This window comes from Marmota monax, unplaced genomic scaffold, assembly GCF_021218885.2.
Source record: "Marmota monax isolate L192 unplaced genomic scaffold, Marmota_monax_Labrador192_F-V1.1 WCK01_AAM20220418_F8-fsc00071, whole genome shotgun sequence".
Lineage (NCBI taxonomy): Eukaryota > Metazoa > Chordata > Mammalia > Rodentia > Sciuridae > Marmota > Marmota monax.
In genome coordinates this window covers 9,205,877-9,266,824 of record NW_026695217.1, presented here as the reverse complement: position 1 = coordinate 9,266,824, position 60,948 = coordinate 9,205,877, and the positions used below count along the sequence as shown (strand labels likewise).

Below are 60,948 nucleotides of genomic sequence, written 5' to 3'. Positions count from 1 at the left end.
TGCTCTTTCTGACAGGGTCCCCAGGGAGGTGCTGGCTGGGTGAGGTCAGAGAGCAGGTCTGGGAGAGAGAGTCTGGAAACCCACTTCTGTTGAGTCTCAGGAAGAACAGACACAGGACCTGCCCACACCAGACCACTGCAGCAGGCAACAGCCACTGGCCCCTCATGCAGCGCCATGCTCCAAGACCCCAGTGGACACCTGGAAGCACGTGGCAGAGCCCCTGTGCTCCTGTGGTGAGTGCATTCATGCTGGGCACAGTTGGGGCTGGCAAGACGGAGCAGCTGCCCAGCGGTGGTCTAGAACTCAGGAACTGGTCCTCCTGGAATTTTCCACCTACTGCCTCAGGATCGTGTTTGATCACAGGTAGTGGGACACCAGGCATGGGACCCCTGCACTTAGGGACCACAGACGTCTGTGGCAGTCAAAACTCAGCTGGATTTCATCCATGAGCTGCTCAGGGGTCCAGGATACCAGGACATAGGCCAGCCATACAGTGGACAAGCTGTGTGTCCTGACCTTTGAAACAAATCCACGTATTTACAAAGAATCAACATCTAAATAGACTTTTATTTTTTTTTTTACTTGTTTGGACAGAAAAGGAAATTCATCGCTTTCATCCGTCTCCCTAAGTGTTGGAAACACGTCAACTCGAAACAGTGGGCCCCGTAGAAAAGCAACACAGATTAAAAATATATTTCTCCACGTGGTAAAAGTGCTTCCAGTCCACCCCAAGGGCAGGCAGAGGTGTCGGAGATGGTCTAGGATTTGGCCTACAGTCCGTGGCATCGAATTCAAATCACAGGTGAGGTGGCCACCGCGACTAGGGTGCAGAGGTGACGTGGGCTTGGAGCATGCTGGGGCATGCCGGCTCACCAGGGTGAAGAAGGCGGAGCATCCCCAGCCTGAGAGGCTCTGCTGGATAGAGGGCCACCTGTCCCCAGGTGAGGCCACCCTGGAGAAGCCCCAGGCCTTGGGCGTGGCCAGGAAGGCAGCCTGTGTCAAATCATGCCCCACCCAGCTTGTCCCTATGGTCCCCAGTCAGGGCTCACCAGAGCAGTGACCATCATGACCAGGAGGAAGGGCGGCCAGCAAGGGTCTGCGTGGCCAGCAAGGATCTGCAGCAGGGCGTTTGCCTCAGTGGCGTTATGCATCTTTACAGAATAAGTAATTCTGTCAGTGACGGTGACAGAACCTGCAACCACAGGCCGCCTGACCCTTGTTGGCCTGTAGCCAGTGTCCTGGGAGCCAGCGGCCCTCCCGCCCGCCACAGGCACAGACACAGAACTGATCATGCAAGGGGGTGCATGGGAACAAAGGGCACCCCCTTTACAGTAGACCTTAAGCAACAGTAAGAAAATAACCTGAAGAGAGATTTAAATAAAAACAGCATCGTGCTCAGCTGCAGCCTCTGGGGGTCCCGTGGCCCAGCCCCACGGGGCCCGGGCAGAAGCACCGCCCTGCTCTGCATCTGGTGTCACCACGCTGCTCACAGAAGGCAGACACTGGGATGCCCGCCTGCCCAGGCCGCGACCAGGCTCCTGCACTGACAGGGCCGATGCCCGCGCTTGCCGTTGCCACTGTCCTCTCTGCCTGTCCGGCTCCTGATCAGCCCACGGGCAACAGGCACCTTGCACACAGCCTTGCAGGCTCCAGGGCATCAGGAGGACGAGACAGCTGAGATGGGAGCACCACCCTGGGGGGACTCGCGCCTCTCTGGATGCAAACCTCACCGAGGGTCCCTGATGGGCAGGCTCCCCTCCTCCCGCCATGCCTGGGGCTGGCCTCAGTGGGCGGGCGACATGTCCTCCAGGCCCAGCAGCTCCCTCACCAGTCTCTCTCCAAACTGCGCCCGGCTGTACCTCTTCACGTGGTAGGCGTCAGACATCTTGTACAGGATGTAGGCGTTGTTGACGGCAATGCTGATGGCAAACCAGAACACCTGCTGCCAGGTCTTGCTGGGCTTATGGGAGATGAAGTACCTGAGGCAGAGGGCAGGCAGGCTGAGCGGGGTCAGGCATTGAGCCCCGAGCCCGACCGGCCCGCTGCCACTCCACGGGACACTGGTGCCTGCGGCCGGCCTGCTGCCCACACCAGCAGGCCCCACCTTGCTGCCCTCAGGGAAGCTGCTGGCCCTGGGCTCACCCTGAGGACGTGGCTCCTTCCAGCCACTTCTGCTCCCACCCTATTGTCCTGTGTGCTCTACCTGCGAGAGTGCAGGGAAGATGTGCTTAGTGTCGACCACAACCTCCTGGGCAGAGTGCCCAGCTCCTTGCAGCCCAGACCTGGCCTGGTTCTGAGGTTTCTGTGCCTGGTTCTGAGGTATCTGAGCCTGGTGCTGGGCAGGCAGCCTTGGCTGGACGAATGACAATGTCACACACAGGCGTGGGGCACAGCCTAGCGCCAGGCATGCAGCCTGGGAGCCACAGTCCTTCTGAGGACTATGGGGGTGGGCAGACTCGCCAAATGGCAGGGCTGGAGAACAAGGCTACGAAGATGGGAGCTGCCCCAGGAGGGCCCAGCAGATTTCCACTGGCCTGGCCAATCGAGCTTATTCCGGTCATGCCCAACGGGCACTCTCACCTGTGACCTCAGGCTGCCTGCACAGGGGCACAGGAGGACGGGCCAGCCCACAGCTGCCCGCCATACTCACCGACTGTACTTGTCGTCGTATCTGCAGATGTAGCTGAGGTGGGCAGCGAAGGCCTCCACGGCCAGGGGGCAGGGCACCTCCCCACTCCTCCTCTTGATGATGACCCCTGCAGGGAAGATGTACTCAGTGCCGGCCACACACCTCCTGGGCAGGGTGACCAGCTCCCTCCAGCCCAGGCCTGGCCACTGTGCTGCCCAGGACTCCCAGGGCCCGGGGAAGGGATGGAGTGGCGGCCGCTGCTGTCAGACACGGCCACACATGCCCCCTACACCCTCCTGTGTGGGTGAAGCTGGGACACACAAGGGCACTGACACTGTCACCACAGGGTCACAGGCCCCACACCCACCAAGGCCTACTTCTTCCTCATCTGCTGCCCAAGACGCTGCCAGACTACCTGCGCCCCAGGTCTGCTGGTGGCCAAGCCATACCCAGGCCTCCAGGCAGGTTTCCCAGCAGTGCGAGGCTTCCCGGCAGCACAGGGGGTCCTGGCAGGGGGGTCACAGCATGGAGGGTCATGGCACGGACCCTTTCTGGTGCCTCTTTAAGGACTAAGTTCAGAGGACTGAAATTGCAGCAGCATGGAGCAGACCAAGTCCCAGCAAAAGTGGCGTGTTCCTGTGGGCCGATGGGCTCTGACTGAGTCAGCAGCTCCTGCCCAGCGGGGAGAAGAGGCACACAGCTGGGCTGAGCTCTCTTCCCAGCACCGGTGCTCAGGGAAGGACACCGAGAGCCCTGGGAGGACGTGAGAGCATGGCCTTGTCTCCCTCCAGCATGTCTGTCTCTGCAGGTCCACACGGCCTTGCAGGAGCCCGTGTCCTCTGCCCAGGGCTGAGGAACTAGCAGACGTGGCTCCCTCACTGGACTTGATAAAGCTTGGTCTCAAATGGGCACAGACACTCATGGGGAGCAGGATACAAGGAAAGCAAGAGGCTGGGAGGGTCCATGGCTCCTAGAGCCGGGAGGAAAGGATTCCTGGAATGCTCGGACCGAGACGCATCTTCTGAGGCCAGAAACTCGTTCTCGATGGGGCAGAACCAGAAGGCTGAGAAGCAGCCTCAGCATACGGGAGGCTTCAGCTCCCCATCTGCGCCACCAAGGGGACAGGAAGGGGGTCTTCTCCAGGGCTCCATGGCCACATGACCCCACGCAGCCACCCCAGTCTGCACAAAGGTGAAGCCTTTGAAGCTCACCCCAGCAGAGGGGGTGTCCATCACCCGGAGTAGGCAGCAGGCAGCAGGTCTGCCTCTGAGAAATAAAAACCCTTTAGAGCACGAGATAAAAAACCAAAGGGGAAAGTGCAGAGAGAGATTCTGCTTTCAGGTCAATGAGAAAGAGGCGAACTCGTCACCAGAAACACGCACAGGAAGAGTCCGCAGGCCGCCGAGAGCTGTGGAGACACGCAGCCTCACCGGTAGCCCTGGCACCATGCAGATTAAAAAGAAGAGGTGCAAGTGAAGCTGGAGGAACGTGGGTCCTAGTGAAGTCCCCGTGGCTCAGCCAGTGAGCAAGTCCAGACTGTGGCCACTGTCATCAGGGCCAGGGAGGCACTGCTGTCCCGGCACTCAGCAGCTGGGAGGGACACTGGAAGCCCGGAGTGAAGACCCCACACAAGCGTCCAGATCTTCCTGAGGAAATGATCCCAGAGTGTGGGAGCCACATCGAGTGACCAGAGATGGGCACTTTTTAAGCTGTTTTTAAGTAGACCAAGAAAACCTCCTGTTCCTTAAACAAAAGTGTCCTCAGGTGTGGCAGAACGCCACTCCCAGCCACCCAGCCCACCTGCCCTTTCCTCTCAGGGCCTTTAGGGCCTGGAGCCTGGCCTGCCCACAGTGGCCGTGGCCTTATACCTTGGGATGCTGTAGGGAGTCGAGGCTTCGGGACTGGATGTCAAAACAGCTGAGAACTATCGCCAGGCTGACACAAACATTTCATCCCAACTCTTAGAGTCGCCCACTGGCTCCTCCTGCCCCACACCCCTGTGCTCCTACCAGGCCCCCCGTCTGACTAGAGGGTCCCTCCCCAGGCTGTCCCCAGGCCCCTAGAGCATGCTCTCCTGTGCACCCTTGGGAACGTTGGAAGCAGCTGCCACGCCCTACCCCGGGCCGAGTGCCTCCCTCCAATGCCGGATGCAGCCTGGAGCAGCTTCCTGCGCCCCTGCACCACACAGAACAAAGCCCCTGCACTGAGTCCCCAGACCACAGTCCCCACCCAGGGTGCAGTGGAGGGCAGGGACATGAATGGCACACAGACCACAGGAGGACCGCCATGCCGGTGCCCAGTGGCCTTCCTGTGAAGGGCCTGCTGTTCCTCAGGCTCTTCCCAGGAGCTTCGCAGTACTGGGGTGACACCATTTAGCCTCTGGCCAGCGGAGGCCCTTGCTAGAGGTAGATAGACTCCCAAGGGGACACCTGGAAGGCCGAGCAGTCACAAATGCCAATGACACAACGATCCTGTAAATGCCTCACAGATGTGGCTAGCCACCACACCCTGTGCACAGCTGAGTGAAACCCGTGTCCCAGCTGGCCAGGCTGAGCTCACGCTCAGGAAGCGCCCTCCATGCCCGCCTCCTGACACCATAGCCGCAGTCAGGCCCAGGGCCCAGCCCTGAGTCCCAGGGCCACATGACAGGCGGCAGAGCCACTGAGGGCTGCCTGGGTGCACTCCATGCATCACTGCTGCCACCACCAGGTACCCCACCAAAAAGACCCACCCTGATCAAGCTTCTCCAGGGACCCCCACCATAATTAAGCTTCTTGTCAGCAAGATTTTACAAAGAGTGTCAACAGGACTTCACAGGGTTTCTGCAGAGAGCTCAATGTGGTCTGAAGCTTCCTCTTAATGCCAGGTTTTCTGACAAAAGGTGCCATGGGCTCTGTCTCCAGAGAGCTCGATGTGCAAAAGTTACTGTTTGTTTTCTTGGAAAAACTTGTGAAACCTGTCTCTGATCTAAGAGTATGGGACAAAGAGTGACGGCTCTGTGACCAGTGCCTGGTGTAAGCCCCCACTGAGTATGAGCCTAACCCACTCCAGACCAGGGGCCCGAGGATGTTAGGCATCAGATTCTCTGGACCACTGCAACTTAAATAAGCCTGCTTCCTAGAAATTCCTCGGGTGTCCAGCCTCATCTGTCCTATACCACCAAGACCTGCGGGGCTGGCCACGCCCTTGCCCCCCGGCACCCACATGGCTGGGCTCACCTTGCTGCACTGGGGAGTAGGCGTTGGTCAAGAAGCGAAAGTGTCCCTTGTTGTACCAGCAGATCAGGGACATGTTCCCCTTCATCTTGATCTGGTGCTGGCCGCGGGCCGGCGGTGTGGCTGGGTTAGTCAGCATGGATGGCGGGAGTCCCGTGCAGTCACTCTTCCGGGAGCTAAGCAGGCCACAGCAGTAGATCTCTGGTGGGAAAAACGCAGGTCACACAGGCAACCACCTGCTGAGACCAGCTGGGGCCTTGCCCTCTGCGGCTTCCCCGAGGCCTCTGGAGGACATCTGCTAGACTGCAGGGAAGGCCCGCAGGCACTGGACAGTGCCTTTGTCCATGGAGGCCCTGGGGCCTGGCACAGTGCCAAGCCTGTGCCCTGTCTGCCTCCAGAAACTTTTGCACTTGTGTTATCTCAGTATGTCAGGACAGGAGGTGCCACTGGGCCTCCAGACCAAGGCCCCCATCACAGCTGGGAGGGCAAAGATGGGCATGACCCATGGGGAGGGGCGCGGCCCAGAACACTGCAGCCAGGCCTGGGGCAGGCACCGCCCCAGCAACCCCAGTGTGCACCTGACCCCAGTGCGCAGAACTGCCCCTGCTGCAAAGAACATGCATGGCAGCCCCTGCGAAGTGCTTCTAAGGGGGCAGTGAGATCCGAGAACGTGTCACCTAGCCTCTTGCATACCTCCCAACTCCTCTACTCTCCTGTAGCTGGGAGCTTCCCGTCCCATCCTGCTGCCTTCCTGAGCTGGGAGCGCCCTTCCTCTGGGACTCCCAGGAGTGGCACACCCAGCTCCCGGAGCAGCAGCCCAATGGCCAGAGCCACGCTCCGCACCCCAGACTGCCCGTAGAGCCTCCCTCTGCCCAGCACCAGTCCCACCCCAGCACACCGGCCAAGCTGAGCCGGCCCCACATCCCTCCGCGCAGGCAGAGGTAAGCCAGGGAGCGGCACCGTCACTCTCCCAAAGTGGCTGCCTCTCAGGGCCAATCTCCTGCCACTCTCCCCCGCCACACCCTTCTCAGCCCTGTCACTCATACTTACGATGGAGCCCAGCAGAGTGGCCAGCCTGTGAGAAGCAGAGGCCTGGCAGCTCCTATACCTCACTGGCAGCAGAAGCCCAGGATGCAAGCTGTCTGCCCACCAGACTCACAGGGTCCAGTTTTAAGGCCAGACATCTGTGCTGCAGCTGAGCAACAGTGATTCTAGGGGCCACTGTGCACAGGTGGGCACCTTCCGTGCTTCCCCTGAGCTGCCTGGGTCCACCCTGGCCTGGTCCAGCTCTCCTCCTCCTGCAGCCTCACCTCTGCCTGAACCAGGGCAGCCTGGCCCAGTCTGTGCAGGGGCCTAGGACACGGACACCCAGAGAATGTCCCCTGTCTGCACAGTGCTCATCTGCCCGCCTGGAAGGGCCACCTAGAGATGGTGGGTGAGCTCAGAAGTCTCCAGACCCCACACCCAGGACTCGTACACCTGGAGGTCATCAGTACCCCACAGGGTCCAGGCTCACAGGGCGGAGAGAGGAACTGATTCCCCCTCACCTGGCAGCCTGTGGTCTGCACCCTCCACCTGACCCACACATCTGCCTGGAAGTGAGGTAGGGCTTGCTGGCACCACCCGCTGGACAAACCTTGCTTCTCGAACTCTTCAAACAGTGTCAGGCTGGTGATGCTGGGCCCCGTGAAGATGATGTAGTTCTTGCCGGCTGCACTGCGGCACAGGCTCCTGGCCACCATGCTGTGTAGCTGAGGCTTGTTCTTCAGGGCGTCCAGGCTGTCTGGACCTCCACCTTCCTTCAGGTGGACGTAAATCTGTAACAGACACCAGAGGCCCATATGTTCAGGGTGCCGTTGGGAGAGACCCCAAAGCTGAAGGAAGTGTGGATCTCTGGGCTGGAGCTGGAGGCAACCCCTACCCCAAGTCTTCCCCACCACGGTGGCCCTGTGTCACCCAAGATCGCCTGCAGCCCCAGCGGCTGGTGACTCAGCCTAATGTTTCAGGTGGGGGTCAGGGTGGCAAAGGTCCAGCAGCTACAGCTCTGACCCTGAGGCTGAGGTGGACACAAGCACCATCCCATCCTGCAGCATGGGTTGGCTGGTGTTTACCAGGAACTAGAGTAAAGGCTACCTCTATGGTCAGGAGGTGGGATGGGCCTGCCAAGGCCCAGGACCAGCAGAGAGCACAAGCAGGTGGAAGGTGCAATCAGCAGTATCCATGCTCCTTCTATGCGCAGCCCAAAGGGTTGGCACGAAGAAGAGCAGCTTGGAGAACCACCTGTCCTGCCCATGGCGCAGCCAGGAGGGGCTCCCCAGAGGGCTGGCAGTGTCCTCACCAGGAGCTCGGGCGTCTCTGGAGCATTCCTAGGGCCTCTGGGCAGCCGTTCAGCAGTCCCTACCACTGCCTTGTGCCTGCCCATCCCCGGGGGCGCACTGACCTCCAACCACGGAGGGAGTAGGTGCATCAGGCAGAAGCCAACCGTGCCCAGAGACAGAGGGCCCAGGCAGAGCCCAGCGCCCTCTCAGGACCGTCCTGTCCAGTGGCTCTGGGGCATCCCTCGCAGAACGCATGAGCCTGAGGTCCTAACAGGGGGCCAAATGAAGGTCTGAACCACATCTGGGACGGGAGGCAGGGCCCTGGCTCAGCAAGAGCGTCTCAGAAAACAGTCACCACCACAACAGGAAGCATGGTGCTGGGTCAGTTCATCCCGGAATGCCACGTGGCCCAGGGGTCTTCACCTGCTGCAGGTGACCTCCACCTACACCACAGCTGGGCAGTTTGTCCGTCTACACCGAAGGTCAAGACGCTCTGCTGGTCCCTTTTCTTGCTGTACCAACTTGGTGGCTGCAGTTGCCAGTCTGTCAGCTCACGGCTCGCAGGCTGGGGTCTGAGCCTGGTGTAGTGTCTTTCTGCTCCAGGTCACACGGGGCTGAAGTCAAGGTGTCACTGGCATGTCCCATCTACAGGGTGCATTTCTGTTTCCCGTGGCTGCAGGACAGAGGTCCTGGTCTTTCTGGCCATGAGGGACCCGGCTGCGTCCCCGCCAATGGCAGCTCCACCCTCAGAGCCAGCAGCAGAGCCCCTTCCTCAGGCGAAGGCCTCTGGCGCATCCCATTTTCTCCAGGAAGAACCTGGCCTGGCTCTGATGCCAAGTGGTTGAGCCTTCCCAGATACGTGCCCTTGAGCTAGTTTAAACTTTCACAAGGGAACACCAAAGCCCCTTGACAGTGCTGCTGCGGCAGGCCCTTTGGTGTGAACAGCCAGGAGGCCTGTGCACGGGCAGAAGCTCCTGTGCGTGGGAGGAGCTGGGACGCACAGGAGGGCGAGGGCCTCCTGAGGCAGAGAAGAGGCTCCACACTGCTGGCTGGAGACGGCAGCAAAGCACGTCCAGGCAGACGTGAAACAAGCCTGCTGGCCCCAGCACCCCACATGGTGAGGCCTGGGCCTCAGAGCAGCCACCAAGAGGGGTCAGCAGCAGGTGAGATGACCGTGGTGTGTGGGTGGCAGGTGGCTTAGTCACGTGCAGAATGTGCAGTAACAGAAACGGCACCGTGTCCCCATAAGGGCAGATGTGACTCGCAAAACAACTCAAGCGTGTGCACGCTTACACAGGCCATGTCCTTGGGCCACTTCTGTATGACAATGTGTTTGTTGTGTTCACAGACATCCGGGACTTGTGCTTGATCCTCAATGGACAACACATTTAACCAGAAAAAGAAGAACCTACGTGGCAGCATTGACCACAGCGTATGTGGAATGTGCAGCACCTGCAGGGCCTGTGGCGTGGCTGTGGTGAATGGCCTCCCATGGCCTGGAGACGATGAGGCTGCAGAGTCAGGTGGCCTCCTGCTCCTATTTACTGAGCACCCCTGATGTGTGCCAAGGGCCTTGACCCTGGGGCAGGCGGGGTGAGGGCGTCCGGCTGTAGGAGGCTGATGGAGCCCCCAGGGCAGCCCTTCTCTGCCCAAGGACACCGTTGCAAGGGAGGGATTGTGACAGAGGCCTCCTGTCTCACCAGGAAACCAGGAAGTAGCCTGCAGCCAGAGGTGGACAGCTAGAGCCCAGGATGCCCGTCTGGAGAGTGGTGCACACTTCTCTTAACCACTGAGAAGCTCTGGAAGCCTCACAGGCCCTGCCCAGCACAGGACCCAGGACCTGGCATCAGTGGTGCTGGGAAGTCTGGCTACTCCATGCCCCTGCAGGACTACGGGGCCTGGCCGTCCCGGTGGCCTCGACTGAGAATTCCAGAAAGCCCCTCAGCTGGGGAGCAGCTCCAGTGGAGTCTCAACCCCAGGATGCACGCTGTGTTGGTCATGTCCAGACTGGAGTCTCCTGAAGAACTTGTCAGCCTCTGAGACCACAGTGTCCTGGAGGCCACACACCTTCTTCCTTGGGTGCTCTCTATGGCAGTGTCTGATGCAGCACCAAAGCCTACAGCCTCGGGACAAGCATCTGTTGGCCTGCTTTTAAAAGGAGTGGGATCTTGCTAGGCACAGTGGTACACACCTGTGATCCCAGAACTGGGGAGGCTGAGGCAGGAGGATCGCAAGTTGGAGGCTGGCTAGGTAATTGCCAATCACAGTCTGCAAGGACATTTTCCTGCCTGTGCAGAGAGTGGGCTGGAAGCCTCTTCAGGGCAGGACATGTCCCTTTTGGATGTCGAGCTTTTCACTTTTCCTAGAAAAGTTTTTCTTGCTCCTATGTCTTCTCACATGCATGCACATGGTACTGGGAAATTAACCCAGGGTGCTCTAGCACAGAGCCTTGTCCCCAGTCCTTTTTATTTTAAAGACAGGGCTTTGCTAAGTTGCTGAGGCTGGCCTCAAACTTGTGATCCTCCTGCCTCAGTCTCCAGAGTTGCTGAGATCACAGCACGGCCACCACATGGTTTAACTTTTGAAAAAAATGGAATTAAAGGTGGGAAGGCTGTTATTAATACACCATGCCCAGGAGTTGTTGCTGGTGCTACCCATTTTATACTGACCCTGTGACAGAAGAACTGCGAGAACAAAGGCCAGGGTGTCAGCACTTCAGGGACCACTTACGAGATGGCATTCACCTGGCCCTACTTCCAAAGTGCCCCAGACTTGAGAGGCAGGACAAAGTCCTCTCTCCCTGGGCTCCAGGGAGCATTAGGGCTGGCTGCAGCTCCTGCCAAACCCCGAGGTCCAGACGCATTGGCTAACACAGCTCTGCTGTGGCTGTGTTGCCCGGGCGGCCAGGAGAGCACCAGGGAAACCCTGCTGGCTACCTGGTCTTAACCCTGCCCTGCTTCCTGAGTTCAGAGTAGGTCAGGATCCTCCATTGTGAGTGCACAGCATGTCTGGGGACACGAAACTGGTGACTCTGTCATTGCCGATGGGGCAAGGAGCGGGGGATGGCATGGGGAACCCAGCGGTGGGCAGACGGCACAACATGCACACCTCTGCCCCCTGGAAGGATAAGGGCAGATGGAGGTGTCAGGTCACCTGGCTGCCCCTTGTGACAGCCACGTGAGTTTAACCTGTCTGTCCGTGGGAGAAGCTGGGGACCGCAGGCGGGACGTTGGGCCAGGCCGGGGAGCTGTCGCTGGGTCGGGTGATTGCCTGGCCAAGGTGCTTGGCTGCCAGGAGCCCTGCCTCCTTGTCTGTTGGCACACATTGCCAGGCCATGGTCCTGCAGCACAAGCTGGGCACGTGGGAGGGGTGCTGTGCACAGGTGCCCCCAGTCCTCAGATTCGCTCCAAGATCCCCATGGGTGCCCGAAGCCACTGGTGGTACTGCCCTGGATCTGGTCACGTGCTGTAGCCATAACTTTTGCAGTTTGAGGCACAACAGCAAAACTGGAGAGCATCGGTTCCCTTCATAATTTTACAGGCAGATTTGTTCTTACTGACCATCTCAACATGGGTTTTTTTTTTTTTTTTTCTTACTATGTCAAGAACTTTCCTCTTTCATTTAGAAGAAGCAGCTTCTCTGGGCAAACCTGAGCAGCCAGCACCACCACCTCACTATTATGAGGTGACTTTGGACACAGCGCTGCAACAGTCCACCTGGTAACTGAGATGACTCCTGGGGATGCACTGGTGGGTAGCACATACAGGGTGGATACGCTGGGAAAGGGGTGAGTCAGGTCTTGGGCAGCACAGACAGTGAGCTCCCTTCACCACACTCGGAACAGTGCACAGTCCAAAATGTGTGCTGTCCATTTCTGAAATTTCCCATCTGGTGTTTTCAGACTGTGGCTGACAGCGGATGACTGACCCCTGAGAACATGAGACAGTGCATGGGGCCACTGGGTGGAGCTCGGCAAGGGTGCTGCTCAGCCACTGCCTCTGGACACGGCATTCTTAAGCACACAGCCGCCTCTGCTCCCGGGGGCCAAGGCTCAGCCCGCAGCCTGTACAAGCCCCAGGACTGCACCACATGCTGTGAATCAGTACCACAGTCTCTCCTGCTGGAGAAGCCGGGGCTCTACCCGTCCCTGGTATTCAGGGTGAGCACAGTGCAAACAGAAGGTGTGTGTGGTGTGTGGGATCCACAAGGCCAGCAGACTCCCTGAAGGAAGGAGTGGCTGTCCCTATAGAATGCACCCAGTGCACCAGGCCCAGCCCACCTGAGGGTCCTTCAGTCGGCAGGAGAAAGACGGGACCCACCCACTGATGGAGGACATCCCCAGAGCTTGTGCCCTCCAGCTCTGCAGGAAAACCTGCAGTCTCTTCAGGTGCCTATGATCCGAGGTGGCCAGGAGTCACCAGGCAACTCTTCCTACCAGTCCTAGCTCAGGACAGAGGGGTGGGCAGCCACCCTGAAGCTGGGCCCAGGTCTGCAGCCACGAGGCCAGCAGCCTGGTGGGAGCACACAGGCGGAACTGGCCTGGTCACCAGGGACTTAACCTTGGAGTCACCCTCTGGTCTCCAGCCTGCTGCCCCCTCTCCGACACCACCTCCTCTGGGATACGAACCATGTCTGCCATCAGTTCTGAGGGGCCAATAGCATGCATGCCCCCAGTGAAGGCCAATTTCACTGGCGGGTTGGTGGCCTGATGTGAGGATGGCCTGAGGCCTTAGCCTAAGCAACTCCATCTTAAAACTCCACTTGGAAACCTGCAGTCTCTCCAGGTGCCTATGAAGCCCTCTAGTATGGCCCTCAAGCACAGCCTGACATAAACAAGTCACTTCTCCCCACCCTGACAAACTCAGAGTGAAGTCTCTGTCATGTTGTCCTCCCCGGATAAGGGGAAGAGGCAAGAAAATCAGGGTGAGGACCCCCAGACCAGATGTTTTAACCCCAGGGCAAATGATGTCACTGAGAAACCCAGTGGCCGCTGATAAGGATAGAAAGGGTGGTCAGAAGCCCCTGAATTTAGTATAAATGATGGAGCAGATGAACAGATGTTCAGCCAGCCGACACTGATGCCCTCACACTGAGCACCTGAGGTGACATCCCAACTCTTCTCATCCTTTGCTGATCCTCTGCATCTTCCTGACTGCTCTCAAACTCTGCAGCCACATCTTGACCCTGGGGAGAGCCACAACTTCTCCCTGTGACCCTCTCCTCAACCAGCTGTCAGCTCCACCCCAGGAGGGGCCTCTATCGGTTCATGACCTGATCACCTCATTCTGAGTGTACATCTGCTGGACTTAAAGCCTAGGGCTTGAGACTTTAGATGGGACACTTGAGCTTAGCATGCAGAGGGAATGTCTGTCATGAGCCTGACATGATTAAGTGTGTTTGCAGTGCTTAGGATCAACCTAGAATTGTTTGCTGTGAACTGATTATGTCTATTGCAGTGCCCAGCACTAAGGATTGTCATTTTCTCGATTAAGAATGGATAAAAAAAATGTGGCATTTATACACAATGGAATATTACTCTGCATTAAAAAATGACAAAATCATAGAATTTGCAGGGAAATGGATGGCATTAGAGCAGATTATGCTAAGTGAAGCTAGCCAATCCCTAAAAAACAAATGCCAAATGTCTTCTTTGATATAAGGAGAGTAACTAAGAACAGAGTAGGGACGAAGAGCATGAGAAGAAGATTAACATTTAACAGGGATGAGAGGTGGGAGGGAAAGGGAGAGAGAAGGGAAATTGCTTGGAAATGGAAGGAGACCCTCAGGGTTATACAGTGGAGGGGGTAGAGAGAGAGGAGGGGAGGGGAGGGGAGAGGTGGGGAGGGGGTAGGGTGGAGGATGGGAAAGGCAGCGGAGCACAACAGACACTAGTATGGCAATATGTAAATCAATGGATGTGTAACTGATGTGATTCTGCAATCTGTGTATGGGGTGAAGGTGGGAGTTCATAACCCACTTGAATCAAAGTGTGAAATATGATATGTCAAGAAATTTGTAATGTTTTGAACAACCAACAATAAAAAAAAAGAACCTATAGAGTGAAATTGTACTGAGTGATCTGAGTGGATAAAGCATTGAAAAGGGCAGAAGCGTGGACATCTTTATTTCTCCCCCTGGACTGCATAAGTCGCACCTTTGCCCACCATGCCACCTGTGCAGATGGCCTCCTGGGGACTGGCAGGCATCTTTGGGGACATCTCAGGGGAATGTGGGCGCCTCTAGAGGCCAAGTGTTGAGGGAACTGGCCCCCCGGGTGGCAGGGGCCCTGTGAGCACCTGGACAATGAAGCCGGTGGACGAGCACTGCCGGACCCAGAGGCTGAACTTCCGCTTCTTCCTCTTTCGCAGCTCACGCTCCGTGCACGTGGCGACAAACACAGGGTCCTCATCAATCAGGGGTTCATGTAGCACCTGCCAGGGAAAAGCAGAAGTTCCCACGGAAGGCAGCGTTAGCTTGGCTCCCATTTGCCTCTGGCTGGCTGTGTGGCCTCAGCCAGGCACCTGACTTCTCTGAGGCAGTGTCCTTATCCACAAGCTGAAATGTCAGTATTTACAGTGTCCCAGGGAAGACACAACAAGAAAGGGGCCCTGAGCACAAACCCTGACAGCAAATGCCATCCGTGGAACTGCTATAAGGGCCTGACGTCCTCAGTCCCGACTGCTGGGGAGAGGGATCCCAGCAGTGATCCTCCGGTCTCTGGCTGGACACATCCAGTGGAGGGTGCCCGTCTCTGTGCCAGGACACCTTGTCCACGGTGGGCAGCTCCATGGCTGAGGAGTTCTCTCTTGCAGAGTCAAAAATGCACAAACACTTATCTAAAACCCTCGGGCCCACTTCCACCCGTGAGAAACAAAGGAGAAACAGGCTCTCTTTGTCTTTTTCCGTGCTGAGGTGGGCAGGGGTCTCACAAGGGCTAAGCTGGGGCTCTGCCACCTCCCTCATTAGGGTCTCAGGTCAGCTCTCCTGTTGCCTGCGGCCTCCTCTGCCCAGACCGACTGTCCCCTCTCAACAAGCGCCTCAGGTGACCCGGTTCCCTGCCAACCCATTACAAAGTTACGTGGCTTTCCCAATAAGAGGTCAACGAAGCTGCTCCAAGGGGGCAAAGGGCCGCTTCTCCTAGCAGAAGCATCTTGGAGGCTGCCGGTAGATTTTAGGAACAAACTACTTCCTCCACCCCACTTGTGTTCCAAAGCTAACTGTGAATCAGAACACGTGTCTGTTAGCTAAAGGGGGTCAGCACCGATGCAGCTCCAGGAGAGGTCACAGTGCTTTGGTCAGGATCAGCAGGCCACAGCCCCGGCTGGCCCTCCCCCTGCTTTGTAAACGAAGTCCTACTGGAACTGGCTCTGCGCGTTCTTTCATGTGTCGTCTGTGGCTGTGTCTGGGCCACAGCAGCAGAACTGACCAGGCCCACAGGGACACATCATTCTGAAGTACCCCATGCCATTAAACGAACACTGTCAACAAAGAAGTCACCCAGGGACCTTGCCCACGTGTGGCTCTGACCCAGCAGGACTGAGGCAGCAGCTGACACTGTTTCCCCGGGTCCCTGGTGCCGTCAGAGCACTGTCTGACCAGGAATGGAGGTGCTCACCACTGGGAACTGCATGGCGCCCCCCTTCTCCCATCACCTGGAATTCCATTTTAATAGTGGAATGCCTGCAGGGTCTGAGTTGGGGACAAGCCCGCTGTGCTTGCTGTGGGAAGCACGGGGACATCGAGCCTGGTCCCGGCCTCTCTCAGGGTCCCATGCCTGGCTGCAGCCTCCTGGGCCCTCACATCTGGCTTCTGGAATCACTGGGGTGCGAGTCATGAGGTGTTCACAGCCTGTGTGGACCCACTCTGACACAATGGGCAATGGCATGGACACAGAACTGCCCTCCTGTTCAGCAGAGCAGCAGGCACACTCCACAGCACCCACAGCACACACCCCTTGGGCACAAATGTGCCTGACACCCTGCAGGCCCAGCAGGGGCCCCAGACCTGACCCTCCTGTCAACAAGGGAACATGGGTCAGTATGAAGCTTGGCAGGGGCACAGGGGCCCAGCTCTGGAAATACTCATACCACAAGTCCCCTCTCCCCCAGGGGAGGTTGTTGCCTTTGTCACAGGTGCAACTTCCAAGGCCCCTGTGCATGAAGGCCTACTCTGAATGTTCTGGATGGCACGTGGTGTGTAAGGACAGGACATCCATTTGCCTATTTGCACAACCCTCAGGCATCTCTGATCACTGGCTCTGGTCTTGAGAAAATGCAGCGTGTCCCATTTTGTATTTGTTTGGATGCCACATAGGCAGGGGCACACACCCACCTGGCTATGACAGGAGGTCCTCTGGGGCTCTGCAAGCCTTCCAAAGGCTGTGGTGGGCTGGGCCTGTGGTGCTTAGGGTGGCAAGAGGGAGCAGGCACAGCATCTCCCGGGAACTGGAGCAAATCCGTCCTCATGCCTGAGCAGAGGGACAGAGTGTCCCATTTTAACACCCGCCCTGTAGCTGCTGTCCAGCTGCTGCCTGCTCAGGGCTCTGAAGGGCTGCAGGGCCTCCCTCCAGCTCCCAGGCCCAATGCTGCCCAGGGACAAGTCCGTGGATTTCAGGTCCCCTCAGGGCCCTGAGGAGTACCAGAGGGGCATGGTGAACATCCTGAATCAGGCCACAGAGGACTGAGCCTGCAGCCAGGGGTGCACAGGCAGCCCAGGACCAGCACACAGTACGTATGCAACAGACGTGAGCACCACCGTGGACAAGGCTCACCTAGACAGGGAGCCAGAGAGTCCCCAGCAACTCTGCCTTTAGACTCTGCACATCAACCAACCAACGAGCTGGACGTGGGACTCCTGAGAACTGCAGGGATATGACAGGCCTGCAGTCCCCAAGACGTCTGACCCAGGATGGTCAGAGGTGGTTGTTTCTGTTCCCTGTGTGCAGCTAACATGTCTCCCACTGGGTCATTCCCAACCACGCAAGTGTTCAGCGACATAAAAACCACATCTAAGCCCTGCAGGCCGAGGACGAGGCAGTGCTATGTCCACCAGAGACAGCACCTGTCGTTACTGGTAGGCAGGTGGAACTCAGCTGCCCACCCATCATGGGAGGGACTCAGCATCAGGATCTGGGGAACACAGGCACCATGGGGCCTGGACAATGGACACATCTGCCCAGAAGAGAAAGTCATCCCAAACACCTGGCCATCATGAGAGGGCCTGCCCAGCAGGTTCCAGAAAGCAGGGGAGCTACTCAGGGGGTCTTCAGACCCCCACAGACCTAAAACCTGGTGACGTCCTCCCACAAAGCCCGTGGCTTCTGGTGGGGTCAGGTGGGACAGTAGAGCTGAGGAGGCTCCAGAAGAGAACATCAGGGCTGGGGCTATCAGAAGTCCGTCAAGGAAGGCACACAACATGGTCAGTGAGCCTCTGGACACAGAAGGGAAGGAGGCGTCTTTCCACACAAAACGGCCCAAGGCAACAGGCTCACATGGGTGAGCCACATTCCACAGCCAGGCTGCACCTCCCAGACTAGACGTACCCTGCCCTACCTATAGCCTCCCAATCTGCCAGACCAGGAAAGGTACTCCAAGGAGGATTCCAGAGTCTATCTCACTGCAGGTGTGATGGTCCTGGGCCCAGGTGCACACCAGATGGGGAGGTACTGGGCCACGGGCCCAGGTACACACCAGGCAGGGAGGTTCTGAGACATGGGCACAGGTGCACACCAGGAGGGGAGGTTCTGGAGGCTACGGGCACAGGTGCACACCAGGCAGGAGGTTCTGGGCCATGGGCACAGGTGCATACCAGGCAGGGAGGTTCTGAGCCATGGGCACAGGTGCACACCAGAAGGGGAGGTTCTGAGCCACAGGCATAGGTGCGCACCAGGAGGGGAGGTTCTGAGCCACGGGCACAGGTGCGCACCAGGAGGTGAGATTCTGGGGGCTATGGGCACAGGTGCACACCAGGCAGGGAGGTTCTGGGCCACAGGCACAGGTGTGCACCAGGAGGGGAGGTTCTGGGCCATGGGCACAGGTGTGCACTAGGTGGGGAGGTTCTGGGCCACGGGCATAGGTGCACACCAGGCAGGGAGGCTGGGCCACACGCATAGGTGCACACCAGGCGGGGAAGTTCTGGGCCACGGGCACAGGTGTGCACCAGGCGGGGAGGCTGGGGGCCATGGGCCCAGGTGTTCACCAGGCAGGGAGGTTCTGGGCCACTGGCACAGGTGCACACCAGATGGGGAGGTTCTGGACCACGGGCATACATGTGCACACCAGATGGGGAGGTTCTGGACCACGGGCATACATGTGCACCAGGAGGTGAGGTTCTGGGCCACGGGCACAGGTGCTCACCAGGCAGGGAGGTTCTGGGCCATGGGCACAGGTGGGCATCAGGCAGGGAGGTTCTGGGCCACGGGCACAGGTGCGCATCAGGCAGGGAGGTTCTGGGCCACGGGGACAAGTGTGCAGCAGGCGGGGAGGCTGGGGGCCACGGGCACAGGTGCTCACCAGGTGGGGAGGTTCTGGGCCACTGGCACGGGTACACACAAGGCGGGGAGGTTCTGGGCCACAGGCACAGGTGCTCACCAGGCAGGGAGGTTCTAAGCTATGGGCACAGGTGCACACTAGTCGGGGAGGCTTAGGAGTTAAGGTTAGCCAGTGCTACCACCTCCTGCTAATGTGGGAAAGTTGACAGGGAGCCACACCAGAGGGGTCCTGGGCTCTACAAAACCTTGTACAGAGACTGGTCTCTGCAGAGTAGCCTGGTAGGCCTTTGGCACCTAAGCTGCCCCTGGGACCTGAAGGTCTACTGCTGTCCCTGCTCATTCCCTGTGCCACGGGTGTCCAGCCCCTCTCCACCACCAGCAGGCTCGTGTCCAGAGGATATGAGGAGGGGGTGCCAGCTTGCAGAACACACTTTGGGAGAGGAAAGTTGGAAAGGTGACAGCGGCCCCTCAGGAGCAAGCCACAACTCTGGTGGGAGCTCTCTTCCCGTCATCCTTGCCAATCAACACTGGTATAGGGGTCAACAGAACAAGGAACAGCAGAGGTGACCTGAAGGGACCTTGGGTGGGCAGGGGAGAACCGAACCCAAGTCCCGCCACCAGCCAGGCACAGACAGGCACTGGAGCAGCTGGCCAAGGCCCCAGCTCACCTGGGTTTGGGATGGCCTGAAGGCGGCCTCGAAGCTGCCCTGCAGGGAGTCGAGGAAGGGCTGCACCTTGTAGAGCCCATGCGTGGCCTGGCTGGAGCGGAAGGCCACAACGTGGAAGTACTTGAGGATCTTCTCGAAGCGGGCCTGGCTCATGGCCAGGGCCAGGCTGCGGTTGCTGTAGAAGCCGCTGCTCCAGATGCTGAGGACAGACTCACAGTGGGAGACGCTGGTGGAGATCACATAGCCCAGGAAGGCCTTCATCTCAGCCAGTGTCACCTCCACCCAGGCACCGTCGCTGCCAAATCGCTCCTGGAACTTCTTGGCGTACATGTTGGTCTGCATCACCATGCTCTTAAGCACGTTGTCGGGGACAAACAGCTGGAAGAAGTCCATGGCACTGGCACTGGGGGGCATCTTCCGTGTGGGACCTAAAACCCAAAGACAGGCCACATGCTCATCCTATGACCCCAAATGCAGGAAGAACATGCTGTTGCCCAGCCCTGGCCCTCCTCCCTCCCGGAGGAGCCAGAATTCAGTGCCCTGGGGAGGCGACGGTCCTGCTGCACCTCCTGCCTGGCCTCTGGCCCCACGGCAGAGCCCAAGCAGCTCCTTCCCTGAACGCAGCAGCACCAGTGCCGACAGCCCATACCCCAGGGAGGACAAAGGGCCAGGGATGTGGCTAAGTGGCTATCTGGCTTCCACTGTCTTATACTTTAGGGTGGCTCTGTGGGTAAGCCCCTTCCACCAAGGAGCAGCTCCCTCCAGGAAAGGGCACCCTTGCCAGGCATGCCCAACGGGGCACCCTGAGCCCACCAGTGAGTGATCTGAGGGGGCTGGTCTACAAGACATCGCCAGTGTGCTGAGACTCCATGACTCACAACAGGGTCACATGCCGGTAGCCCCTTCCAGGATCAAAAGCCGACCTGTAGCCCTGGGGGCAGCCACACGTAGCCCAGGCCCATGAGCCCACGAGCTGCAGCCCAGACCTCAGGAGAAACCCACCCCACCTCACCAGCCCTGGAGAGGAGCGAGACCAACGGGTTGGTTTCCACCCAAAGACGTGACCAGTATTGCTCCATTGTGAATGGAAAAACCACAAGTTGAATGGCCTTCAGGGGGCCGTGTGTGTGTGTGTGTGTGTGTGTGTGTGTGTGTGTGTGTAGGGCCAGCAGAGCACAGATTTGGAAAACCCGAGCTGGCCTCAAAGCTGGTGCTCATCAGAATCCTGGTCCCTCACGCCTGCCCTTCCTTTACTACCAGCTTACACATTTCCAAAAGACAAGGTCTCCACGGCACAACTAAGGTGATGCGGATAAGAAAGCCGGCCACAGAGCAGGTGGGCAGGTGCAGGCAGCCACCCACTCGGTAGGGCGTTTTCAATTGCCCCTTGCCCTAGCTTTTGCACTGTCCAACGGGCACCAGAGTCCCTGCTGTGAAAGGCTGTCATGCAGAGTCAAGTAAGAGCTGAGAGTGACAGGCCAGCACAGCACACATGCCCTGGACCAGGTGCCCGAGGTGGGTGACTCTGTGATGGTACCCTCAGAAGCCCACTGATGGCCAGGGCAGCACTGTCCTAGGCAGACTCCTACTGTCCTTGCCTACAGAGGAGCATATGCCTGCAGAGCCACGTGGCCACCTCGCTGACTCCACCCACCATGGCTTGGACAGGCAGCAGCAGGCCCAGTGCCCCAGCACCACGCGACCACGGGAGGCAGCCAGGGGAGGGAGGGCCTGGCTCAGAAGCCCCAACACCAGGGATCCAGCATCCTCCTGTGGGAGCCGTGACTCCTGCACAGCATCACTGTATCACACTGACCCTGCACCACACTGACCCTGCACAGCAGGGTTCTCTCTTCCTATAGCCCCATTTAAAGTGACCCTGCCTCCCAGCCACTTGATGATGAATCCACACCACCGCCCTGGCCCTGCAACAGTGGCATGAAGTGGCTCCCGTCTGCTCTCCTGGCTTGTGAGAAGCCCCCACGGGTGCTGCCACGGCCTCGTAAGGCAGCCACCAGAGGACATGCCCTGAGGGGCTGCGAGGCCAGCACACCTGTCCACAGAGCCTCTCCAGGTGTCCCTGAGAGCCATCACCCACTTGGCAGAACAGGAAACAGCTCAGACACAACCCAAGGCTTGCCTGAGTGACCTCAGCCCCCTGGGCCACAGCCAGTCACCTGCTGGCCCCCACCTTCTGCCTTCTGACCTTTGCACTGCCAGATCACGAGGCCTGAAGCAGGATGGAACCTGCAGCCACCAAACTCCAGGGAAAGGACAGCATCCGTCTTGGGAACCGCAGAGGTGGTGGGAGACCTGGAAGGGGTGGTGCCACCTGAGCCCGGGTCTGGCAGACAGTGAGCACCAGGCAGGAGTCCAGCCCTTTGCACCCACCAGGTCCCAGGTCTGAACCTCCACCTGCTCCCCAAGGCTCACAATGCACAGTCCCCACCAGGGTCCTTCCTCCCTCTCCTCTTTTCACATAGCTACAGGGGCTCTGCTTAAAGAGGGGCTTAACACAGGGCAGTCAGGGAGTCACCACCTGGACATATGCGCAGGGCAGATGCTGGAAAGAAGGAAGAGGAAGACCACATCCTCTCCCCCAGGGCGGACTGCATAGTGAAAGGAGAAGGCAGCAGATGAGGACTTGGGCTTGGAGGAGTGCTGTGTCCACAAGAGTGACCAGAATTCAAACCTCAGGGGACGGCTCCATGGAAGGCTGTCTGAGATGGGCTCCAGAGGGGACCTGAGAAAGGTGTCAATCCTGAGGAGCTGAGGCATTTCAGGCAGGGGCCTGAAATGCAAAGGCCTTGGGGCCAGAGAGCACACACTGTATTTACTGCCTCTGTGAAAGGGAGAGGGGCTTCAGGAGGGGGTTTGGACACTGTCATGGACATGGACCTGCCTGAGCATGTAAGGAGACAGGGGAGGATGAGGACAAGTGTGGCACACACATGATACATCAGAGGGTTGTGTCTGCACCAGGTGCAGAGGACCTGGAGGCTGTGGCCGAAGTCCGGTGAAACCAGAAGAGACTGGGCCAGCTCCCTCTGTGGGCTCCCTACAGGTGTGTGGCTTGGAGTGCTCATGGCTGAGCTATCTGAGCAGGACAAGAGTGGCACCCTGTCCAGCACCCCAGAGCCCCCGACCCCGACCTCTGCTCCCTTTGGGTCACCGGTGGGCAGCACTGTCCTTGACCCACAGCCACCCATTAGTATGTCTTGCCACCTCTCACACCACCCACCCACTGCAACCTCAGGGAGGCTGGACAGTGCCAGTTGCCCCAAGGGTGTTGACTACTGACCACCCCAATGGTTCACAGCAAGAATGATGCTCAAACCTAACCACACACACTGCAGCCCACTCAAGACCCCACATGCTCCCCCAGCATCCCTCAGGAAGCCCCAGGGCCAGTGTGACTCAAGCCTGCCCCTCAGCCTGGGCCTGGGCCACTCTCTGTGGGTGTGCAGGAAGCACTGGCCAGGCCTGGCCTGAGCCTCACCTGAGCCACGGGGAGGAAGGAAACCCCTGGGCTCCACTCCACTCGGCCCTGTCCTTTGGCTTTCCTGACCCTCAGCCATGACTGGACTCCCAAGCCAGCCTCCCATCATGGCCCTCCTGGTCATCCTCTTCATATTGTTCCCAGTTCATTCGTGGTTTGGGGTCCTGTGTGCTGGGATGGGACCCAGGGCCCACACTCCAGGCAAGGGCTCCACCACTGAGCTGCACTCCAGCCCTTTTCATTTATTTACATATTTTTTGAGACAGGGTTTCACCAAGTTGTCCAGGCTGCCCTCAAAACTGTAAGCCTCCTGCCTCAGCCTCCTGCATCACTGGGATCACAGATTACGGGTGAGCACCAGTGCACCTGGCTTCCGTGTGAATTTTATGATCTGACAGAGCTTGCTGTTGACCGGCCTCTGCTGCCACCCTGATCCCAACAGAGCATGAGTGAGGCCGAGAGCAAGGCTGTGGCACCATCTGTGTGTCCTCAGAGGCCGCAGAAGGCATGCTCCACACTCGAGCCTGTTGATGAGATGGAGATCACTGAAGAGAGGACAGCACCTCCCCCCACAGGGTCCTTCCTCAGCTCAGCAGGAATAGCTGGGTCTCTGCCTGCTGACGGCCAGGGCAGCCAGGAGACCTGTGCCTGGGAGGCCTGAGCAGAGCGTGGGACAGGACTGACAGCCCAGGCCCCGTCCTGCTAGCCTGCCAGGTGCACTGGGAACCTCCTGTGAATTTGGGCCACTTCTGATAGGCATATGTGGGAGGGTGTGCAGCCAGCCTAGAGCAGCACTGGGCCCTGCTGGTCTCTCCCCACTCCCCTCCTCTGCCCTCCCAGTTGGAAAACCACTCTTGGCCCTTCTCCCCTCCCACACCCTCCCCCTTGCTGTGCTCCAAGCTGCTAGCCTTGTGACCTTGGGCAGGCCACTGGCACCCCTGCGTCTCAGTTTCCTTATCTACCAACGGGAACAGGCAGCAGGGTGTGAGTCATGGGACCTTACCCATGGTAGCTGCTGCTCGCCCAACCTCTGCCCTGGAGGCCAGCTGGCATCCGAGGGGCCACCTTCACCACGGGAGGGGAGCTGCTAGTGCATCTCTAAGCTGAGGCCTTTCAGAGGCTCCATACTCATTTTGGCTGAGAATGGCTTCTGGATGAGCTGGTGCTTTTTGGTAGAATGTGTCTGCAGGTTTGGGATGCAGGAAAGCATCAGAATTCCAGGTCAGGGGTTTAGGAGAACAGAATCATTCACATCCAGGCTGCATCAAGCCAGGCCAAAGCAGCCGCACCTGCATCACAACCTCTGCTCTGCAACACTGACAGCTGCACACCAGGAAGAAGCCAGGAAGGCACAAGGCAGGACTGGCTGAAGCCCCGCCCTCCCTTCTAGCAGCAGGTCCCAGTCTGCAGCTAAGGTGACCCCACTCCCCTGCAGGCTTGCGCCTGCCCCCATGTGGGATAAGCCTGGTCTGTTTGCAAGCACCTGGGTACCAGGCTCACTGACAGAATTTGACCGCTGGCCACCTAGTGCCCAGACACCCCTCCTAGTTCAACCTCTGCATGCACAACTCAGTGACTGGTTCCAAACTGACCCTGAGCTGGCTAGGGGGCTCCCAGGGGTGGGGCCCTCACTAGGCCCTGGCAGCCTGAGGGCAGCCAAGGAGCTTGGTGGTGTCCCCTTCCTGTGTAGCCTAACCTGCACACACCTGGGCACCAAAACCAAGTTCAGATTATTAGTGTTGGTCCTCAGCAGTGTCCTCTATCAGAGATCACAGGACTCTGTTGACCCTGGAAAACATGCAGGGATCTTCCAAGAAGCTTCATATGCAGCTCCAGCCTCATACACACAGCACCCTGGCTCCTCTGTGAGGAGCACAGAGGTTTACTGTGGGCATGAGTGCACACGTGCACATGGAGCACTCCGCACAGGCACTGGCCACTAGGGAGAGCACAGCACCAGGCAGCTGAGTGGGACCAGGGCAGGTAAGTGCAGCACCTGCAGGCTGGAGGGAAGCCAGTCCGTTGCCCACCAACAGGGACCCCTAGCATGATCAGGCTTTGTGTGACAGGCACTGGTGTGCAGAGGGAGATGTGCCCAAGCGTCCAGCACTTTTAGTCTCACTTGGGACCCGTTCTACATGAAGTACGTGTATGCGTGTAGGGGTTTGACTTTGGTGTGATGGCCGATGCAGGCGCCTGCCCCTGCAGGTGGCCTACTGGAAAGAATTCCGCGGGAGTGCTCTGCAGGGCAGGGCCCTGACCATCTCCAAGAGCACCATACTGCGGTGGGGAGCCAGAAAGCAAAGCCAGCACTGTCCACCCCAGGCTGGCACCACGTGGACGTGCCTGGGCAGCACCAGTATGCCACTGGCCTCCCCTGCTGCAGGTCCCACCTGTCTGCACACTGGCACCCGCGTTCCAGATCACGTGGACACACAGGCTCTGGACTTTGTCAGGGGACAGGGACCAGGTCTTGTGTGATTGTGAGGCCTTTGGGGCGGATCTGGGCCTCAGTGTGACAGTAGGATGACAAAGCAGGAGGGTCGTGAACCTCGGCCCTCACACGCCACTTGGATGGGTGAGGCACTCGTCAGGCCCAGCTCCACTAGCAGGTGCCAGCAGAGGGCCGTGGCTGCAGCCCCAGGCTGAGTCCCCACCCTGAAGGCTAAGCTGCCCAGAGCACTCGTCTTCCCCTACCCTGGACCATGCCCCAGAGGTAGAGGCTTAAAAAGGTACCTCATGTAAGAAATGGAGGCAGCATCCAAGCAAACCGACCAGGGCCAGGCTGCTGTAGTCAGAGCCACCTGGAAGTCAGGGAGGGCAGGTGCCCTTTACTGGGTCACTAGAGATGGGCTCCATGAGGCACCTACCTTGTCCCACTTGACCCTCTCCTGCTCTGGAGTTGATGCCCCTGGCCCTACCCATTACCAAGCAGGGACTGAGACTCAGAGGGCATAGGATGGCAGAGCATTTGCCTCTTCTGCAGAAACCAATGGGGGGGGACGTAGTTGTGAAGAGCCTGGTCCTCACGGGAGGACCATGAGGACAGATGTCAAGAGGAGGCTGAGGAGACGGCACAAGAGAGGGGTTTGAGGGTAGCAGGAAAGCCAAAGCTGACCAGGAACCTGTGCGAGACCAACATGAACTCCTGGAAAGAAAGAGCTCCGAGGCGAAATGGCTCCTCCCTGAAGGTGACCAGCACAGCGCGGGGCCAGCAGAGCCAGGGCTCTGGCTGAGGCATGCACAGGAAATCAGGAGCATTTTTAGAGACCACTTATGGCGACCCTCAAGGAGCACTGTGGGTGTACCTGGCCCTGGGGTGGGGACAGCCTCTGCTTGCTCCTGTGTATCTGCAGGCTTCCAACAGCCTGGGCCGCAGGAGGCACTCGGATGCCAGGGTGAGCATGAACGAACGGACTTGAAGGGACAGTGACAACTCCTACAGGTCTGAAGGAGGTCAGTAGCATCCTCACTGCCCAGAGGTCGGGAGCGTCATGGTTGTCACTGGGAAATGAGGAGGGGACAGGCCCTTGTGCTTGGTGAGATCAGGGCTGGGAGCGCCGCTGTGCAGCTGTAGCTCAGGCAGGACCCACATGGGGCTGGGAACGTGTGTACACACACGTGTGCAAGACATCCTGCGCACGTGGCCCAGCTCAGGATCCTGAGAGCCCGATTCAGACCTTCACACTCATACACAATGAGCTTGTTGAACGGCCACAGGTGGGGTATACAGAATGTGCTGACGTAACCCTTATCAACATTTGGAAAGGACACGGGGAGCCCAAGCAGCCAACAGGTGAGGTCCCATGGCAACGTGAAGCCCCTGAATGGCAGACCTGGAGACCTGCACCAGGGCCACAGCGACCCCTCTGCAGCAAGGTCGAGGCTGCACGCTGACTTGACAACACTGAGGAGGGCAGAGATGACACGGATGAGAACAGGTTTGAAAAAGGTGAGGGTCAGCATGTCCTCTGCAGCCTCCATGGAGAGGAAGAGGTGGGGGTAGAGGAAGGAGAGGGAGAGGTGAGGGGAGAGGAAGGAGAGGGAGAGGGAGGGAAGAGGAAGGAGAGGGAGAGGTGGGGGGAGAGGAAGGAGAGGGAGAGTTGAGGGGAGGGGAGCTTCTTCCCAGGAGTTGCAGACCTCCACACAGCATCTGAGGTCCAACAGAGGCCCAGGGGACAGGAGGCTACCCTGCCCAGCCATGTCACAGTGGCCGGACACTTGTGTGCCACAAGCGTGAGTGACAGCAAGAGGGTCCTCTCAGCCCAGGACCCCCAAGGCAGACACACCCCAGTGCTGTAAGCCACAACGAGAAAGCTGAGCTTAGTGACAGAGGACAGAGGACACCATTTCTCTCCAAATGCCTGCTTAAGTGGCAGCCCAATGCTATTCGGAGCCGCAGAGCAGGCTCTGTGCCTGTGGGAAGTGTCAAAGGCACGGGGTCTCCTGAGGCTGCCACCGGCAGAATGTCAACAAGCTGCAAGGGACGAAATCGTAGCCAGAGGAGCATACGTGCTCTGTGACAGAACAGGGCCCACTGATGGAGCGTCCTCACACAGGGAGCCCATGGGACAAAGTCCGGGGCGGCCAATGCACGCAGCTCTGGAGTGGAGGAGTGACCCTGAAGAGCACTTCCTAGAGGCTGGGCTGTGGCCTGGTGGCAGTGTCTCCAGCGGGAGCTGGCATTCCAATTGTCCTTCAGAGACAGAGTGGGATTGGGGATCTCCCTCCCAGGGCTGATGTCCTGGGCCTCCCAGCTGCCTGCTTCCGCATAGCCTTACTCCCTGAACTGGAGGCCATGGAGCCCGCAGGCAAGAGCAGGCAGGAAGCCCCCAGCAGCCCTCTGCGTTCCTGGGCTGGTGTCTCCTCACAGGCTCCCAAAGGCTTCCAGAGCCTTCCTCCTTGCACTCTCCCCATCCGCGACTGAAGTTTCCAAGGAGGAGTAAGAGCAGACACAAAACACCCAAACGCGTGGGGACAGAGAGCACAGAGACCTCGGGAGACGCATTTTTAACAAGACTGGAAAAAAACAAAAGGATCCTAAAAACGTTGATATGGTGGTTATAAATAGTCCTATTGTCTGTCAGACAGGGGAAGGACAACAGCTGTTAGACGGTATTGAAAGGCAAGCAGGGCCCGCGGTGACCGGCAGATGTCGGGAGGGGCAGCACATGCCCAAGCCACCCACAGGCTGGGTCTCATCGAGCTGCGCTTGCTCCTGGGTCCAGAACAGGCTGCCCCAAGACGCTTCAAACAAACAGGGGAAACAAGCAACTCTGCCCTCCTGGTCCCTAATGCAGGTAGAGGGTCAGGCAGGACTCGGGTCTTCAGGCCTGCGCTCCTTCAGGAGGACAATGCCCCGGCATCTCTCCTCTAGGGTCCAACCATGGTCAGCAGCTACCAGCATGCTTCCACAGACGACTTCCTTTTAAATCCACATTGTCCCAGAGCGCGGGAGCAGATGGAGTGCAGATCCAGTGGCCCAGTGTGAGTCGCTGCCTGTCAGCTGTGTGTGGCGGGATGTGGCCTCAGTCCACCTCTCTGCAGAGCTGGAGCAGAGAGGCCCTGTGGGATACCCTCAGGTCATGCTAGCTGCTCCTACTGCCATCAGGACAATCCGGCTTCTAGGAGCCAGCAAAGGGTACAGCATGGGCACAGCATCCACTCGGGGATGTACCGCAGCACCTACTCTCCAAGAAGGTCATCTCCAAGGACAATGTGGGAGGAGGGACACCACCTGGGAGAAGACTCCAGGTAGCCAGGAGGCAGGTCCCAACCCAAAGCTGGTCTCAAGGGCCTCACAGGGATCCTTTCAGGCCAGCCCACCTTCCTGGTCTCTCCAGGCCCAGTGTCTACACACTGAGGTCCACCGGAAGTAGAATCGCCTATATGGGCTCTGGACTCTTGTGGATGGCCTGTTCTCCACAGCACTGCCCCTGGGGCTGTCATGGTCACCATGTGGAGTTTGTGCTCAGATCACTGCAGAATTCTCATTCTGATTCAAGGATCCCTGTCACACCCTGTGCCAGGACCAAAGCCTGAGCACTGTGTCTAGGGCTGTGGACTGTGAAGGAGAGTATGGCAGGGCTGAGGGGACAAGGAGAGATGGGCTCAAGTCCATGTCACTGCTGATGAGCCCTTAGACGCCGGGCAAATGATTCAGTTTCCTCTTCCACAGAATAAAGTGGTTGGGCTATAATGTGGAAGGCTCTCCTGGCTCCTGGACAAGCCTAACTGCCCTCTGCTATCCAGCACTGGGCCTTAGTGCTCAAGGGACTGAACCTGCAGAGTGCCCAGCACAGGGGGCAGGAAGCCATGGCCCACCTGTGCAGGAGACTCTCACCAAAGGCACAGCTCACGCCCCCTGTGCAATGTACATGGCCAGTCCTGTGGGTGCAAGAAGAGGCTTTCTGATGCCTTTGCACCCATCTCCCCGAAGCTGGGGTCCTGCACACGCAGGGCAAGGGGCTGCGTTTTGGCTCCTTGGAAGCAAATTCTTCAAGATAAGGAGGAGAGTGATTCAGCCCAGTACATACCCATCTCAACTCCAGTGCTTTGTGCCACTGGCTGTGGAGGGCCAGTGAGCCACAGGAAGAAACCACAGTTACAGGCCGATCCCTAGGTGCCAGGCACCCAAGGACCCCACAGCAGAAGCAGCATGAGGCCCGGATCCCACAGCCACAGCTTTGCCCACGGGTGGTCACTCAACCGAGGAGCAAGAGGCTCAGGGCCCGCGGCACCTCCAGGACCCCTCTGCATGACGAGGACGCGGGTTCTTAGGCCTGACTGACAGCCACACAGGGGCCTCAGACAGAGCGTGTGGCCCCACAAGACTTCCCCATCTATAAAGTAAGAGCTCCAGCCTCCGAGAGCAGTCACAGGACAAAACCAAGCAGCTTGCTACACAGCTCAGCCCTGGCTCACACCCACCCTGGGCAGGCGCCCGCTCTGCTATGAGTGCCATCTGCCCAATGCTGGTGCCATGGGCCCTGCCTCCCGACTCAGGCCTGGCAGCTTGAGTTGAGGCACCCTGGAGACCACCAAGGCCAGTCAATGACACACCTCAGGCTTGACTGAGTCTGAGAAGGGGACATGACATTTATAGACTAGCAATAAGACCTGTGCTCCCCTTGAGGCCTCTTCCTGGCTTCTCCAAGTCCAAACATGGGGCTGAGCCAGAGGTGACACCAGCATTCTTGCCCTGAGATAGAGAGCCAGCTGCAGAGGGCACAAGGGGGACGCTGTCCATGGGGGAAGTGGCAATGGGCCACCTCCACCCCACCTCCCTTTACCTCTTTTGCAGGGTCCAGCACAGCTCAGGGGAAACAGCATGGCCTCTGCAGGGTCCTGATGAAGGGTCACCAGCTGTCCACTTCATCAATAGGCTTTGCTGTCCTGAGCTGATACCCATCCTGCTCATTCACTTTTCCCAGTACCTGAGCTGTGTGGCTGTTGCCTAAGTTACCTACGTGCTGCCGGCACCCATGCTCTGGGACCCTGGAGAGGCATCAGGGTGCTCCAGAGTGGGCAGCTGGGTGTCCCCAAACATGTGGCTCTCTAGGATCCATGTCTGTGCTGTTTGTCTGCTCCACATGACGCTAAAGGACAAATGCCCCTCAGAGCTCTCGGCCTGAGCACCACAAAGCCCGCCAGGACACCCCCCAGACTGCACACCACATGGAGCCCTCCGCAGAGTCTTCACCTCCGTCAGGTGGGCCAACCCCAACAGCCGCCACCCAAGGTCCCCAGGTGGTACATATAAGGTTGGGAGTCACCCGCCTAGAGGGATGCAACACCAGGGGAGCTTTCTCCAGCCCAGAGCCCTCCCCAGAGACCAGTGGCCTTGAAGGACTCCTTGCCCACCATGGCCTGCCCTCCTGTGACTTTGACCCTGATCCTAGACCAGCCCTGTACTGAGCCAACCCCAAAACACTCCAAGGAGGATGGATCTTACTCCCCACCTCCAGCCTACCCCCCACTACCTGCCCGTGACCAGCTCCCCGTCACCAAGCCTCCCCTCCACCGCCATCCTGGCTACTCTGCACCAGCCTCGGCATCCCCTTGGGGACACAGCAAGGGGCAATCCACCTCTTGTCCCAACCACTGACCCTGTTCCACCACCCCCCTGCCCTCACTGACCAGGCAGAGAGGCAAAGCCATGTCGCACGGGCACTGCAGGGCTGTTCTGCTGCCCTGACGGCTACTAAGGGTCCCTCCAAGAGCCTTCCCTGCAAACTGGCCCTCATGGCAGAAACAGCTGCCCACCGCTGCCACCTCAGGCAGAAGTCCACACAGCAGCCGTCCCTTCCCGCTCTCCTATCTTCGTGGCAAGGAAGGCGCAGCCACGTTCTCCCTGCCACAGGGCCATGGCTTCTACCCCAGAGAAAACCTTACAAGAAAATGCACACCCTGGCAAGAGGGGAGCCGCCACCCAGACCCACTCATGCACCCAGCACCCAGGGAGCAGCCTCTGCCTCTGGGATCCCGGGTCTGAGCATAATTGCAGGCACGCAGGGCTCTACCAGGAACTGAGCTGTGAAGAGCAAAGGCTCTGGACAGGGCGGGGGGTGCTGTGGCCAGGCGGAGCCCACACAGGCCAGGGTGACTTGCACACAAAGCTTGGCCTTTGCAAATGGCTACCACGGCTGCCTCCATTCTGACCACCCACCTCTGACACCTATCACCTTGCTCACGCTGCCAACAAGGACATCGAGTGCCATGAGGGCTAAGGAATCGTCAGCACCAGCTCATTTTCTGCGCCAAGCCAAGGGCACATGCTTCTTTGGCCTTGCCAGAGGCCATGGCTCACCCACAGGGTAGAGTCCTGGCGGCAGACTGGGCCAACAGAATGGGCTGCCAGCAGATGCCACAAGCCCCCGCAGGGTCTGGGCAGGACATGCCCTGCTCCTTCCTAGACCCAGGGCCCTCCACAGCTTGTGGACAGCCTGCCCTGGGGGCGGCACTTCTCACACAGTCTCTGCATCTTGGTGGGGGGCAGTACTGTGGCAATCCCACCCGGAGCAGCGGTTTGACCCCCTACCACCCTCCTGCCCACTGCCTGAGCAGGCTCCCTGGCCAGCCTGGACAGTCTGCTGCGGGGCACCTGGCAGCGGAGGATGAGGCCACCACCCAATCTGCACCATCAGGGTCCTTGCTATAGGGGCAGGGGTGCCTGGGCACCCAGCCCAAGCCCAGCTGCTCCCAAGCCCAGGGCTCATGGCACTTCCTGAGCACCCAGGAAGCAGCAGAGCTGCCGCCCCATGGTCCCCTTGTTCTACCCTTCCTTTCACCCTCAGGGGCCGTGGGTGCTGATGACCACTGCGTCCACACTGAGCCTCGGGCTGAGTGCCCAAACCTGCCCCCCATGCCACATGCCCAACCTCTGCAGAGCTCACGACACTTCTCCACGTCCCCTTCTTCACAGTCACCCCTTTCTTGGTTCCTGAGCACTTTCTCAGTCCACTTCCAACCATGACCTGCACTACATACTTGGTCACTCTGAGCTACCTGTGCCCACACTGGCCCACCCCACTGCAGGTCCCCAACCGGCAGGAGCCAAGCTCACCACATGACAGCCCTGTTCTGTTGAGGAATCACCTGTGACTTTCCACCAGAGCATCTTGAGGTACTTCATTTCTGAACAGGACACAGAAGCCTTGAAGCCAGGAAAGGAAACGCCAATGAAGGAGTTTCAGGAACAACCATTAGTGGGCATTTCCACAGCCACATACAAGGAGTCCCATGAGTGCCAGGCCTCGTCCTAATAGGACCAATGGGCCACGCTGGCAGTGGGCAGGGGACTCCAGCTTTCCCACTCTGCACAGCCTGGTCACAGGAACCACTTTATCCCACTGCCGAGAGTCACAGAGTGACAGTGTCCAGTCTGCTCAGGACCGAAGGGCTCTTTTTTGGGACCAAGGGCCCTGCGGCTCTCACACCAGGACAACCCTGGGCAACCTGGGATGCTGGTCACAGCACGAGGAGTGTGGCCTAAGCCTATGCCAGGGCTCTGTTCTGTGCAGCACCAGATGTCATGCTGCTCCATGTGGGCATGGCCAAGGGCAGTACTGTCCCTCCACCTGCCCTGCCTGAGCATGACGTGGGCAGCGTGGGGACCTATGGGCACTGGCAGAGCCCAGCTCTGTGGTGTCCAGCCTGGACTCTGGCCCGGCACTGGCTGGCTGTGTGTGGTCATGCTCCACCTCCAGCTTCCCAAGATGAACCTGCAGACTCAAGGCCACACAGGCCAGCAGGGTGGGCAGAGAAGGAGACAGAGGCCAGGGCAGGGAAACCCAGGCGAAATGGACAGAAGAGGCTTGGCCTCCCCATGACTTCAGGATGAGCATGGGTAGTAGGGGCCTCAGACAGAGAGCCAGGCAGTCATCTGCGCCCGTGACCACAGTGAGGGCTTCTGTGGAAGCAAGCTGGTGTGCAGCATGGACAGAGTCTGGATTTCTTTGGGTGATACTTTTTGGAAACAGGGGTCAAGGACACTGGAGAATTACTGGATCACATACGTCAACCATTTGCATTCAATCTAATATCACCAAGAATGCTGGGAGTGGTGGCACACCCTGTCATCCCAGCCAGAGGAGGCTGAGGCTGGAGGACCTCAAGTTCAAGGCCAACATTAGCAACTTAGGCCCCATCTCAAACTACAAGTAAACAGGGCTGGGGGTGTAGCTGAGTGATAGAGCATCTGCCCAGCATGCACGAGGCCCTGGGCCTGATCCCCAGTGACACAGGCGTGCGCGTGCGCTCTCTCTCTCTCTCTCTCTCTCTCATTGAGGAACACAAACCTCCAGTGCAGTGGGAAGAGGAAACCCGCTCATACCTCCTAGACTCTGATCACAGGCTTGGCTGCATGGCAGAGCAGGTCAGGGATGGCTCCTGAGGGACCTGCTTGGAAACTCAGCCAGGGGTACAGCGTGGGGCACTGAGGGACGTGGCCAGTCTCAAGTCCTGCGCTGACATGTGGGGCCAGCGTCCTTGGCAGACATCCTCTCTTACTGCCTTCCATCTGTAACACCCACGCCGCCCGCGCGCCCCACAGACTGTGCAGCAGGCGCCCTCCCTGGCTGCCTCAGTAAAGCAGGTTGTTCCAACCTCCGTCTGAGAGGGGACTCATCCAGGGACACTTGGGGACCCATGCTGGCCCTCATCTGGGCGTCTGCACAGTGGGGTGCCTGCCGCAGCTATAGGGAAGGGCAGGGGAGTAGTCATCCCGCTCCCTCTCAACCCTGCCTCCTCGGGCTTGCTCCACAGGGCTGCAGGCCACCAGGGCTGCAGCAAGGCCCCTAGCCAAAGGACTGTCACTAAGCAAATGTTTTCAGGCACTGAATTCAACTCTGCTTTTAGCACAGGTAACTGGTAACGGTCGGCCTTCAATTCCTCCCATCAGCCCCGTGCGTCCAGCGGCTCCTTTATCTCACACCAAGGGCTGGGGTCTTGGTCCCACACCCACGGTCCTCCAGGACCCGGAGGAGAAACCTCTGTCCTCCTGTGTGCTGAGTCACAGTCTCTGGGCTGCTGGGCCTTGCCGGGAACTGAGAGGTGGATGCTGGGTGATGGGGAGCCTCTCTCCCTACAGCAGGGCGTTGACACGTAATCTCCTTGTTTTTAAGAAGGAAATTGAAGCAGCACTTTAAAGAGTCCTGTGCACGGTTTTCAGGTGACAGGAAGAGTGAAACCAGTGCTTCCCGCCTTCTTCCTGATGCACAGGGACTGGGGGCAGGAATCAGGGCCGTGACCCCTCAGGAGGATAGCATCCCCACGGGAGCACCTGGCAGGCCCCCACTGAGCCTCGCCACCAGCGGCCAGCTGACTAGCATGGCCCTGCACTTGCTCACCTCTCACAGGTCTGCCCTTCGTCTCCACTGCAGTCCTCTGGGGACTCTTCCCTTGAGGTGACTGCCATTCTGCTTCTTGATTTGGTTAAGAAACCTTTATTCATTCAGGCATTGTGTCTTTGAGATGTGATACAGATAGTCCCAAGTTCAAGCATGGGCTTTGCCCAGCACTTGACCACATTCCCAAGGCGGGAGGGACTTGGAAAGGAAGACTGGCCGTGAGGACAGGTTCACCTGTGCTCCAGAGCCTCACCTGAAACCCAGGCACAAGTGGGGAGCCCAGGACATGGACCTGCCAGCCCCAGCCACCAGCACCAGGCTGGAAGGAGCACTCCCGTGCTCGTGTCTTCAGGGAGCTCAGCTGGGAGCACTTACTCTTCAACAAGCCGCAGCCTAGCAGAGGCAGACAGCAGTGACGGGGCATCATTCCCTAGGTCCACATGTTCTCTCCAGCGGGCAGGGACAGACAGGAGGCACAGTCCAGCACTCTCTGCACAGTCTGACTTGAACCTTTATCTCAAAGACCCATTATTTCTAAGCCAGCGATCAATTAGGCTTCCTGAGAGAACTTTCCTCTTGACCCTGACTCGGGGACTCATGATGGAGTCACTGTGGTTTGGATTTACAGTTAGAACAAAGGGCAGGGTGGATGGAAAAAAGATAGCCCTTGCCCCAACTTCTCCTCGGGTGCTCACCACCCGCAGAGGGCCCGTGAGGAGGCCTTGGGTTGGCAGGCTGGACCAGGGCTGTCGGGAAGAGGCCCTTCCTTCCTGCAGGCACCTGGCCAGTCTGCCCTCAGCAGCACTCTCTGCTGGCTGGGGACTATCAGGAAGCGCAGCCCACAGGGATGACCAGGGCCAGGCAGTCCAAGGCCCTGGGAGAGAAGTGGACATCACAGGTTCAGGTCAACTGCTCACTGTGGCACCTGAGGCTGGGCTGTCCAGCAATCTCAGCTGGGCTCCAGGTAGGCTCCAGCCTGTGACTGCAGGACAAAGAGGTGAGGCCACAGCTCAGAGGACATAGCACTCCCAAGATGTGGCGGCACCTGGAACCCTGGAAAAGAGGCCATGAGCAGGGACCTGGCACAGGGAGGGGACCGCAGCCCTTGACTTTAATCCCACAGTCCAGAGAGCCAACATGAGCCACGAAGGCCAGGTCTCCCTCCTGCCCACCCACAGAAGGTGACTAGGTATGGTGCCCCTTCTGCAAAGCCAGAGGCCCTGCCTGGCAGTGAGCATCAGCAACAGGCCAGCAGCCCTGCCTGACCTTGGCAGAGAGCCACCAAGGGCCTGAGGAGGGACGTGCAGGAGGACACGTCTGCATCTGTGGGTCACAGATGCCAGAGGCTGCAGCATGGAGAATACCTTGGCCCACATGAGAGTGGACAGAGTGCGCTGCTGGGAAATGAGCCACACCAGGGTCAGCTCATCCAGCACAGGTGATGGTGGGGACACCAGGCCCTGCCCCTGGACACCTTCCCACCAACTCACAACAAGGACTTGCTTCTTGTGTAGCGGTTTCCAGGACCCAGCCACGAAGCTGGGAGTTTGGAGCCACTTCCGGACGTCCACAGTGCAGCCCTGCCCCACTGGGGTGCACAGGGGAGAAAGTGCCACTCCAGACAAGTCAGCCTCTGCCACGTAACAGCCCAGAAATATCAGAGGCTCACAGCCGTCACACCTCTGGACCCACAGTCCTCCTCCATGCTCAGCAGCACCCAGGAGAGGTGTGCGGCTGCCCAACCAGATGTGCACGTGACGGTCTTAATCCTTGGACTGCCTTGCCAAGCGTCTTCCCTCTGGCACCAGCTCCCGGCCATCCCCATGCCCCAAGCCAAGGCAGAGGCACAGGCACAGGGAGCCAGCAGCCACCCGGGGAAACCTCAGCTTCTGCTCCTCAGCATCTCCTGCCTCCAACCCACGGGGTGGGAAAGAAGCTCAGGACACAGGCTCTGAGCCCAGGCCACCACCTGAGCCTGCTCTACAGAGGCTTGAATGTCACCCAATTCCAGGCAGCTCCAGCCCCCTCCACAGCTCAGGTCAGAGCATCCAGGGCCTTGTCTTTTATCTCTGGCTCTCAGGATCCCACCCAAGGGCAGGTGCCTTTGCAACCTCAGGCTCCACCCTCCATGCCTGCCCCACCTCCAGTGGAGCTCCCTGGAGTCCTGTCCTTTGGCAGAGTACCGTCTACATCTCCTACCTCCAAAACCGTCGCTCCCCTGGTCTACAGGTCCAAAGGTCCAGGTGTGGCCCCTGTGCCCAGTGTGTGAAAGGCTCCTCCCAGCTTCTGCCCTCCCCAGGCTCCTGGGAAATGCCTGAGGGTCAGCCCCCAGCCCTGGAGCACAGCCTGGGAGGCAGGGCAGAGCTGCAGATAAGTGGGCTCATTCCAGAACAGCAGCAGGAGGGGAGGCTGTGTGCTCAGGAACCGGGAACAGGATGCTGCCAGGCAGGAGGAGGAGGAAGATGCAGGGGGCCCATCTGGGTCACCGCCTCCGGCCTCTCATGGGGTGCAGGAAGGCCTGTCACCCCAGAACATGGGGTACTGCTCCCAGAAGTTCCAACCCACTGGGCATCTGCCACCGGGGCTTCCACACGGCTCAGGGAAGAAGACCTGTTCCTGAGGCCACCTGAGCACTCCAGAATTCCTGCCTGACTCTGTCCGATCCCGGGACTTCTGCCTCCCTCCTGCTCTCTCCTGGACCAGGCCTCAGGAAGCTGGGCTTCAGCTCTCTCCTCCTGGAGGCCATCCCGCACCGCTCACCCCGAGTTTCCACAGGACATACTGTTTACCTCGGGGCCCCAAGCCTTGGTCAGCCCGGAGGGCCTCTGCCGAGTCACCTCCAGGATCCTGCTGGCTCTCGCTTAAGAAACCGTGGGGGCCCACCCTGGTGTGGCCCTTCCATTGCTCCAGGCTGACATGAGACCCGGCATGGGCTGCCGCCTGCAGTGTCTACTGTTCTGGGTAAACACCGCGGGAAATACCCTGTGGGGAAATACCCTGCCACAGGGTAACAAATCTGTTCATAATTGCGTGTAATTATGAGGACTACAACCCTCATGCACCTGAGGATCCTCTCCAGGGGTCGAAGCCCCATGCTGGGGAGCCTGTAAGGACAGCTGGAAGGCACACGGGGGAAACTGGGGACGACTTCCACTCTAGTTTACACCCAATCCTCAGCTGCCTGGCCAAGTCCTGGGGATCCCACTCCACCGAGGTCCACCCAGCCCGCCTGCACACATGTGTGCACCTGAGCACACACAGCACACGCTCACCCTGCCTCCAGCTGGCCACTGGCCAAAACCCCTTCCTGCTGTCCAGCCCAGGTATCAGGGTTGCCCATCTGGCCAACTGAAGCATCAGAGAACCTGTTGGCTCTGCCAGCCTCCCTGTCTACACCCCGACAGAAGGCCACCAGGCGATGGGGAACAGGACTCCTCAATGGCATCTGGCGAGGAAAGCAAGCTGCATGGTCTCAAGTCCCCAGACAAGGACACCGCAGTCCAGAACCAAGCTTCTCCCCATTTCCTGGCTCACCCTGACCTCTGGTCTTTGAGGTGTGATGGACACTATCATGAGGAAGGCCACATCTCTAAATGGCAAACTGATCCTAGCAACAGGGGGAGGGGTAAGAATAGTTCCCAAGTTCATTCCCAAGAACAATGATATAAAAATAATTTTAATTACTCCAAGATGTCGCTGCCACAAAAATAGCTCGAAAATAATATTTTCTCCCCAGGAACACATGGTGCTCACGTATGCAGAGGGGGCTGGGGCAGGCGAGCTCAGCCCTGAAGACACGGAGGTCGGACCCTCGAGCGGGAGCAGGCTTGCAGCTCTGAGCAGGAGCACACCCTCAAGAGAACTGCCTCCACAGAGCTGGACCTCAGACGCTGCCAGGAGGAACGGCTGGCTCCAGGCTGTGACCAAGCACCAGCACAGGGCAGCACCATCCCCCTCAGCACACTGCTCCTCAGGAGCCACACAGCCAGCAGCACCCACAGGCCAGCTGTAATGGACTTCCTGCAAGTCGGAGGGGCAGGCAGGCACATCTGGTCCCAGCACCGCCACAGGCCCTGGAAACTGCCCCAGGGGGCAGAAGGCTGAGACCTGCCACTTGAACCCCAAAAGCATGGCAAGCAGCATGGTGACCGTCTCACCAGGTGGGGCATCTGCTTGCTAAGGTAGTCTAACAAAGCACCACAGACTCAAGAGGCTTAAACAACAGAAATTTACGGCTCCCAGTGTGCAGGCCGAGTCCAGGGTTGAGGTGCCACAGGGCCAGGTCCTCCTGAGCCCTCTCCTTGGTTTGCAGACATTGTCATCTCCCTGTGTCTCACAGGGTGGCCCCAAGGGTGTCTGTGTCCTGATCTCTCCCTAGAAGGACCCTAGGCAGACTGCACTAGGACCCACTGTAAGGACGTCCCCTGGCCCTAATCCCCTTTCCAAGGCCCTGTCTCCAAGGCTACGTTCTGAGGATGAGGTTAGGACTCCATGTGTGTTCTGCCAGCTCATGGCAGTGGGGAAGTGACATTCAGTACAGTTAATGCTCAATTCGGAACTAGAAACGGGGTCTCTGGCAGAGCCTTCTCCCCTGCAGGGCCCACCCCGGCCTCTGCACTCCAAGCACTGCCCTCCTCACCTGCCAGGCTGTGTGTTCAGGCTGAGGAAGTTAGGCTGAAGTGAACGGCTCCCCGGGCTCAGCACTACCTCCTGAGGCCTGTGTGGCCACATCCAGCAGGTCCTGTCCAGCCCTGGACCAGCATGCACACCCCAGGCAGCCCACCCACACGAAAGCAGGGAGCATGGAGTGCTCTGCGGATGCTCAGGGCAAGCTCTGCCTTGCAGCCCAGACAGCAGGGAAAGGCAGACCCAGGGGTCCGCAGAACCAGCCAAATTAAACGGCTCTTTCAAAGTCAAGTTGTTGCTTAGCAACCCTAACGGGTTGCCACGGTGGCCAGTGGGCTAGGCCTCAGGTGCAGCTCCCAAGAGCACGCCAAGTCAGAGTAGCCAGGCCTCCCAGTCACAACATGGGGTGCCCTGTTGAGGTAATCCCATGTAGGACCGGCAGTGTCTTCACAGGTACTTGTGTCCGTGGTGCTACCTGCCCTAAGAAACCTTTTATCTCAATCCACATCTAACTGGGGCACTACGTTCCACTGCCAACCCCGCCCACAGGCCTCGCTGCTCACTGGCACAGCTGGCACCATCTGGGGGCAGCCCCACGGCAGGCAGCTCTCCCACAGAGGGCCCAGCAGGGGGGGTTCCACAAGGAGGGTCCCTGGGAGGGAACCTGCTCCTGCGCCCCAGCCCTCAGGAGCCCACCACAGTCCGGGGGCTGACATCTGCTGGCTTTGCAGGGGAATATGGTGACGCCCACCCCCACGACCCACACCAGCCATCCTGGGCAATGCTCACCAGCCCCTCTGGCCCAGTCCCAGACCAACACCTGCCACGTCACCTCTAACACGGACATGTGGTGGGAGAAGCAGCAGGTGACCCAAGGCTCCAGGTAGCACTTCTGCTGGCCTCCTCACTGGCCCCGGCCTCCTCACTGCCACTGGCCACTCAATGCAGACTTGGATGAGATGAAGCCTGCTCCCCCTACATATGCAACTGGAGCCCCTCCAATACAGGTCAGGCTGCGCCATCCCTCAGGGCACCCACTGGCCCTGGCCTCACAGTGTCCAGAGCCAAACACCTCCAGCCACCTCCACCCCCTGCTGGCCCACACCCCAGCACTCCTCTGAGGGTCCCACCAGTGCCACAGCACCTCCAGGAGCTCCATCGGGCACGTGACTCTTTGCTGAACGTGCCACACCACACTCACAGTACAAGCCATGTCCTTCCAACAGCTTCCGAGGCCCCCACACCCGCCCCTGCCCTCAGCCCCTCCCATTCCTCTAGCTCCAGGGCTGCTCCCCACCTCCTGTGGGCACACAGCACAAGCTGTGCCTTGCCCAAGTGCAGGTGCCCGCCTCCCGTGGGAGCAAGTGGTCAGCTCCTCGCCTCCTGGAAGCCCTGCTTCTCAGTGAGTCCTGTGCATGCTGATCCTGCAAGGGACCCTTCCTGCTCCATCGCACCTGAGCCCCTCACCTGCTGCCTCCCATGCTGTGAGCTTTTCTGCCTGCCACGGTCCCCTCTGCTGCACATGCTCTCATGGGCACCAGGAGCTTAGGACGGCGCTGGAGACACACGGGTGCTTGGTGGAGACTGGACTCCCACTTTGCCGTGCCGCGTGCAGCAGAACAGCAGCAGGAAGGAGCTGGAGCTCTCTGGGCACCTCCTGTGAGCCAGGCTCAGCCCTCGTGCTCCACAACACCCAGCCCCTTGAGAGTCAGGTCCACGTTCTCTACCTGACCAGAAAGAACGGACCACACAGCCATGAGGGTCAGGCCCGGCCTGCGACTCATCAAGGCCCAGGCCCAAGGCCCAAAGCAGCACATGAGCGAGCCATCTACGGCTACCAAGAAGCAACCTGTCGCCAAACCTAGGACCTGCTGATGGAACTGCTGGGGACAACACCAACATCAATGCTCCTATACCAAAATCCAGACACGGACACACAAGGGACCAGTTATCCTGGAAGGAACACAGGGTCCTGCTGCCAATGCCTAGCTTCTCCAGTGACCGAGGGAAGAATGACAGACCATGTGCGAACACTGCAAGAACCGTGAGGGAGGGCACTGCCCCGCCACCTCTGCCTAGTGAGCAGCGCTTGTCCACCCCAGGTCTGCGTCAGGGAAACTGCGTCACCAGGGCACCCCAGCCCTCAGGTCTGGGTAAAAAGAAGCCACCTTCAGGGAGCCCAGCAGGGCCAACCAGGGATGACCAGCTGAGCGGGAGCACCTCCCAGAGCAGCGGCGGGCACAACCACAGCACTGCCAGCGGAGGCGCTGCCGCCCTGCACAGCACCGCCCACCCTCAATCTCTGGCCTGAACACTTCCAGGCTGTTTCCTAAGCACAGCTGCAGACTGTATTCTTACCCTGGAGGCTCATTCAATGATTGGCGCCAGCCTTGACTTAAGCAGACTCGGAGCCATTTGGACAAAAGGCGGATTTGGGTATCTGGTGTGTGGGGGTGACGGGAGCATCAGAGGACCGTGCCAAATCCCTGGCACTGTGGAGTCAGAGGCTCCCGGTGGAAAGCCTTGTCTGGGGAGTCCTCCTGGGGACTTGCTTTCCAATGATCACAGAGAAACATGCATTTAATTACGAGGGAAGAAGGGAAGAGGCAAAATGTTAAAGTGGGAAATAGATCACAGTAGGTAGACTTTGAACAGGGATGGAACGAAACCCAAGGGGGAAACAATGGGCTTTTCAAAATGGTAGTCCAACCACCCAATATCCACTCTCAAAAGGAGGTTGGTGCCTTCCTCGGGCCCCACACAGCACTAACTCAGAGGCCTGGCTGAGAACACACACAGCAAGGCTCCTGGGAGGAGGCAGCCTCAGCTGCCCTGAACCCCGTGGTGGGACCTGAGCCTGTGCATCTGCAGGGCAGTTCTGAGAGTGAAGAGAAGCACACCACCTGTGTGAAGGTCAACAAGGCCTCTCTGGTCATGTTAAAAGCACAATTCCATCTGTACGCTGCACAAGAAGCAGCAAGCCAGAGGCCATGGTGCACCCTGGCTGGCCTCATCCTAGCCAACCAGGAGGCCAAGGCAGGAGGATCCCAAGCTCAAGGCCAGCAGGGACAACTTAGCAAGACCCCCATCTCAAAATAAAATAAAATGGGTTGGGTTCTTATTACATTTCTATGAATATGAAAATATTTCACAAATAAAGGTGAACGAAAAATATAAGGGCTGGGGATGTAGCTGAGAGGTAGAGCGCACGTCTGGTATGTGTGAGACACTAAGTTCCATCCCCAGCACTGCCAAAAAAGAGCAGAAAGAAGCATAGAAAAGAAACTTAAAGAAAAAGCAGGTTGAAAAATAATGCACAGTCAGGGACATGCAGATGGGACAAAGTGGGAATGGCCAGACCAAGCACAGCTAGGCTGGGTGGAGACCGAGGCACAGCAGGACAGGGGAGCCATCCAAGGCCCCAAGCCACAGAGAAAATGAACCCTAACTACGTGTGTGCCCAACAACACAGCCCCTAAAGATCCTTTAGGAGGCATGACCTCATAAGACTTGAGATCTGCAAATCAGAGCACCTACCTCCTAGAGATGGAAGAAAAGAACAGGCAGGCAGACACCCCCACCCCAGGTGTGTGTTCTTATACCTGTGCCACACAGATCAACTGCTTATGTGGCAACAAAGTAACCCCATACCTTTCAAATGAGAGGGTTCAAGGCCACTGCTTTCCTTGCAACCCAGAAAGAATTCCAAGGGCTCAAGCCCTGGAAACTAAGCAGCACACTCAGATGGAAACAGCAGTGGCCGAGGGCTGACAGTCGGGCAGAGACCACGGGAGGTGGCTCTGCACCAGGGATGGGCAGCACCCAGCATGAGCCTGCGGGTCTCAGCATGGCAGCCTCAGATGGCTGTTGTAACACACCGACTTCTTGCATCTTCCACCAGTGCTTCTCCAGGGGTCCCACCTTGTCCAAATTCTCATCTCCCACCAAACTTCCAAACCCACCTAGGTCTGCATCCCCAAGGATACCTGTATCTGTGCTGAGCCTGGCGATCAGGACCCCCACCATCCCTGCAGGCTCAGGCAGCATCCTGCAGTGCCTCACAGGGAAGCACATCGGGAGTGGGGCTGCAGTGAGCCCCAGCAGCACTCTCCTGCCCACCAGCACAGATGCCCTCTCTTGACCTGAGCTTTCTTGCAGGCCTGGCTGAGGGGCCCCCTCCTCCCAGCCAAGTGGGATGAGGACACACCTGGGGTCCAGAGGCACACCCTTCCCCGTCTCTCCTCCAGCCGCAGGGCATGTACCTCACCTACTGCCTCACCCCAGCAGGGCTCAAGGCCTTTGCTGAACCAACACCTGGCACATCCTGCACTCTGCTGATGCGAGAGCACAGGCACAGGGGAAGACCACTAGGCACAGCTCAAGGGTCCTCCACCCAGAGATCCTGCCCCAGGAGACACGTGGCAATGTCTACAGACATCTGCTTACAACAGAGGAGGGCACTTGGGGAAAGGCCTGCACTGCTGCTAAGGCCCTGTGGCACCCTCCACAAATAAGGGGCTACCTGGCCCCAAATGCCAACACGCCCAAGTCAAAAGGCCTTGCACTAAAGGTAAACACACGCCTGACCTAAGCTGAGCAGTCCCAGTCCTAGTACACGTGCCCAGGAGAAAGTATCTGCATGTCCGTAAGAATAAATAAGTAAATAAAACCAGGACCTTTTCAGAAGCTCTATTTATAAATGACCCCAAATGGGCCACACGTGTGATGCACACCTCTAGTCCCAGCAACTCAGGAGGCTGAGGCAGGAAGATCACAGGTACAAGGCCAGCCTCAGCAACTTAGCGAGGCCCTGTCTCAAAAACAAAAAGGGCTGGTGGTGTACCTTAGTGGTAAAGTGCCCCTGGGTTCAATCCACATGACAGGGAAAAAAAAAAGCCCCCAATCTAGAAATGAGCCAAAAGTCTACAGGTAGGATGACTGCTGAACTCGCACACTGTACAGGGAGCACTGCAGGCAACGCAAAGTAAGACTGCGGCCGGATCCCACAGACTCGAAGGCAAAGCTGCTGTGTGGTGATGGAGCTCAGGACTGGCTGCCTTGGGGGTGAGGATGCCAATACTTAGGAGAAGCAGGGCGGGCCTCCAGGACTCCTTTACCTGGACCTGAGTGGCAGCCGCACGGGGCACCCATGCAGAAGTCCCTGCCAGGCACGCGTCTCACACCCTGGCAAGGCTGGCAAGCGCGGCTCTCCTGTGAGCTCATCCCACCCCACTAGAAGCACAGGCCGGCTCATAAACAAGCCGTTCTCGGGGACACACTGGCTCACTGCTGGCAGGAGGACAGCAGGCACGATTCCGAAGGCTCCTCCACAGCAGACACTCAAAGCCTAACCACGTGCAAACCCTTGCCTCGAAACCTTATGGGCATCGCATGGAAGGGCGGGCAGCAGGTGTGCCAAGGCAAGGCTTCAAGTGCAGCACACGGCACGAGCTCCAGGGCCAGGGCCAGGCACAGGTCGGGGCAGCACAGCCCACCAGGGCAGTGTTGCAGCGAGGGCTACGCCACCGCCGCCCATGGCTATCCTGGGTAATGGGAGATTGCGAGGTTTTAAATCTCTTAACCATTTTTTTTTTCTAAAAACAATAAATCAGTTGTTAATGAGAAAAAATACAATAATAGTTGAATAATAAAGGTGAATCTGAGCCGCAGAACAGAGTCAGGACTCAACTGTCCCACCTCTCGGCCTCCCCAGAGTTCCCAGCCACGCACAGCCAGGGTAATACTCCAGACCCTTCCGCCCCAACCCTTACTGACTGCACACTCCCCTCGTGGGTCAGATCTCCAGAGTGGCACCCCCACCACTTGGGCCAAGGGTGATTCCATGAGTGAATGTGAAAACGGACATCTGTCTGAAAACAGTTCCAGTTCAGAATAAATAACTACAAGGCGCAGCCTGTCCTGCGCTGCCAAGCCCAGCTCTTCCCATCAGCCCTGCAACTGCTGGAATGGCACGTCTGCTTGGGTCTACCAGCCGAGATGGCAACCTCCCTGCCAGAGTCCCTGTGAAATCAGGTGTGGCAACACATGAAAGAGCAATTACAAAGGAAAAGGAGCCTCAGGTCTCCAGGTCTCCAGGCCCCATGTGCGCAGGCTCCTGAGGAAAGCACTCTCTGAGGGTCAGGGTCAGCCCCTCCCCAGTCCTGTATGGCCCACTTGGGTGTTTCCAGTGTTTCCCAGGGTTCCTCTCACAGCTCCCAAGACCCCAGGCTACTCCACACCAGGCAGAGCTAAGGCCAGATGGGGGCACCAGGTTGGTGAGCATGTAAGCCCCCTGGGGAGAGGGTCTCAGCTAACTCTGGCTTTCTGGGAGACTCTCCTGTTACTCAAAAAGACTTCAAACCGACAGAAAGCTCTAGAGACCAAACAATCCCAGTGTTGATTCTCAGTGCCCTGGGTCCCTCTCCAGCTTCTCAAGGTCACACCAGAGGGTTAGAGGGTTGCTAGCAGGACACAGGGACCAAAAAGACAAACCTCCCAAGAAGTTCATCCTCTCACAGAGAGGGCAAACCACACAGACCCCAGCCCAGCCTGACAAAGGACCAACAAACCAGAGACAGGAGCCCTGGAGTTGTGGGTCCTCTGCCTCCTGTATGAAACTGCCTACCAGTAGGAAGAAACAGAGGGCAGCGGCCAGCACACAGATGGGCCGGCTACACGCTCTCTCCAAGAGGGAACTCACGGCTGCACTGGGTATTTGCACAGCAGGCCGGGAGGCTAACAGCTTGAGAGGCTATTTTGGGGGGATTAGCCACAAGCCCAGTTTGGAGTGGGTCCTGTGCCCCATGCTCCAGAAAGCACTTCAGCCCCCAGGATGACCCTCCAGCCACTCAGGGGTTAAGAGCCTGGCAGGCAGCCTGCAGGCAGTGTTTATATTTAAATCATCCCAAGGGGACCCACGCCTCAAGCACAGCCAAAACCTGGGAGAGGTGAGAGAGAGGAGGTGGGAGGTGACCCCCACCCCAATTGCTTCAGGATGCAGAAGATGCTGGAAAACAGAAGAAAGGGCCAGGAATTGCCCTGCGCTACAGAAACACAGATCCCCTCCTCTCCCTACAGTGCACTCCCCCCACCAGGCCATATGGCTGTGCCTGCTGCAGCTCCAGACAGGATGGTCCTATGTGTACTTCCCGCTGCAAAGGGACCCTCTGCAAAGGTCTGCAGGTCATCAGAGGGCTCAGGACAGCAGTTACAGTCTCTTTCTAACAGAAGAAACCCTACTCTGCTCAAACTAGCAGAGCAAAGCACATTCACATGCAATAGTTATTTACACACCTGCACATCCACATACAAGCGTGTACACCTGTTTTCACAATGGGGTCAAGGCAGAGAATCTCAGATAAGTCTAGAATCTGTGCTTTCATCATTGGATTGCAGAGCATTTCAACCGCAAATGTTCTATTATGAAACAAGATTCCAGATCAAACTGCCATGCTCTTGCTCTCCTCCCCACCCCATTCTGCTCACCCAGGGAGACTTATTAATAGCCTGCACGCCTTGGGTCAGGAGCAGGTGAGGGCTGGAGGGTCTCGGATGATGGGTGTGGATAAGACTGGAAGACTGAACCTCTCCGCTCTCAGAACATTGGGGTGCATCATCTGGCCTCTTAATAAATGCATCCTTCTCTCTGCAAGCTACCAGACGCAAAGACTTTCTCTGGCCAACCTGTACCTCAGCATCTATTTTAAGCCCCCATAAATCACATTCCATTGTTCCAGGGAAATCTCACTTCAAGGCCTCATCCTTGTACCCTCTGCCCCTTATCCCAAATTTTCTTTAGGGAGAGAGTGTTGCAGAGAGGAAATTCTAAATTAGATCTGGATTTAGAAGACAAGCTCCTGCACAGAGCAGGAAAACAACACCGGATATAAATACCAACAGAACACGCGCCTGCCTGGGAAAGGGCTCCACTGTGACTCGCAGGTCCAGGCGCAGCCCCGTGGACATTTGCAGGAGCAGAATGTGAGCCCAACACCCAGTGACACAGGATCCTGCGCTCCAGGACCGTAATCACTGCTGCGGAAGATGACAGGGCTCTGCTTCAGAACTCCCCCATCACAGGCTACCAAGGAACATGAGATTGCTCTAGAGCCTATTTCAGCAACCGCCCTCTGGCTCTAGCAGAATCGCAATTTACATTCACAATCAGGCTCAACTCAGTGCCACTTCACTCTTTGACCTGAGACCCAAGACACATGCAGGGTTCTCCCAGGTCGGCTTACATCTCGAGCACTCCAAGATCAAAACTGACAGATGCTCATAGCATAAGACCTGCCAAGCCAGGGCCCTGGTCTGGTACAATTCATATATATATATATAAATAAATAAATATATTTGTTTTATTTATTTATATTTTATTTATGTGGTGTTGAGGATTGAACTCAGTGCCTCACATGTGCCAGGCAAGTGCTCTACCACTGAGCCACAACCCCAGCCCCTGGTACAATTCTTAAAGCCAATATGGAAAACAGCTATCCAGGGCAGGAAGCCCTAAATGGCACTCTGAAATCTAGAGGGTGGTATAAAAGGGCTATTCAGAGTGAGTGGGTCTGAAAATCTCCAAACTGTTAACTACAGCCCAAATGAGCAGGCTTTAAGACTTACCCACCCCAAGCACTGCACAAGTCACTTGAACCCCCCAAGCTCAGCTGCCACTCAACATATTCAGGGACTGCAGGCTGACAGAGGCTCTGAGACCACTCCCTTCAGAGTCAGCCAGTCCATCCAGCCCTCCCAGCCACCCAGCAAGCTGCAGCACCATGTGCAAAGCCAAGCCTGGGCTCCAGCCAGAGCCCTTGGGCCTGCCCTCCCATATGCCTGTTCCTGACAGGTTGAAACCCAGAGAGCCACTGGAGGAGAGGGTGTGTTTAGCATGCACAAGAACCTAGGTTGGATCCCTAGCACCCCCACCCCCCAAAAAAGAGGAAGCCACATGAAAAGCTGCATCAGGCACAGGACGGCCACTCCCTGGCCTTCATTACTACCCAGAGATGAACATAGTGAGAGACAACAGGGGCCTGCCAGGACAGCTGGGGAACAATACTGAGGACAGCTAGAAAGAAGGGTTTTCACCTCTCCAGGGGTCAGAGGCACTGAGCTGCTGCAAAGTAATGATATCTTAAAGCAAGCAGGCAGCAAGAAGACCCTGAGCAGCTAGCCTCAGCTGCCAGCACTCCAGCCACCTCTCCATATATCTGAGGCTTATCCACACCCCTGAAAACACCTCTGGCCATAGTCCACACACCCTAGTACTTTAATGTGGAAATCGAGCTTCCCTCCCACGTTCTTAGCAAGAAACGGTTGGCAGGACAGGGAAGTTTCCCAGATTAACAGAAAACTAGCTCAGCCTGTGAAACGCTGTGGGTGGCCTTTTGGCTCCCAGGCTGCATCTGCGACCTGTCTCACCTCTGGCACCTGGGTCCCTCTTGCCATCAGCAAAATGACACCCCTGCTCAGCCCCAGCCATGGCAACCTTTCAGCCTCCCCTCAATAGGAAAGCTCAGCTTCACCAAGCCGAGCCCACAGGTGTGAGCCGAGGCAGATGAGGGGAAGCCCCTCTAGGACTATCACAGGCAAAGTGCAGGCGTGGCATCCACCCACCAGGAGAGCGCAGCAAGACCCTATCCCACTTTACATCCCAGCTCCTGCAACCTCCTGAAACGCACAGGTGCCGAGTGAGGCCCACACTCCTCTAGGATCCGCCCGCCCTGCCCTGCGCCGTCCAGACAGCGCCCCTGCACCCCGCGGCCACTCCTCACCGCCGGTGTCCTCAAAACGCGGAGGCGGGCGGTCCCGCAGCACTGCGCTCCAGCCGGCGCTGGCCTCGTCCTCTTCGGGCTCCTGTGAGTCGGGGAAGCCGGGCGGCGGGGCGGTCCCCGGGGGCGCGGGGCGCTCGTGCTCGTCGTCAGAGGAGGCTGCTGAGGAGGAGCGCGAAGCGGCCGAGGTGCTGTAGAAGGGGTTCCCGCCGCTGTCCGGGCCCGACTCGCCGAACACGTCGTCCGAGATGTGCAGGCTCTCATAGCGCGCGCGGGCCGCCTCCAGCAGCGCGGGTGCCCTCCTCCGCGCGCCCCCGCCGCCCTCGGCCATGGCCCCCGCCGCCCGCGCGCCCGCCCCCCAGAGCGCCTCCCAACCGCACGCGCCAGGCCCGGGGCCCGCGCCGCGGCCCGCCGCCCCCCACCAGCGCAGCCCGCAGCAGAACGCCCGCCGCCCCGCGCCCGGCCGGCCCGCCGTCTTGGCCGCTCGGGCCGCGCCCGGGGTGCGCCTGGGAGCTTGGGCACGACAGGCCGCGGCCGCGGCAAGAAGGGGCTCAGCCGGTTCCAGCGCCGCCGCCGCCGCCCCCGCCCTCTGTGCCTCTGCCCGCGGTGCCTCCGCCGCGCCCGGCCGCCGCGTCCCCGCACGCCCGCCCCGCGGCACCCGCGCTGCGCCGCCGACCTTCCCGGGCGCGAGCCGCCAGGCGGGCCCGCCTCCCGCACCTCCGGCCGCCGGCCAATGGGGAGCCCGGCCCGCGCGGGGGCGGGGAAAGCCGGGCGGTCCTCGCGGCGACGCTCCACCTCCCCGGCGGCGGGCGGGGCACGCGGCCAGGGCCCGGGCGGTCGCCTGCTGCGGGGGCCGCCGCCCGCAGGCCCGGTGGCCGGCGCGGGTGGGCAGGGCGGGGCCGGGGAGCCGGGCAGCGGCTGGTCCTGCCTGCCCCTAGCGGAAGCCCGCCCTGATCGCTGTCAGGTGCGCAGCCGCGCCCTGCGCCCGGGAGCTGTCCGCCCGCGGGTTCTGAACCCGCCGGATCGCGCCGTGCCGCGCGCTCCTGTAAGCACCAGGCTGCCGCGCGTCCGGGAACCTCGCCCGGATCGGGAGCGCCTCCGGTGTTTCTGAGGTCAGATGCTAGCCTGGCCTCCTCCAGGCCTCCGTGACTTGTGGCTGGCAGCGCTGGGGTAGGCAGTCGCCCTCACCATCTTTGAAGTTCCATACCTCTGAGTTCAAAATACTCGTTACTTCCAAAATATCGACGCCTCTCCCTCTGCGTTCTAACATCTCCTTGCCCACGCTCAGGACACGCTCATCTGTTAAAATAAGGCACGATCGCCAGACTGCGGCGCTCTGGTGACAGTTTGTTGACAGACTGTGACCCCACTTCCTGGGTAGAGTGTGTGGTGGTCTTCCCCCTTGATGGCAGTACTTGATATCTGACTGTCTTGCCTTCCCCCTCCCCCCCACGGAGTGCATTAAGTCAAATTAATGGTCATTGGGTCATAAAGTCACTTTCACTCTAAAATAAAATAAATCCACAGAGATATGAAGGGCTTACCAATCCCACTGGGAACAATCAAATGACAATTACATAAAACCGAAAGACATGGTGCTATTTTTTTTTCTCTTGGGATTGAATCTAAAGGCACTTAACCACTGAGTCACATCCCCAGCCCTCACACCTAAGGTCTCACTAGGATACTTAGGGCCTTGCTAAGTTGCTGAGGCTGGTTTTGAACTTGCAATACTCCTGCCTCAGCCTCCTCAGCCGCTGGGATTTCAGGCATGTTCCACCACACCTGGCCATGTTGCTATTTCTAAGTGCATAGGGAACAATATGTTGGGACTGGTCTGCCACCAAGTGAGACGGGTTTAGCTGGCAGCAGCTCATGTTCTCCCCTCTACAGCCCCTGCATTTCCTCCTCCACACCAGGGGACTATGCAGGCATGAACTCATGATAAGCACTGAGACATCATATAAGTAGGAAGGGATTCTGTAGCCTTCTTGCTGAACACTGGGCTGATGAATGAGCCCTCCATCACTAACTTCCTGTCTGCCACAGGAAAGGGCTGGTTTCCAGCTGACCTGTGTGCTGCGCTGGACAGCTCAGTGATTGTGAAGCAGGTATAAGTCATCAGACTTGGTCAGAGTGGTCATGGCAAATTCCATGATGAAGAGGCCAGAAGCAGAATGAGACCCCACAGCTCAGGCACAAATTCTGCAACAAAGAGTCATTTGGACCCCCAGATTTCCTATCACCTAGGAAACAAACTGAAATGGAAAAAAGAACTGGATGGAGTCAGAGAAGTAGAATCTACAGGAAAGTCCCTCCTTCCCCAGGGAGCCCACAAGAAGGTCAGTAGCTGCAGCTGCATGAGGACACATTGCTCCCCAGGGGAAACCAGAACAGAGCATAGCCTCCCTGAAGAGGAGACTCCCCACTGTCTCTGATCTGCATCTGTGTGGATGCAGATCCTAAGAAGTGGTGGGGCCTTGGCCATGTCACTCTTACAGCGTCCACACTGGGAAGAGGATTATGTGGTCACACAGGAAGCAGACCCAGAAGTCAGGTCTCCACCCCAACACTTGTCAAATAGAAACCAGGCGACTATTCCAGCTTAGCAGGTTATTGTGTTTAAGCACACATTTCTCAACAAGAAAAGCAGGAATAGTCCAACCTGTAGTGACCACTTCTCACTGTTTTCCTTCCGCCTGGTGTCCTCCTCCATCACTAACTTCTAGAAGCAGCCTTGGTTCTGAGGATAATTATAGAATTGGTATTACATTGAGATCATTTAGCTTGGAGTCATTTGAAAACATCTTCCAAGTTATTTTTTAATATTGAAACATAATTCAATGGGGGTTGGGGTTATAGCTTAGCCATAGAGCGCTTGTCTTGCACATGTGAGGCACTGGGTTCCCTCCTCAGCACCAAATAAAAATAAATAAATTAAATAAAGATATTGTGTCTATCTTTAAAAAAATGTTTTAAAAAAAGAAGCATAATTCAATAATCTTAGATTAATAATATGTTTTTAGTTTATAGTTTTCCTGAGGAGCTCCGGGTGGTCAAAGTCAGCCCCTTGTGTGACAGACTCCTCAGGTTTTCTTAGAATCAGGTTCACACTTTCATGTGACTGGGCTGATTGCCACCTTTTCCTTAAGTCTAAGCCTCCTTGGTACACAAGACCCTGGGCAAAGGCCCCTGGCCTGGTGGTCCCAACAGAACAGAGTCAGCCACTGTCCCAATACACCAAAGAGAGGAGAGGTAGCGAGGGCAGGACAGGCGCTGTGATCAGTGTGGCCAAGCCTGGGAGAGCTGCGGGGGGGCGGGGGGGGGGGATCTGTCTCCAAGAGACTGACCAAAACCATGAGGTGTTATAGAGAAGGACACAGAGAGGGCTGGGGCGTGCCTGGCTGTGGGGTGCATGGCTGGCAGGGTGGCCGTCCTGGGCAGGCCATGGTCTGGTTGGTCCTTAGCACTCTTCTGAGAAGCTCTGGAAAGGCCATAAGCACTTAGGGGGCAATTCAGTTCCCATTGTGGGGGGACTGCTCCTGCTGGGGGGGCTGCTCCCACTCTGGGGGAGCTCTTCAGGAGTGATCTGTTCTGCGAGGCTCACTGCTACTCAGGGGTGAAGATGCTCATCATCCAGGCTTGAAGTTCCTGAGTCCAAGGTAACTGCAGAAAGAAGCAGCTCAGAGAAAGAAGCTCAGAGAGGCAAATGGAGTCAGGAGGGAAGCAGTAGAGGGGTCTGGCCAGTGCTGGGCCCTCCTTCATCCTCTTCATGGTATCATGAGCCCTTGTTTTATGTATCACTAAGAGGAAATGTCGCCATCAAAAGCCGATACTAGGATTTCTTTTCACTTCAATTGTAATTTAAGTTTATTGGAAAAGCTCTTTGATAATTATTTGGCTTTTTATCACCTATCACTCCAGTGCATACATAAAGATAAACATTCCAGTGAAAGAAATGGGCTACCGTTTTCTGAGCGTCAGAGACTCAGTCTCCTTCTTGTACTTTCTTCTCTTTTTTTTTTAATATTTATATTTTAGTTTTCGGTGGACACAGCATCTTTTATTTTATTTGTATGTGGTGCTGAGGATCGAACCCAGCGTCCCGCGCATGCCAGGCGAGCGCGCTACCGCTTGAGCCACATCTCCAGCCCACTTTCTTCTCTTTTTAAAAATATTTTTAGTTACAGATGAACACAACACCTTTATTTAGTTAATTATTTTTTAATTTGGTGCTCAGACTCTAACCCAGTGCTTCACACATGCCAGGCAAGCACTCTGCCACTGAGCCACAACCCCAGCCCTCCTTCTTGTACTTTCTAACCTGCAGTTGAAGATAGGGGCCTCTCCCACACTGTACTTCCTGGAGCCACCCAGGGCCAGGTGCTCATGAACCACCACCTGCATTGAAGCTGCCGCCCACTCTGCATGGCTGGATTGGTTTTATTTGATCCGTTTTCCTTCTTCAAACAGTCCTTAAAAGTCCTTAGGGGCTGGGGATGTGGCTCAAGCGGTAGCGTGCTCGCCTGGCATGCGCGCCGTGCTGGGTTTGATCCTCAGCACCACTTACAAATAAAGATGTTGTGTCCGCCGAAAACTAAAGAATAAATATTAAAAAATTATCTCTCTCTCTCTCTCTCAAAAAAAAAAAAAAAAGTCCTTAGGATCACAAGGCCAAGCAGGCCCGAGGAATGGTGACAGAGTGGCAGGGACCCAGGCTGTGGCAACTGCATGGTGACTTCCGTTGCCCAGCACAGACTAGTCAGCTAGTGCTTGCCTGGCATGTGTGAAGCACTGGGTTAGAGTCTGAGCACCATATTAAAAAATAATATGGGCAGGAAAGGAAGCGGGCATGGGAGAGCGGAGCAACTGACCAGAGTACCAGTCTCCAGAAGGCACAGCACAGGCTCTGCAGACCTTCCGGCACACAACGAGTTCCCGAGGCCAGGGATTCACTGCAAGCTGCTCTGGGCAGTGGACTGCTATTCAACCTCTGTCAGTGGGCAAAGTGACCCAAATGAGCAGTACATACCCTAGATTCCATGAGGGCAGGCATATGACAGGCATCAGCCAGATCCAGACAGGCATGGCTGCAGCCACTCCCAGATCCCCCTGCCATGGCAAGCCCCACCGCCTTGGGCACACACATGGAGCTAAGCATCCTGGAGCATTCCAAGTGCTGCACTTTGCCTAGGTTCTGGAAAGTAGACTGGCAAGGAGGAGAACCAGCTGGGACACCACTGCAGTGGTCTGGGCCATGGAAGAGCCCATTTGGGACCAGCTTGTGGGGAGAGCTGGCGCAGACTGGCTGGGTCAGAGCACATGTAGCTTGCAAGAGAACTGAAGACGGCTATGAAAGAAAGATGAGCCAAGCACAGCTCCATAGCTTCTTGCTTGAGCTACTGCAGGAGCTACAGGATTAGAGGGGGGATCAGGAGGCTGGTTTGGGACAGGTTGGGTGTGGTTTGTCCGAGAGAGTCTGGAGAGCAGGCCTTGGAGACAGGAATCTGGAGTTTAGGGACCAGCCAAGTGCCAACAGCAGGTGGGTGGGAGGTTCGTGATGGATGAGGCCCCCCAGGGCTGGGGAAGAGAACAGGGAACCCAACAGATGGGAGGACCGACCCAGTGCCAGTGCTGAGCCTGAGGATGCTTTCCAGCCAGGGGCGGATCTGTCAGAGGCTGCGGAGAGCAAAGGAGACGCCGCAGTGGGGACCGGCTGTGATCACAGTGGGCTCAGAGGATAGGAAGGTGACCAGGCAGGGTCCTTGTTGTGTTGGGGCTAAGGAAACAGCACCTAGACTTACCTGCCCACCATGGCGGGGCAGGCTGAGGACTTGGAAGCAAGGTCTCTGGCTGTCTGCTATCCTTCCCTGCCCTGCTCCCCAGGGTAGCCAGAGAAATCCAGATTCCTCTACCCACAGTGGGTCCTAGAAACTGGAAGCCTCCCCACAGCCAGCTATGCCACCTGGAAACCTCAGTCCAGCCCCCTTCTGGTGCTGGACATGAAGAGCCTCTGCCCCCTGGTCTCCTGGTGGATCATGAGACCCTTTCCCAGGGGGTCCTGCTACACAGGAGGAAGGAGTGCTGAGAGAGGTCAGGCAGAGTCCAAGCCCTCAGGCCTTGCCCGACCCCCTGGGCCTGTGCCCACCAGGTCAGATGCTGCTGTGCAGTCCAGTCCACAGCACTGCCTGCTTCATCCCATCTGAGCATGAAAACCATATTCCTGGGTCTTTGGGGCTTTGCTTCTGAAGGCGCCTGTGCCTTGTGGAGCTTTGGTGAGCAGGATCTGAGCTCTTCTCTTGCTGACCTGGCTGGGTTAGAAGGTCTGCCCTGCCCCCACTATGGGTGAGGAGGGATCTCTCCTTCTTGCTTGAGTGGCTGGGACTGGCTGCAGAAGTGGAGAGCTTAGCCTTCTCTGGTGAGGCAGTGCTGGAAGACCCATGTGGGCGCACTCCAGGGCTCAGAGGGCAGCTGCGACTTTCTTCCCGACTCCCAGGGCTTCTCAGTGATGGGGTATCAGGGTGTCGGCTGCACCTGGGGAGGGTTGAGGCCCTCAGTGTTAGAATACCCAGGAGAGTAGGAAGAGCACCCTCACATCTATGCCAACTAGGGCAGGCTCTTGGGGGTGGGATGGGACCCTGGTGGCTTCAGGGGTGTTCAGGAGATTCAAAATTTGAGAGAGGGAGATGTGGCTGGCTGGAGAGATGTACTTGGTCTGTGGCTGAGGATTTAGTGTGATATGTGCCAGAATGGCTTTTCTCTGCCCAGGGTCAGCTGCAGGGGCAGACACAGGGTCAACAGAGGGATGTCATTGCCAAGGTGGGATTTTTCCGTGTGCGTTTGGCAGGAGGAAATAGAACAGGAGAGTGATGATAAGGATGGGCCTGGAATCCATGCATGGATGAGGGAACATGTTGGAGACGTCCTGAATTTAATCTCCAGGCTGGAGGACAAGGCTTATCAGCTGCAGTGTGACATTCCAGCAACTTGAAACCCCAGCGGCACCAGCACTTGGAGGCACCAGCACGTCCTGCTCACAGCCCCACCTTCAAGAGGCCATGGGCCCTGCATCACCTCTTACCCACACTGCCCCTTCCCCTGGTCCTGCCACCACACCTGCAGCCATGGAAGCCCAGTGCCAACATGAGCTGTGCTTCCCCCCTGAGATGCTACTAGAGAATGCCCAGCCCTGGGTCTAGTAGGCACTCCCGACCTCTGCCAGCCCTGCTACAGGCATGGAAGACTTGTCCCAGGCCTGGGCCTCCTCTGGCTCTATCCACATCTACCCAATAAGCCCTTTGACCTCAGGCATCCCTCACCTAAGAGTTTTGGTTCAACATCACAAAGGAGGCCAGCCAGGGCCAGGAAGGACATTTAAAAAGAAAGAGGTAAATTGTTTCTCCTCACCTCCAGAGCTGTTGAGACAATGAGCCTTTCAGTGAAGTAACTCAGGGCAGTTGGATCCCTGCCAAGAGCACAAGCAACTCTGATGAGCAGTCCAACCCTCCTTCTTCAGGGTTTGAAATCAATTTTTTTTAAAACAAGTGAAGATTATGAGCTGTTTAGAGCAAAAAAAATTAAACTTAGAGCATCCGTGCTGAACCAAAGCTTGCTTCTTTTTTTGAGACGCAGTCCCTCTAGGCTGCCCAAGCTGGCTTGAACTCCAGACCTACTGAGCCCCTGCACCCCGCCCAGTGCCTGAGACAGTGTGAGAGCACCACCAGCCAGCTCCTGCTTGCCTTCCTGCCCCCTCGGCAACCACCTTCCCTTCTCAGGGGCTCCCTGCCCCACACTATTGCCCTCCCACAGGAGGAAGGGCCTGAGGCGGTCCCTGAGTGAGGAACCCAGGTGGGTGTTCCGCAGGAGTCAGTGGATGGTTGCTCGTGAGTGAGTGGATGGGTGGACCTCTAGGACTCCCAGGGGCAGGCAGGCCTTCTCCTGTGTCTCTGCCATATTGTGACATTGCCAGGGGACCTCACCGAACATCAGGACCATGCTGTCTCCAGCCTCCAGAGTCGCAAGCCCAGTACCCGTCTCTGTGAGTGCTGGCCTCAAAGTGCTCAGTGCTCTGTTGCGGCAACACGAGCAGACCAAGGAGTGGCGCTCACATGCCCCAGCCCCGTGTGTGCCGCCTACCGGCCGCCCCAACACCCAGGCTCAGCCTCAGCAAAGAGGCTCACACTATTTCCAGGACAGCCTCTGCCATCTGCATCCCAGGGCCTCCCCTCCCAGCCCTGGGCCCCACTGCCTGGGATTCCATGCCACCACCCTTCCCTGTCTTAACAGACAAGTTTTGGAAACGGAACTGAGAACAGACCCAGTGTCTCTCTGCTTTCTGCCACCTCCCTTCCCCTCAGTCCTTGATGGCAGCACATCTTGTCTTGTGCTATTAAATAAAACAGAGCCCAGGGATTGGGAGGGGGCTGAAAAACTCTGAGAACACAGCCAGCAGAGCACAGTCCCCACCAGAGCAGAAGGCAGCAGACAGGCCCCTTTAGTTTGGTGCTCCGGGCCCAACAGTGCTGGGAGAGGAGGTGGCAGGCAGGCTGCTTCTCGGGGGCAACCACTGGTAGTTGCTGGGGTCCTACACTAGAAGCAGCTGGCTGATGTTCTGCTGCTCTGGTCTTGAGGGTCTCAGTGGTTTCCTCTCTGAGCCTACGTCTGTATGTGAGCTGACAGGAAGGGAATGTGCGTGTGTGCAGAGCAGGCCCACCTGCAGGAGTCCAGCTGAATAGCCTGGGGCTCACACAGCAGCAGCCCATCCTCAGGGAGACTGGCAGTCCAGGTCCAGGTGTGGCGGAGCCAGTTCCTCCTTCGGCCTCTTTCCTTGGCTCCCTGTGTCTGCTGCCAGACATCAGGGTATCTGGGCTCAACAATCACAGAAACGAAATGGAGATGAGTGGTGGGCATGCAGGTGAGGTTTTCCTCAGGGTCCCACGAGAAGAGGTCGCTGTTTCCCAGAGTGGAACCCAGCTACCTGCAGGGGCAGGCTGATCGCTGGCCCTGGGAGCACCAGGTCAAGACTCCGCCCTGTGTCACAGAGCTGTCACCGCAGCTGCTTAGGACAGCACAGGCACCTTGACCCCACCAAGCAGAGCTGACACGGCTGGTGGTGGTCCCACCAGGCCCCCCACAGTGCTCTCAGCCACGAGCACAGGCCCTTCGTCTCCAGAGCAGGCCCTGCCTCACGTCCTCATCTGGTCATCCCTATGTCTGTGTCTGAGTGTCCTCCTTGTTGGGAAAAACATATAACAGCAGCAGCAACCCAGAGGAAAACCCCAACATGGCGTCTAACGACCCTCTTTCTCCTCTTTGTTTCTTTCACTGGCGTGAAACGTTCCCGCTGGCGCCAATGTTCAAACCCTGCTGGTGGGAAGCCTTAGCCCCAATTAGAATTAACTTCTTGGGCTCCGGAACTGACATATGGAAGAGCTTGCCAATAAACGGGCGACCTGTTATCTACTTCAGCCCTGCGACCTCTCCTTAGACCTATATAAACACACAGCCTTTTGTAATAAAGTGGAAACCTCTTTGGTGAAATGTGTCGTGTGGTGTGGCGTCTTCCAGTCTTACACTCCTCCCGCAAGGACTCCAGTTCGACTAGATCAGGGCCATTGCAGGGACCACCTGTGCAAACTCCATCTTTCTGCAAAGACCCTACCTGCAGGCAGCCACACCTGAGGTCCTGGGGTCGGGCTTCAACGTCTGGATTTGGGCTGCAGTCACAGGGCCCAATGCAACCGGCAAACTGCTGTGACATATGGCACCTGTAAAAGGCGATCGGTATTGGACACGGACTGAGAGGTGCTCGCGGCCCTGTGGTGAGATGCCTGTCGTCGTGGACCAGGGCTCCCATAGACTTCTACACGACCACACAGAAACTGACCAGCGGCTGCCCGAGTTGGGATGTGGCCACCTTAGGTTTGGTAGCAGCAAAACCTTTTGTTCTGATGGAGAGAGCCAGCAGAGGGCTTGGGTGCTCATCCTCTCCTGGGGCTTGTTTTCCATTGCACACCTCAGAGTCGTCCAGACCTAGTTCAACTCCTGGCTGAGCAGAGCAGGGAGAAGTTGATTACAGTCACTGGCCACAACGCGCCTTTTCTATTGTTGCTATTTGTGTTATTTTTAGACATAAGAGGCCAGCTTCATTTAGAATCTAAAATTGATCAAATAAAGGATTTTCATCACGTGATGCCTACAGCAAGCCACTATTTGTTGACAAAGTCACCATGTCCCCCATCTTGTGAGGATTCTGCCTCCCTTTTGTCTTCACTGGGAATTTTTCCCTAAGGGGGACCCCAAGGGTTCAGAAGGGGCTTTGAAGGAGCCCTAGCCTGGGTTCTTCTGCAGCAGAGCTGAGCCCACTCCTAAAGGCTAACGTGGCTCTGCAGATCACTGCTCCAAGGCCACCTTGGTGTCTCAGCGACTGAGTGGTAACTGCCACTGCTGGCTGCTGTGACGGCAACCTAAAGCCAGGGTCATTCCCGAGCCTCATCCCCAGGGAAGGCCGTCCTCACCAGCAGATAGAGGAGCCCCAGCCTGCCCCGGGGTGTCAGATGTGGGCCAGCCAGGGATTCCAGAGCCTGTGGCAGAGAGGCTGAGCTGCCTTCAGCACACAGGGCCCTGACAGGTGGACAGCAGGGGGGCTTGAGGACCCGTCACCTTGTGGTGGCCTCCATGGGTCTACTGTGCCTCTCTTCCTGAAGCCTTTGGGACACACCATCCACGTGCATACACATCTGTTTACGTGTGAATTATAGACACTGCTGCCCTGAATTAGGATGCCCACTGTAAATGATCCACAGAAGAGCAGCATTTGGAAGGATGACTTGAGATTAGACAGAGGCTTCTAGGCCTGCCTTCCACACCCCTGGGCTGTACTTCAAACCTCACTCAGGAAGACACTGTTTACAAAGAGAGCTATGGCAGGTTGGTTTTCACCATTAAGCCCTAGGATTTGTTTCCAAAGTGGAAAAATAGAGGATTTTTTGGTTTGGTTTGGTTTTGATGCTGAGGATTAAATCTGGGGGTGTTCTACCACTGAGCTACCAACACTTTTTCTTTTTTATTTTGAGACAGCATCTCATTAAGTTGCCGAGGCTGGCCTCAAGCTTGTGATCCTCCTGCCTTAGCCTCCCATGTTGCTGGGGTTACAGGAGTGTCTGCCATGCCCAGCTCAGCAACCCACAGCTTTGAAAACGCATTTCACTCACCATCCATGGTTCCACAGCTTCCCTTAGACATTAGTGTTTCCAAAGGCAAAGCCAATGTTTGAAGACTCCTTCCAGGTTCACAAAACAAGCTCCCAAACCGACCAGCGAGGCAAGCAGGCAGCTCAGCGGCTCTGGAGGAGGCAGAGCCACCCAAAGCAGAGGACGCCAGGCCTTTCTGTGATCTGATCTGCTCCCCTAGAGGGCAGACACGAGTGGAGGTACGACCCACAGCCTACCCAGCTGGAATCTGGCACAGCGGACTTTATGGTGGACCTGGAGCGGGGACACAAGTTAGAGGGTCAGGGCATCCACCTACTCTCCAGTGGGGCTGAGTGTGGCGTAATCAGCTTGCTGCCTGGTCCATCTGCGCTGCTCGAGCAAAATGCCGGACACTGGGCCTGCAAAGAAATGACCTGCTTCCCCCAGTTCTGAGGCCGAAGAGGGCAAGCTCTTTATGAAACACTACGTCCTGCATGGGGGCAGAGCCCTCCCCACCCACACACTTCCCCAAGGCCACCTGTCTACACCACTGCATGGCCAGGTCCCAGCATGGCCACTGGGGGACCTGTCGGGACCATGGTGCAGGCCAGTGAGGGGACGAGGTGCCTTGGGCAGACGTCAGGACCCTTAAAGATGATCCCAGACATAGGCTTCAAGGTCATCCCCCGT

At 57.8% G+C, this 60,948-nt stretch overlaps 1 protein-coding gene across 1 annotated transcript; it reads right to left on the bottom strand.

The window, feature by feature from the left end:
* Positions 1-547: 547 nt before the first annotated feature.
* On the bottom strand, positions 548-49,397 carry Pgbd5 (piggyBac transposable element derived 5). The gene is made up of 7 exons (XM_046432094.2): positions 49,070-49,397; positions 19,320-19,747; positions 14,459-14,593; positions 7,481-7,661; positions 5,848-6,045; positions 2,651-2,756; positions 548-1,979 (listed from the first exon to the last, which is right to left on the bottom strand). Exons 1-7 carry the CDS (start codon positions 49,395-49,397, stop codon positions 1,784-1,786), a joined length of 1,572 nt encoding a protein of 523 aa, XP_046288050.1. The 3' UTR covers positions 548-1,783.
* Between the last annotated feature and the right edge of the window lie 11,551 nt (positions 49,398-60,948).

Bases quoted from the DNA above. Each gene is read 5' to 3' on its own strand.
- Pgbd5 (XM_046432094.2), bottom strand. From the start codon at position 49,397: ATGGCCGAGGGCGGCGGGGGCGCGCGGAGGAGGGCACCCGCGCTGCTG. The intron at 6,046-7,480 runs GTTTGTCCAGCG...TTTTCCCACCAG, and splicing joins TGAAGAGTTCGAGAAGCAAG to AGATCTACTGCTGTGGCCTG. The intron at 2,757-5,847 runs GTGAGCCCAGCC...TCTTCCCTGCAG, and splicing joins CTACTCCCCAGTGCAGCAAG to GGGTCATCATCAAGAGGAGG.